Raw genomic sequence first — 68,170 nt, forward strand, 5'->3', positions numbered from 1 at the left:
GGCTGCGGCACTGTACACTGTCTGTTAACTTATTTTTTGTGCTAATAAAAGATATATTCAATCAAAAATCTGTTCTTATCAGTTTAATATCTGATACGTCCCCTATCTGGGGACCATATATTAAATGGATTTTTAGAACAGGGAGATGGAAAAAGAGCTTGCTCTGTCCACTCCACGCATTGACCTGGTATTACAGTATCTCCAGGACCGGTGCACCCCTTCTTTAATGCAGTTTCTAAAATCAGAAAGAATTGAATTCAATGTTTTTTGTTCATTTTGCTTGTTTGTCGGATTTTGGGATGGACTCTTTGGCTTTGCTTTTCTTCTCCTCATTGGATTTTTCATGTTCAAAGTTGCAGAAGCCAGATTACAAGCTCATTTTGGTTCAACTTCAGCAACTGTGCATTGCATTGCCATGTAATGTAATGAAATGCTATCTTTCTAGCTCTCCCTTTTTACTTCCTTTTGGATAAACAGACATATTAGGCAAGCATTTTGGAGCTTTCACCTAAATAACTACAGGTGGTGAGATAAGCTGCACAATATAATTGACCTTTCAGTATATTGTTGCACACACACCATCTATTTAGCAAATGCCCTTGTTATCAACAGCAGCCTTTTAAACTCACCTGAGCTAACAGGTATGTGCGCTGGTTACTCTGCTGCGCTTAAAATTTCTTTTTTGGTTTGCTACAATGCCTTTTCTGAAACGTTGTCTCCCTCTGCTGGAACACTGACTTCTTTCATTTAATGCCTGCAGACTATAAAAGAGAACCCAACCCAAAAAGTTTGGTTGATTAGTCTGTGGCATTCTGTTAAACTGTTGCTTATGGCGGTCTCTGTGAGCTTCTCAGCGACATTCAGCCAGCCAGGTATCCTGCCTGCAGTAGATGGAATGTGGCAATGGAACGCTGGCTGCGCGTGTCATAATAGGCTCTGAGCCTTTATATACCTGTGCACAGCAGCAGCCACCTTCAGTCTGCTGCTGGACAGCCAGCAGCAGCAGCAGCAGCAGCAGGAGAGGTATGTAATCAGCAGCCCTCCTTCTAAGGGTAGACAGCTGCTCGTTCCACCCCACCCCCCGCCTTAATTGGTTCTCCTCCCTTCCAACGGTGTTGAGGCGGGTGGGAACAGCAGGGGGTGAAGGTGCTGTGTTTAAAGAGGTGGAGTTATGCAGATCTAAAACGCGTGGATTGCAGCAGCAGCAAGCCGAAAAGTGCAGGCATGTAAGATATCTAGAGGTTGACAACATGTCTTCTTAACGGGAGTCCAGGAGCTCATCTCCACAAATGGACTTTTCAGGATCCTTGGGTGGCTCCGTAGTTTGAAACCAATTCTGGTTATCGTTTCTCGGCCTTTTGGCACGATCTATCAGGTTTACCTGTGTGGTCTTGCCTGTGAGGTGCTCTTGGTACCCTTTCTCTCGGCCTGGGGGGATCGTTCCTCTTCGGAGGGACTTAACCCCCCTGCTGCTATTGGGAGGAAGGATTAGTCCGGGAGCAACGGGAAGGGATCCCATGAAGGCTTGCGCCTTTCAGAGAGAAGAGTCGGTACGTTCCTGAGTGAAGGATGCCGGCAACGCTCACATATTCATCGGGTGATGCCCGGATGCGGAACACCGTGAGGATTGAAGTTGGAGCAGGATCGAGGACGGAGAAGAACTTGGACTACATCTGCCATAGGATTCTGCTTGGAGTTCTGGAGTTTCGGCGGGAAGACATATTCTGCTTCCAGGACAATGAGTACAAGGGGACTTACACCATCACCTTCAAGAGCCAGGGATGCTGTCACCAACTCGTACAAAAGGTAAATGAGAAAAACTACTTAGATGAATTGGATGGACTAACCTTTTGTCTCTTGTATGCCTATGACGAGATCCCTATCGTGGTGCATTTCCCGAACCCCTTTGTGGAAGCTGCAGACATCTCGACCTACCTTATCCGTTATTGTGATGATCTGAGATACCTGGGCACTGTGAAGAACGCGGTAGGCTTCTGGTGCGGCAAGAGGAGGTACATGGCCCGTCTAAAGAGGGACCCAAGCGGAGTGGGAGGAATGCTACACCCTCCCTCAACATTTGTGATCGGTAAGAGCAGAGGCTACTTATTTTACCCTGGAATGCCGGTATGTTGCAGGAACTGTGGACAAATGGGTCATACCCAAACGTCCTGCACGGGCAGGAAAGTAGACCGCTGCAATAATTGCAGCTGTTACGGACATTTAATGAAGGACTGTCCCGCTGGGAGGAAATGCAATCTTTGTGGTGAGGCGGGGCACATGTTCCGAGGATGCCCCAACAGGACCAGGACCAGGACCTATGCAGAAGCTGCATCTTCTGCAGCTGAGCCGATGCGCCCGCCGGTCTTCACTGGCGGGCCGGCGTCGGAGGGCGGTTCGAAGGGCGAGAAGGCTGGGATGGAGCAGGGAGCCGGAGGCCCCTCTGGGGCGGCCCCTGCATCGAAGTCCCTTAACGATGGGCGGACCTCGCATAGACCGGAGCGGAGGGGTTCTCCTTCTGGGAGGGTATCCTCCGTGTCGATGGTTCCCGATACCGATCCTGTTGGGCTGGAGGGTGGTGCCCCTGTGCGGTTGGCTACAGGGGACCACGCAGCGATGGCCTCAGGATCTTCCAGGGCGATTAGCCAGCCAGATGAGGGGGCTTTGCTTCTAGGTGGCGAACATCAGGGAATCGGTGTTGGTGATCTTATCCTGATGGACCAGTCTCTCCCCCTGGAGGAGGTGGAGGAAGAGGAGGACTGCACCAGTGACCTAGTGGAGTCTGCCCCGAAAAAGAGACGGAATGTCGAAGCCCCAGCGTCTCCTGGAATGTGGCTGGGAACCGTGACCTACGAGGGGGCAACCGCCGGCTCACAGAATATCGAGTCGTTTGGGTCCTCTAGCCCGGATGTCCTGGAGCAATTTGACATACAGGGCTTTGAGTCAGGTGTCCTCATGGAAGATCCACCACCCTGACCTATGAATGCCGACATTAAGACTTGTCTCACTGAATGTGAGGTCATTAAAGAGCCCAGTTCGTAGGGCTGCTCTATTCAAGTATTTAGAAACCGCTGACTTTGACATTTGTTTATTACAGGAATGCGGGATACAACATGCACTAAATTATAATGACATCAAGACAGATTGGAGACTGGGGCCCTCCATCTGGTCTGGCTCCAATGACAACAAGTCAGCGGGGGTGGGCTTCCTCTGTCGTGGGAGAAATATTACTGTAAATGCTGTCACAGAAATAGTACCAGGCAGAGTGGTTTTAGTGCATTTTAAATTTAATGGTTTTACCCTACGTGTAATGAATATTTATGCTCCCCCTGATAAGCAAGAGAGAATTAATTTATTTGGGATATTGCCATTGTACTGTACTGGGTCATCTCCCCTGATCGTAGGGGGTGATTTTAATTGTCTTTGTGCTAGTGAACAACGAGCGGGGGGTGACCCTTTACGCAAATTGGATAAGTCATGTCATCTATTGAAAGATTTTATAACTGATTTTAAATTATGCGATGCGTGGAGGTCACTCCTGCCGACGGACCCTGGTTATACGTGGTCCGGAAGAGGGGTGTCCTCCAGGATCGATTTTATTTTCCTATCAGATGATTTTAACCCTGTAAAATGTGTTTTAACATCAAATATATTTTCTGACCATAAGGGCTTGGAGGTGCACCTAGAATACCGGGATGAACAGAGGGTCAACAGGGGCCTCTGGCGTCTAAGTACTTACCTGCTGGAGGACCCTCTGATTCGACAAGACTTTGGTAAAGCCTATCAAGCCTGGCGGCGACAAAAACCTTCTGATGCCCCTATGGTAACCTGGTGGGAAAATTTGAAAAAAAAAGTCAGAATGTTTTTTATAAAAGCAGGGAGACGTAAAGCTAGAGAGAAAAAAAGATGTTTTAGTGATCTTAATACCAAACTACAAACACTTTTTAAATTCAAAGAGCTAGGGGTGGAGGTGGGAGATGATATTGCTAGCCTAAAAACTGAAATCCAGAACTGCATAGACACAAAGGGGAAAGAGATTATTTTTAACTCTAGAGTGCAGCACTTGGAGGAGGGGGAGAAGTGCTCTTGCTTCTTCTTCAAAAAAGTCATGGATAAAAGAGAAGTGATCACAAATCTAGAGGGTGAAACATCTATGCAGGGAATGTTGAATGCTACTTTTAACTTTTGTAAGCATCTTTTTAGTAAAAAAGTGTATAGATGAGTCCTTTTTATCTGATGCTCTTAATGATCTCGATTTTAAGTTAAATTTTACAGACCAGGAGTTTTTAGAACGCGATATTGTTTTAGAGGAATTATTTTATGTTTTTAAAAGTTTCTCTAAGGGTAAAGCACCTGGGTGTGATGGACTACCTGTAGAATTTTACCTTACTTTTTGGGACATTTTAAAAGAGGACCTTTTTATGCTTTTTAAAGAAGTTTTTATTTGTGAACAGTTGCCATTTTCGTGGAGGAGAGGAGTGGTGTCTTTGATATATAAAAAAGGTGATCGCAGTGCTCTAGCGAATTGGAGACCCATAACTCTCCTAAACGTTGATTACAAGGTACTTGCTAAGGTGGTTGCAAACCGGCTCAGGAATGTCATTGCCAAACTAATCCAGCCTGAGCAGGTTTGTAGTGTACCAGGCAGAAGTATTTCAGAGGTTTTAAACGTATTAAGGGATGTAATTTGGTATTCCAGAGACCGGGGTCAAAATGTAGCTCTTTTAGCCCTAGATTTTGAAAAAGCTTTCGATAGAGTCTCTCATAGATTTCTTTTTAGAGTTTTAAAAAGGATGGGTATTCCTAATATGCTTTTAAATTGTATTAAGATTTTATATAAAAATTGTTTTAGTCAAATTTCTCTTAATGGCTTTTTAACAGATGGAGTTCCCCTTGAGTCCGGAGTGAAGCAGGGATGCCCCTTGTCGCCCATCCTGTTCATCTGCGCCATGGAGCCCCTGCTGAGCGCAATAAGGAAAGACAAAGTGATTAGAGGGGTTCCTGTTCCTGGCGGAGGTGGCAGTGATGTGAGAGTCTTTGGCTACATGGATGACGTGACGGTTGTGTGCTTGGACCCTGCTTCCCTCCGGAGGGCGGTGTTGCGCATTGAATTTTTTTCCCAGGCATCCGGGTTTAAACTTAATTTAAATAAATCTGAATGTCTGACTTTGGGATCCTGGGACACCGCCCAACTCCCGCAGCTCACTATAAAACGAGACAATGTAAAAATTCTTGGAGTTGTTTTTAACGAGGAGAATGTGGGAACTCAAAGCTGGGAGAATGTCATAGAAAAAATGTCAAAGAAAATATCATTTTGGGGTTTGAGGTCCCTAACAATGGAGGGGAAAATTTTATTATAAAATCAGTGTTGTTACCCCTCATACTGTATATAGCTATGGTGTACCCCCCCTCTGATGTTTTAATTAAAAAAATGACTAGGATGATCTTTATGTTTTTATGGAACTCCAAAATGGAAAAATTAAGGAGAGAAATAATGAGGAAGAATAAAATGAACGGCGGAAGGGATGTCCCCGACTTACATATTTATTTGTATTTAAATTATTTCTGCTTTTGTTTCAAACATTTTAATGGTAATAGTGCGCTAAGTTATTTTTTAAAATATACTTGTGGGATGATTTTTAAAAGATGGTTTAAGTTGTCGTTGAATTCCCCTGTTTTACTATGCCCCCCCAAACACCAAGCAATCTTAGAAAAGACTGTTCGATTTTATAGCCTTGGTGATTTTAATATGGACATTTTTAAAGACCGCAAGAAGCTTTTATCTTTTCTGAGGAGGAATGAAGATGTGACCCCCATAGTAAATTTCTCAGAAGAGAGATCGAAGCAAGTTTGGAAGAATGTCTTCGGGAAATTCTTAGCAAATGGACATAAGGACATCGCATGGATGGTGGTCCACCAGTGCCTCCCCACCAGAGAGTTTCACCACAGGAGAGGCCTGGTGGCCAGAGCAAAATGCCCCAGAGACTCATGTATTAATGACGAAACCACCTTGCACCTTATGTGGAATTGCCCATTTGCACAGGAACTTTGGCACAAAGTTGGGATTCTTTTAAAATGGACTTGCGGTTTAAGAGATTTTAACCATGAATATGTTTTATATGGCCTTTTTAAATGTCCGACCCCTCAACAGTATTGTATATGTTGGTGTATGATTAACTGTTTTAAAGACGCCCTTTGGAAGGCACGCAATATTTTACTTTTTAAACGTGATGCTATTTCTGTGAAGGATTGTCTTAAAATTGCTTTTAGTCAGATGTATATTTATTACTTGAGGGATGTCAAATGTATTGGGAGGAGGGATGCTAATCGTATATGGGGTTTTTATGGGTGGAATTCTGTGTTTTATTAATGTATTGTTTGTGTTGCTGTTTTTTGATTGTAAACCATCTTTTACGCACTTAATAAATTATGTTGAAACCTGATCTGTTCTTATCAGTTTAATATCTGATACGTCCCCTATCTGGGGACCATATATTAAATGGATTTTTAGAACAGGGAGATGGAAAAAGAGCTTGCTCTGTCCACTCCACGCATTGACCTGGTATTGCAGTATCTCCAGGACCGGTGCACCCCTTCTTTAATGCAGTTTCTAAAATCAGAAAGAATTGAATTCAATGTTTTTTGTTCATTTTGCTTGTTTGTCGGATTTTGGGATGGACTCTTTGGCTTTGCTTTTCTTCTCCTCATTGGATTTTTCATGTTCAAAGTTGCAGAAGCCAGATTACAAGCTCATTTTGGTTCAACTTCAGCAACTGTGCATTGCATTGCCATGTAATGTAATGAAATGCTATCTTTCTAGCTCTCCCTTTTTACTTCCTTTTGGATAAACAGACATATTAGGCAAGCATTTTGGAGCTTTCACCTAAATAACTACAGGTGGTGAGATAAGCTGCACAATATAATTGACCTTTCAGTATATTGTTGCACACACACCATCTATTTAGCAAATGCCCTTGTTATCAACAGCAGCCTTTTAAACTCACCTGAGCTAACAGGTATGTGCGCTGGTTACTCTGCTGCGCTTAAAATTTCTTTTTTGGTTTGCTACAATGCCTTTTCTGAAACGTTGTCTCCCTCTGCTGGAACACTGACTTGTTTCATTTGATGCCTGCAGACTATAAAAGAGAACCCAACCCAAAAAGTTTGGTTGATTAGTCTGTGGCATTCTGTTAAACTGTTGCTTATGGCGATCTCTGTGAGCTTCTCAGCGACATTCAGCCAGCCAGGTATCCTGCCTGCAGTAGATGGAATGTGGCAATGGAACGCTGGCTGCGCGTGTCATAATAGGCTCTGAGCCTTTATATACCTGTGCACAGCAGCAGCCACCTTCAGTCTGCTGCTGGACAGCCAGCAGCAGCAGCAGCAGCAGCAGGAGAGGTATGTAATCAGCAGCCCTCCTGCTAAGGGTAGACAGCTGCTCGTTCCACCCCACCCCCCGCCTTAATTGGTTCTCCTCCCTTCCAACGGTGTTGAGGCGGGTGGGAACAGTAGGGGGTGAAGGTGCTGTGTTTAAAGAGGTGGAGTTATGCAGATCTAAAACGCGTGGATTGCAGCAGCAGCAAGCCGAAAAGTGCAGGCATGTAAGGGATCTAGAGGTTGACAACATGTCTTCTTAACGGGAGTCCAGGAGCTCATCTCCACAAATGGACTTTTCAGGATCCTTGGGTGGCTCCGTAGTTTGAAACCAATTCTGGTTATCGCTTCTCGGCCTTTTGGCTAAGATCAAGTGTAGTATCTGTTCTTATCAGTTTAATATCTGATACGTCCCCTATCTGGGGACCATATATTAAATGGATTTTTAGAACAGGGAGATGGAAAAAGAGCTTGCTCTGTCCACTCCACGCATTGACCTAGTATTGCAGTATCTCCAGGACCGGTGCACCCCTTCTTTAATGCAGTTTCTAAAATCAGAAAGAATTGAATTCAATGTTTTTTGTTCATTTTGCTTGTTTGTCGGATTTTGGGATGGACTCTTTGGCTTTGCTTTTCTTCTCCTCATTGGATTTTTCATGTTCAAAGTTGCAGAAGCCAGATTACAAGCTCATTTTGGTTCAACTTCAGCAACTGTGCATTGCATTGCCATGTAATGTAATGAAATGCTATCTTTCTAGCTCTCCCTTTTTACTTCCTTTTGGATAAACAGACATATTAGGCAAGCATTTTGGAGCTTTCACCTAAATAACTACAGGTGGTGAGATAAGCTGCACAATATAATTGACCTTTCAGTATATTGTTGCACACACACCATCGATTTAGCAAATGCCCTTGTTATCAACAGCAGCCTTTTAAACTCACCTGAGCTAACAGGTATGTGCGCTGGTTACTCTGCTGCGCTTAAAATTTCTTTTTTGGTTTGCTACAATGCCTTTTCTGAAACGTTGTCTCCCTCTGCTGGAACACTGACTTCTTTCATTTAATGCCTGCAGACTATAAAAGAGAACCCAACCCAAAAAGTTTGGTTGATTAGTCTGTGGCATTCTGTTAAACTGTTGCTTATGGCGGTCTCTGTGAGCTTCTCAGCGACATTCAGCCAGCCAGGTATCCTGCCTGCAGTAGATGGAATGTGGCAATGGAACGCTGGCTGCGCGTGTCATAATAGGCTCTGAGCCTTTATATACCTGTGCACAGCAGCAGCCACCTTCAGTCTGCTGCTGGACAGCCAGCAGCAGCAGCAGCAGCAGGAGAGGTATGTAATCAGCAGCCCTCCTGCTAAGGGTAGACAGCTGCTCGTTCCACCCCACCCCCCGCCTTAATTGGTTCTCCTCCCTTCCAACGGTGTTGAGGCGGGTGGGAACAGCAGGGGGTGAAGGTGCTGTGTTTAAAGAGGTGGAGTTATGCAGATCTAAAACGCGTGGATTGCAGCAGCAGCAAGCCGAAAAGTGCAGGCATGTAAGGGATCTAGAGGTTGACAACATGTCTTCTTAACGGGAGTCCAGGAGCTCATCTCCACAAATGGACTTTTCAGGATCCTTGGGTGGCTCCGTAGTTTGAAACCAATTCTGGTTATCGCTTCTCGGCCTTTTGGCTAAGATCAAGTGTAGTATCTGTTCTTATCAGTTTAATATCTGATACGTCCCCTATCTGGGGACCATATATTAAATGGATTTTTAGAACAGGGTGATGGAAAAAGAGCTTGCTCTGTCCACTCCACGCATTGACCTGGTATTGCAGTATCTCCAGGACCGGTGCACCCCTTCTTTAATGCAGTTTCTAAAATCAGAAAGAATTGAATTCAATGTTTTTTGTTCATTTTGCTTGTTTGTCGGATTTTGGGATGGACTCTTTGGCTTTGCTTTTCTTCTCCTCATTGGATTTTTCATGTTCAAAGTTGCAGAAGCCAGATTGCAAGCTCATTTTGGTTCAACTTCAGCAACTGTGCATTGCATTGCCATGTAATGTAATGAAATGCTATCTTTCTAGCTCTCCCTTTTTACTTCCTTTTGGATAAACAGACATATTAGGCAAGCATTTTGGAGCTTTCACCTAAATAACTACAGGTGGTGAGATAAGCTGCACAATATAATTGACCTTTCAGTATATTGTTGCACACACACCATCTATTTAGCAAATGCCCTTGTTATCAACAGCAGCCTTTTAAACTCACCTGAGCTAACAGGTATGTGCGCTGGTTACTCTGCTGCGCTTAAAATTTCTTTTTTGGTTTGCTACAATCCCTTTTCTGAAACGTTGTCTCCCTCTGCTGGAACACTGACTTCTTTCATTTAATGCCTGCAGACTATAAAAGAGAACCCAACCCAAAAAGTTTGGTTGATTAGTCTGTGGCATTCTGTTAAACTGTTGCTTATGGCGGTCTCTGTGAGCTTCTCAGCGACATTCAGCCAGCCAGGTATCCTGCCTGCAGTAGATGGAATGTGGCAATGGAACGCTGGCTGCGCGTGTCATAATAGGCTCTGAGCCTTTATATACCTGTGCACAGCAGCAGCCACCTTCAGTCTGCTGCTGGACAGCCAGCAGCAGCAGCAGCAGCAGGAGAGGTATGTAATCAGCAGCCCTCCTGCTAAGGGTAGACAGCTGCTCGTTCCACCCCACCCCCCGCCTTAATTGGTTCTCCTCCCTTCCAACGGTGTTGAGGCGGGTGGGAACAGCAGGGGGTGAAGGTGCTGTGTTTAAAGAGGTGGAGTTATGCAGATCTAAAACGCGTGGATTGCAGCAGCAGCAAGCCGAAAAGTGCAGGCATGTAAGGGATCTAGAGGTTGACAACATGTCTTCTTAACGGGAGTCCAGGAGCTCATCTCCACAAATGGACTTTTCAGGATCCTTGGGTGGCTCCGTAGTTTGAAACCAATTCTGGTTATCGCTTCTCGGCCTTTTGGCTAAGATCAAGTGTAGTATCTGTTCTTATCAGTTTAATATCTGATACGTCCCCTATCTGGGGACCATATATTAAATGGATTTTTAGAACAGGGTGATGGAAAAAGAGCTTGCTCTGTCCACTCCACGCATTGACCTGGTATTGCAGTATCTCCAGGACCGGTGCACCCCTTCTTTAATGCAGTTTCTAAAATCAGAAAGAATTGAATTCAATGTTTTTTGTTCATTTTGCTTGTTTGTCGGATTTTGGGATGGACTCTTTGGCTTTGCTTTTCTTCTCCTCATTGGATTTTTCATGTTCAAAGTTGCAGAAGCCAGATTGCAAGCTCATTTTGGTTCAACTTCAGCAACTGTGCATTGCATTGCCATGTAATGTAATGAAATGCTATCTTTCTAGCTCTCCCTTTTTACTTCCTTTTGGATAAACAGACATATTAGGCAAGCATTTTGGAGCTTTCACCTAAATAACTACAGGTGGTGAGATAAGCTGCACAATATAATTGACCTTTCAGTATATTGTTGCACACACACCATCTATTTAGCAAATGCCCTTGTTATCAACAGCAGCCTTTTAAACTCACCTGAGCTAACAGGTATGTGCGCTGGTTACTCTGCTGCGCTTAAAATTTCTTTTTTGGTTTGCTACAATCCCTTTTCTGAAACGTTGTCTCCCTCTGCTGGAACACTGACTTCTTTCATTTAATGCCTGCAGACTATAAAAGAGAACCCAACCCAAAAAGTTTGGTTGATTAGTCTGTGGCATTCTGTTAAACTGTTGCTTATGGCGGTCTCTGTGAGCTTCTCAGCGACATTCAGCCAGCCAGGTATCCTGCCTGCAGTAGATGGAATGTGGCAATGGAACGCTGGCTGCGCGTGTCATAATAGGCTCTGAGCCTTTATATACCTGTGCACAGCAGCAGCCACCTTCAGTCTGCTGCTGGACAGCCAGCAGCAGCAGCAGCAGCAGCAGGAGAGGTATGTAATCAGCAGCCCTCCTGCTAAGGGTAGACAGCTGCTCGTTCCACCCCACCCCCCGCCTTAATTGGTTCTCCTCCCTTCCAACGGTGTTGAGGCGGGTGGGAACAGCAGGGGGTGAAGGTGCTGTGTTTAAAGAGGTGGAGTTATGCAGATCTAAAACGCGTGGATTGCAGCAGCAGCAAGCCGAAAAGTGCAGGCATGTAAGGGATCTAGAGGTTGACAACATGTCTTCTTAACGGGAGTCCAGGAGCTCATCTCCACAAATGGACTTTTCAGGATCCTTGGGTGGCTCCGTAGTTTGAAACCAATTCTGGTTATCGCTTCTCGGCCTTTTGGCTACGATCAAGTGCTTTATTGCAGGAGATTGTGGTTGAAGGGCACTCGGGTACCCCTCTCCTTGGCCTGGCAGGATCGTCCACTTTGGTGGACTTAACCTGCTTGCTGCTATTAGGGAGAGGGCTTAGTCCCAGGGTAACGAGTTGCGATCCCCCAGCTTCCAGGTGTTTTTCGCTGCAAGAACACTGGGAGCGCAGATTGCAAGCGGCTGCAATTTGCAACCTTGTTGCGTTTTTCCATGGAGGTTGACCCTAACCTCGTGCCTCTTTATGCGAGGCTAAAAAACTCTATCCGAGTTCACTTCACGGTGGGTGGCTCGGATATGAGGAAATTAGGGTATGTAGTCCAGGACGTGCTCAGGAACCTTCTTGGCGTACAAAGGAATGATATTCTCTCCATCCAGGATTATCCCAGAAGAGGTGACTATGACATCACATTCACCGGAGAAGGTATTTTTAGAGATGTACTAGAAAAGTTAAAAAAAGTTGAAAATAGTCCTGTTTTGAAAGGGATACAAATTGTTGAGCACGTCCTGGATGAGGTAAGACTGGTTATTGTAAAAATATTTTCGCCCTTTGTTTCTGCTCCAGAAGTAATGTCATTTCTAGCAATTTATTTTAAAAGTGTTAAATGTATTGGGAAGATATTAAACGAATATAACATATGGACATCTAAGTGGAAATTCCTTGTGAAGTGTACAAGAGATCCAAATACACCAGGTGGTATACGGCTCCCCCCTGCCCGTTTCAAAATTGGGCAAACAAATGGGGATTTCTTCTTTTCTGGGATGCCAGTATATTGCAGAAATTGTGGGCGCTATGGTCATTCAAAAGAAAACTGTCATGTATCATGTAGAAATTGTGCTAGTGAAGAACATGAGACAAAAGAATGCCCTAAGGAAAAGAAATGCAGTTTTTGCCAGACTCCAGGTCACTTTTATTTTTCTTGCCCTCACAGATTTCGGGAAGATGAGCAAAAGGAGAAGTCCAAGATGTCCGACCAAGGACCAAAAGGTCAGACCACCCCTCAGGAGGAGGAACAACAACCTGGAGCCTCTGGAGACAATAAGGGCGTACCAAATAGTGAAGTGTCTCCAGAGTCTATGACAGGTAAAATACCAAATCCCAAAACCTGGCTGCAGGACCTGCGGGAGTCCAAAAGGAGGGCTGAGAAGGAGCAGAAGGGCACTACTGGTAAGGTCAAAAGGGACCGGCAAAAGGCCGACACAGAAGCCCATGCCCAGTCTGGGTCTCCTAGTGCTGAGGGCGCTGAGTGGATAAAGGTGGGTCCTAAGAAAAAGAAAAAGGGTGGTTCGGAGGAGGCAGCAGGAGGTGAACAGATGGACACTTCTCCAGAAGGGGACGTGGACGCTGGACCCTCAGGGGTTTCGGTCTCCGCTGCTACAGGTGGGGACCGGGATCTTGCTGCCTCTGAAGAGTCAGAGGCTCTGCCTTGTGCGCAACCTCCTCCTATAGGACGACCTTCTACAGGTCAAACAGGGGCGGCGGAACCCCTCGGGGACCCACCTGATGAGGAACTGCATGGCCAGCCAATGGAGACCCAGCGGGTTCTGCCAGCCAGCCCTCCGAGCTATGCCAGTGTAGCGTCGGGTTTATATAAATGTGGTAATCTTTCCTCCTCCACGGAGACTCTCGTGACGATACTATCAGATGAGGAGGGAGGCGCAAGCCCAGTGGTCTGATCAGGTTCATCGGACAGGTAAATCCGTTGCTCTTAGTTACCTAATTAAAATTTCTACATTTTCTAATGATGGCTGAACTCAAAGGTATTTCCCTCAACGTGAGAGGCATAAAATCTAACACGAGAAGAACTGCTCTTTTTAATTTTTTTACGTGTTTTACTGCATCTGTATTTTTTCTGCAAGAATGTAATATCCCACATGAAATGTCATATCAAAAATATAAAGATGAGTGGAAGTGTGGGCCATCTGTCTGGTCCGGATCGAATGCTGCAGGATCAGCGGGTGTAGCCATACTTTTTAAAGGGAACGTTTTAATTGATTTTATTCAGGAAATTTTACCAGGTCGTATTTTATTAGTGAAAGCTTTTATTGATGGTATTAGATGGCAGTTTTTAAATTTTTATGGATCCCCAGAGAAAAATGAAAGAGCCGAAATGCTTGATCTTTTACCATTATTTATTAATAACTCTGAACCTTTTATCTTAGCAGGGGATTTTAATTGTGTTTTAAAAGGTGAAAACCGGCGCTCCAGCTCTGTAAGCAGGAACTACGATAAAACCTCAGGTATGCTACATGATATAGTCAAAGATGCTAAATTGAAAGACATATATAAAGAGTGTCATAGTGACAGCACAGAGGACGCCGGTTTCACTTGGAGCAATGCTAATTGTAGCTCTAGGATTGATTTTATTTTTGGTTCAGATAAAACAATACCTGCCAAATGTGAAGTTTTAACTAATATATTTTCAGACCATAAACTTTTATCCTTTACCATAAAAGTAAATGACAACAAAAAATGTGGTAAGAAAAGCTGGAAAATGAACGTATCCCTTTTAACCGACCCGCAGATTTTATCAGATTTTATTGAGTTTTATAGGAAATGTAGAAAAGGGAAAAAAACAAATGAGACTATGAGTGTATGGTGGGATAGAATGAAAGTAAAAATAAAAGACTTTTTTATTAAAAAGAGTATATGTAGAGCCAAAGAAAAATATGAAGAATATAGAATTTTAAATACCCGCCTACAAACATTATTTAAGCTCAGAGACAATGGGATAGATGTACAAGTTGATATTTCAAACTTAAAAGAAGAGATTTCAAAATGGCTAGAACAAAAAGGAAAAGAGATAATTTTTCGTTCTAGAGTACAACATATAGAAGAAAATGAAAAGTGTTCCAGATATTTTTTTAGGAAAAATAAAAAAGAAAAAGTGATAATTGACCATATAGATGGTGAGAATAATATAAAAAATATGCTGGGTAAAGTTGAGGTTTTTTTTTCTAATCTTTTTAATGGAAAAAATATAGATAATAAATTAATGGATGATTCGCTGCAAGGACTAACAGCTGTTTTAGATCCCGCATCCCAAGAGTTTTTATCCCAAGTTTTAACGGAACAAGAAGTGTTAAAAACTATTAAAAGTTTTAAAACTGGAAAGGTCCCTGGTCCTGATGGCATCCCAATAGAATTTTATGTATGTTTTTATGATATTTTAAAAGATGATTTGTTTTATTTGTTTACTGAGGTTTTTAATAATAAGGTTTTATTAAATTCCTGGAAGAAAGGTGAAGTCTCCCTCCTATACAAAAAAGGCGATAAATCAAAATTAGAAAACTGGAGACCAATAACACTTTTAAATTGTGACTATAAAATAATGGCTAAAATTTGTGCAAATCGTCTAAAAGAAGTCATCAGCAAAGTTATTCATTCTAATCAAGTGTGTGGGGTGCCGGGGCGCAGTATATGGGACAATCTGAATTTAGTGAAAGACTGTATTGAGGATGTGAAAGACAGAAAGGGGAAAATGGCGATTTTATCTATTGATTTTGAAAAAGCATTTGACCGTGTCTCACACTTTTATCTTTTTAAAGTTTTAGAGAAAATGGGCATACCAGAAGGGTTTTTACTATCGCTTAAAGCATTTTACAAGGATTGTACAAGTAAGATTTTAGTGAATGGTTTTAAGACACAAGAGGTATTTTTACGGTCAGGGGTGAAACAGGGATGCCCTCTGTCCCCCCTACTGTTTATCTGTGCACTGGAACCAATGTTATGTGCAATACGCCAAAATAAACAGATATGCGGTGTCCCTCTGCCTGGAAGCGGTGGTTTGGAGGCCAAGGTTGTAGGCTACATGGATGACGTGGCGGTCTTGTGTACAGATGCACCATCACTTACGGCCACTCTCCATCAAGTGCAATCCTTTTGCCTAGCTTCTGGTTTTAAAATCAATTTTAATAAGTGTAACATTTTAAGTGTTGGGGGGATGATTTTACGTGATGTACCAATTAATGTCTCCGAATCCATTTCCATTTTAGGTATATCATTCACTGAAAATAATGATGGTTATAATAGTTGGGAAACAGTTACACAGAAAGTAAATACGAAAATATGTATGTGGAACATGAGGAGACTTACAATGGAGGGTAAAGTATTGGTTTTAAAGATGGTGATTTTACCTCTTTTATTGTATCTTAGCATGGTTTTCCCCCCGCCTGTTAATGTTTTAAAAAAGATAACCAAAACCTGTTTTACCTTCTTTTGGAACTCAAAAATGGAAAAGCTGAAAAGAGAAATCGTGATGAAATCAAAAGTAAAAGGTGGTAAAGATTTTCCAGATTTTAATAGGTTTCTTTTAATCCATCTGTTCGTTTACTGTTTTAATGCCCTTTTTAAGAATCACTATTGGTCCTTTTTTATGCGTTTTAATACAGGATTTTTTATGAGAAAGTTTGGATGGTATGAAGTTAATATTTCTGTGCCCCATGCTTTTAATTTGTCGACGCATTATGAGATTTTAAGGAAAATAGTGTCAGATTTTAATTTAGGGACTAAGAAGATAGAGGAATTAAGAAATAGTAAGAAACTAATTAAAGAAATACGTAAAAGTGAGGAAATATGTAATGTTGACAGATATGATGATGACAAATCTATGTCTATCTGGAAAATGATTAACGTTTTTTATCTTTTTAATGAACAGAGAGATCTGGCTTGGAGTTGCATGCACCGCTGTCTTCCTTGCCGGGCATTCCAATACAGAAGAGGATTTGTGAGGTCTGCCATCTGCCCAAGAGCCGGATGCCAAGACGAGGAAACGGTGGAACATCTATTATGGACATGTAATTTTGCAAAGGATTTCTGGAGAAGACTGCTCCCCCTACTGGAAAGGGTGGCAGACCTCAAGGACTTTACATATAAAACTGTGCTATACGGACTTATGGAATGCCCCACAATGGACCAGTACACAATGGCTTGGAAGACAGTGAACTGCGCCAAGTCATCTCTCTGGAAAGCGCGCAACATTGCTATTTTTAAACAAGATGTTTTATCAGTGAATGATGTTTTAAGTTTATGTTTATGTGAAATGTATACTTATTATTTAATTGACAAAAAGAAGAATGTACATATTTCCAAAAAATGGCTTGTTGACCAATGGAACCTAATTATTTAAAATCTTTGTATTTTTTTGTTTTGTAAATTTCATTTGTCTTTTAACGTTTGGTATTTGTGTAATTATGCTTGTAATTTGTTAAAGTTTTAATAAACGGTTTTATCCCTCTGCAGGGGATAGCCAAATTAAAAAAAAAATCTGTTCTTATCAGTTTAATATCTGATACGTCCCCTATCTGGGGACCATATATTAAATGGATTTTTAGAACAGGGAGATGGAAAAAGAGCTTGCTCTGTCCACTCCACGCATTGACCTGGTATTGCAGTATCTCCAGGACCGGTGCACCCCTTCTTTAATGCAGTTTCTAAAATCAGAAAGAATTGAATTCAATGTTTTTTGTTCATTTTGCTTGTTTGTCGGATTTTGGGATGGACTCTTTGGCTTTGCTTTTCTTCTCCTCATTGGATTTTTCATGTTCAAAGTTGCAGAAGCCAGATTACAAGCTCATTTTGGTTCAACTTCAGCAACTGTGCATTGCATTGCCATGTAATGTAATGAAATGCTATCTTTCTAGCTCTCCCTTTTTACTTCCTTTTGGATAAACAGACATATTAGGCAAGCATTTTGGAGCTTTCACCTAAATAACTACAGGTGGTGAGATAAGCTGCACAATATAATTGACCTTTCAGTATATTGTTGCACACACACCATCTATTTAGCAAATGCCCTTGTTATCAACAGCAGCCTTTTAAACTCACCTGAGCTAACAGGTATGTGCGCTGGTTACTCTGCTGCGCTTAAAATTTCTTTTTTGGTTTGCTACAATGCCTTTTCTGAAACGTTGTCTCCCTCTGCTGGAACACTGACTTCTTTCATTTGATGCCTGCAGACTATAAAAGAGAACCCAACCCAAAAAGTTTGGTTGATTAGTCTGTGGCATTCTGTTAAACTGTTGCTTATGGCGGTCTCTGTGAGCTTCTCAGCGACATTCAGCCAGCCAGGTATCCTGCCTGCAGTAGATGGAATGTGGCAATGGAACGCTGGCTGCGCGTGTCATAATAGGCTCTGAGCCTTTATATACCTGTGCACAGCAGCAGCCACCTTCAGTCTGCTGCTGGACAGCCAGCAGCAGCAGCAGGAGAGGTATGTAATCAGCAGCCCTCCTGCTAAGGGTAGACAGCTGCTCGTTCCACCCCACCCCCCGCCTTAATTGGTTCTCCTCCCTTCCAACGGTGTTGAGGCGGGTGGGAACAGCAGGGGGTGAAGGTGCTGTGTTTAAAGAGGTGGAGTTATGCAGATCTAAAACGCGTGGATTGCAGCAGCAGCAAGCCGAAAAGTGCAGGCATGTAAGGGATCTAGAGGTTGACAACATGTCTTCTTAACGGGAGTCCAGGAGCTCATCTCCACAAATGGACTTTTCAGGATCCTTGGGTGGCTCCGTAGTTTGAAACCAATTCTGGTTATCGCTTCTCGGCCTTTTGGCTAAGATCAAGTGAAGTATCTGTTCTTATCAGTTTAATATCTGATACGTCCCCTATCTGGGGACCATATATTAAATGGATTTTTAGAACAGGGAGATGGAAAAAGAGCTTGCTCTGTCCACTCCACGCATTGACCTGGTATTGCAGTATCTCCAGGACCGGTGCACCCCTTCTTTAATGCAGTTTCTAAAATCAGAAAGAATTGAATTCAATGTTTTTTGTTCATTTTGCTTGTTTGTCGGATTTTCGGATGGACTCTTTGGCTTTGCTTTTCTTCTCCTCATTGGATTTTTCATATTCAAAGTTGCAGAAGCCAGATTACAAGCTCATTTTGGTTCAACTTCAGCAACTGTGCATTGCATTGCCATGTAATGTAATGAAATGCTATCTTTCTAGCTCTCCCTTTTTACTTCCTTTTGGATAAACAGACATTTTAGGCAAGCATTTTGGAGCTTTCACCTAAATAACTACAGGTGGTGAGATAAGCTGCACAATATAATTGACCTTTCAGTATATTGTTGCACACACACCATCTATTTAGCAAATGCCCTTGTTATCAACAGCAGCCTTTTAAACTCACCTGAGCTAACAGGTATGTGCGCTGGTTACTCTGCTGCGCTTAAAATTTCTTTTTTGGTTTGCTACAATGCCTTTTCTGAAACGTTGTCTCCCTCTGCTGGAACACTGACTTCTTTCATTTGATGCCTGCAGACTATAAAAGAGAACCCAACCCAAAAAGTTTGGTTGATTAGTCTGTGGCATTCTATTAAACTGTTGCTTATGGCGGTCTCTGTGAGCTTCTCAGCGACATTCAGCCAGCCAGGTATCCTGCCTGCAGTAGATGGAATGTGGCAATGGAACGCTGGCTGCGCGTGTCATAATAGGCTCTGAGCCTTTATATACCTGTGCACAGCAGCAGCCACCTTCAGTCTGCTGCTGGACAGCCAGCAGCAGCAGCAGCAGCAGGAGAGGTATATAATCAGCAGCCCTCCTGCTAAGGGTAGACAGCTGCTCGTTCCACCCCACCCCCCGCCTTAATTGGTTCTCCTCCCTTCCAACGGTGTTGAGGCGGGTGGGAACAGCAGGGGGTGAAGGTGCTGTGTTTAAAGAGGTGGAGTTATGCAGATCTAAAACGCGTGGATTGCAGCAGCAGCAAGCCGAAAAGTGCAGGCATGTAAGGGATCTAGAGGTTGACAACATGTCTTCTTAACGGGAGTCCAGGAGCTCATCTCCACAAATGGACTTTTCAGGATCCTTGGGTGGCTCCGTAGTTTGAAACCAATTCTGGTTATCGCTTCTCGGCCTTTTGGCTAAGATCAAGTGTAGTATCTGTTCTTATCAGTTTAATATCTGATACGTCCCCTATCTGGGGACCATATATTAAATGGATTTTTAGAACAGGGAGATGGAAAAAGAGCTTGCTCTGTCCACTCCACGCATTGACCTGGTATTGCAGTATCTCCAGGACCGGTGCACCCCTTCTTTAATGCAGTTTCTAAAATCAGAAAGAATTGAATTCAATGTTTTTTGTTCATTTTGCTTGTTTGTCGGATTTTCGGATGGACTCTTTGGCTTTGCTTTTCTTCTCCTCATTGGATTTTTCATGTTCAAAGTTGCAGAAGCCAGATTACAAGCTCATTTTGGTTCAACTTCAGCAACTGTGCATTGCATTGCCATGTAATGTAATGAAATGCTATCTTTCTAGCTCTCCCTTTTTACTTCCTTTTGGATAAACAGACATATTAGGCAAGCATTTTGGAGCTTTCACCTAAATAACTACAGGTGGTGAGATAAGCTGCACAATATAATTGACCTTTCAGTATATTGTTGCACACACACCATCTATTTAGCAAATGCCCTTGTTATCAACAGCAGCCTTTTAAACTCACCTGAGCTAACAGGTATGTGCGCTGGTTACTCTGCTGCGCTTAAAATTTCTTTTTTGGTTTGCTACAATGCCTTTTCTGAAACGTTGTCTCCCTCTGCTGGAACACTGACTTCTTTCATTTAATGCCTGCAGACTATAAAAGAGAACCCAACCCAAAAAGTTTGGTTGATTAGTCTGTGGCATTCTGTTAAACTGTTGCTTATGGCGGTCTCTGTGAGCTTCTCAGCGACATTCAGCCAGCCAGGTATCCTGCCTGCAGTAGATGGAATGTGGCAATGGAACGCTGGCTGCGCGTGTCATAATAGGCTCTGAGCCTTTATATACCTGTGCACAGCAGCAGCCACCTTCAGTCTGCTGCTGGACAGCCAGCAGCAGCAGCAGCAGGAGAGGTATGTAATCAGCAGCCCTCCTGCTAAGGGTAGACAGCTGCTCGTTCCACCCCACCCCCCGCCTTAATTGGTTCTCCTCCCTTCCAACGGTGTTGAGGCGGGTGGGAACAGCAGGGGGTGAAGGTGCTGTGTTTAAAGAGGTGGAGTTATGCAGATCTAAAACGCGTGGATTGCAGCAGCAGCAAGCCGAAAAGTGCAGGCATGTAAGGGATCTAGAGGTTGACAACATGTCTTCTTAACGGGAGTCCAGGAGCTCATCTCCACAAATGGACTTTTCAGGATCCTTGGGTGGCTCCGTAGTTTGAAACCAATTCTGGTTATCGCTTCTCGGCCTTTTGGCTAAGATCAAGTGTAGTATCTGTTCTTATCAGTTTAATATCTGATACGTCCCCTATCTGGGGACCATATATTAAATGGATTTTTAGAACAGGGAGATGGAAAAAGAGCTTGCTCTGTCCACTCCACGCATTGACCTGGTATTGCAGTATCTCCAGGACCGGTGCACCCCTTCTTTAATGCAGTTTCTAAAATCAGAAAGAATTGAATTCAATGTTTTTTGTTCATTTTGCTTGTTTGTCGGATTTTGCGATGGACTCTGGCTTTGCTTTTCTTCTCCTCATTGGATTTTTCATGTTCAAAGTTGCAGAAGCCAGATTACAAGCTCATTTTGGTTCAACTTCAGCAACTGTGCATTGCATTGCCATGTAATGTAATGAAATGCTATCTTTCTAGCTCTCCCTTTTTACTTCCTTTTGGATAAACAGACATATTAGGCAAGCATTTTGGAGCTTTCACCTAAATAACTACAGGTGGTGAGATAAGCTGCACAATATAATTGACCTTTCAGTATATTGTTGCACACACACCATCTATTTAGCAAATGCCCTTGTTATCAACAGCAGCCTTTTAAACTCACCTGAGCTAACAGGTATGTGCGCTGGTTACTCTGCTGCGCTTAAAATTTCTTTTTTGGTTTGCTACAATGCCTTTTCTGAAACGTTGTCTCCCTCTGCTGGAACACTGACTTCTTTCATTTAATGCCTGCAGACTATAAAAGAGAACCCAACCCAAAAAGTTTGGTTGATTAGTCTGTGGCATTCTGTTAAACTGTTGCTTATGGCGGTCTCTGTGAGCTTCTCAGCGACATTCAGCCAGCCAGGTATCCTGCCTGCAGTAGATGGAATGTGGCAATGGAACGCTGGCTGCGCGTGTCATAATAGGCTCTGAGCCTTTATATACCTGTGCACAGCAGCAGCCACCTTCAGTCTGATGCTGGACAGCCAGCAGCAGCAGCAGCAGCAGCAGGAGAGGTATGTAATCAGCAGCCCTCCTGCTAAGGGTAGACAGCTGCTCGTTCCACCCCACCCCCCGCCTTAATTGGTTCTCCTCCCTTCCAACGGTGTTGAGGCGGGTGGGAACAGCAGGGGGTGAAGGTGCTGTGTTTAAAGAGGTGGAGTTATGCAGATCTAAAACGCGTGGATTGCAGCAGCAGCAAGCCGAAAAGTGCAGGCATGTAAGGGATCTAGAGGTTGACAACATGTCTTCTTAACGGGAGTCCAGGAGCTCATCTCCACAAATGGACTTTTCAGGATCCTTGGGTGGCTCCGTAGTTTGAAACCAATTCTGGTTATCGCTTCTCGGCCTTTTGGCTCAGACCTAGTGTTTGGACAAGAGGTTCCTTGTGTACTAGCCCTCGGCCTTCCAGCATCGCCACTTCGGTGGCTTAAGCTGGATGCTGCTATAGGGGGAGAGTGAGGAGGAAACGAGAAGGCGATTCCTGAAGCGACCATGGGTGTCAAGCTTCGCTTTGCTGGGACCGGGGATCCCCGGGTCAAGAATGCTTTCCGTATCGAGGTCTCTGAGGAGAAGAAGGACCATTTCTCGTTGTCATACCTGGTCAACGCCATTTTCTATGAAATCCTGAAGATCCAGAAGTCGGAGATCATCTGTTTGCAGGAGTTCAGAAGGGAGCATAGGTACGTCTTGGTGCTTTCTTCTATGGCGGCTTGCCAAAACCTTTTCAAAACTCTTCAAGTCCTTTCAGAGCACCCTCAGCTGGATGGACTTATCTTCACTGTACTCTACTCTAAGGGGGATATCCCGGTGGTAGTATTCATGCACAACCCCTTTATCTCCCGGGATGATATCACTGCATTCCTGAGAAGACACTGCATTTTTGTGCAATTCTCCCATAAAATCTTAAATGGAGAAGGGCTGTGGACTGGGAAGTATAAATACTTTGTGAGGTTTGGGATAGACCCTCATGGTCCTGGAGGTATTCACTATCCTCCCCTGAACTTTACAATTGGAAGAGACTCTGGATATCTGTTTTTTCCCGAGGCGCCATTGTTCTGCAGGAGATGCAACATGTTCGGGCATATCCAGGATTTCTGCAAGCAATTGCCAAACTGTAGAAAGTGCAACAAGTACGGTCATCTGGCGAAGGATTGTTCCAACCCGGTGGTATGTGATGCCTGCGGGGAGGAAGGACATGTGATTCGGGATTGTAAGGCTAAAGTCAAGCCTAGGTCCTTCTCCGAAGTGACCAAAGGTAAGCCTACTGTCCCTGCTGTTACCCCACAGGTGACTACTGCAGAGATCAATGAGGAGACGGAGCCCCCTGAGGTTGAAGATCTGGTGGGTGAGGCCCAGAACCTGTTGGACCCTCAGGCCCCTGCTGGGCCAGGTATGGAGATCTCCGAGTTGGATGTGGACCTCCCTCATCAGTCCGAAATATGTGGTGAGGGTGACATGGATGTGTCTCTAGCTCGAACCCCTACATTGTCCTGGGGTGCTACAGACGAAGAGGTGGCCAGGGATGGTGGCCAAGGAGACTTTACTTCTGGGAGGTCTTTTGATGATGATGATACTCCTGAACTGGCCAATAAAAAACCCAGACGAGAGTACTCACCTGCCAGCGGAGGGTGCGACAGTCCTGCAAGTGACCGCATTTACCCGCAGGATGTCTTCTCCCCTGATGCTCCTTACCTTGGCATCCCTGAGAGCATCAACAGCTTTGGGGTGCTTTCCCAGTCTGATGATAATGGATGAGTATGGTGTGATCAACATTGAGTCATGTATTTCTTTTCATTAATTAATGTCTTGCCAATCTGGTTGGGATGTAGTGTCCCTAAATGTAAGGCAGATCAGATCTAAAATCAGAAGAACAACTGTTCTGGACTACCTGAAACATTTAGGTGCTGATGTTTTTTGCCTTCAGGAGTGTGGGATTCAGGATGCTCCTTGTGACAAAGACTGGCCTTACGGACAGCATATCTGGTCAGGGTCTAATCATAATAAAAATGATGGGGTGGGGATATTAGTAGGGAATAAAGAAATCTCTATTGATAGTTATATTGTGGTGGAGGTGGGCCGATGTTTAATTGCATTTTTGAGTTATAGAGGGTGGCGGGTCAGAATTATGAATTTATATTGCCCTACAGGGAAGGAAGAGCGGCTTGCTCTTCTTGAAAAATTAAGTTTTTTTCTTCCAGGGAAATCTCCCACTATTTTTGTTGGGGACGTTAATTGTGTCACAGAAGGAAAGTGTGACATAACAGGAAAGAAATTGTCCCATTTAATTTGTGATTTTTCCTTTTTAGATGCAGCAGTTGTTGTTCTTGGCATGCCACCACCGCCGACATACCATGCTGACCGTGGTGAGATTCATTCCAGAATTGATTTAATGTTATTTTCTAAAAATATGGTATGTTTGGATTTTTCTCAACAAAAGGTACCTTTTTCGGACCATGAATGTTTGAGAGGCGTGTTTTGTGCGAATGGTGACCAAGTGTATGGCGGTGGGGTATGGAAGTTGAATGCAAGGCTGTTAGAGGATGATGAGGTGATGAATGAGTTTAATGTAAAGTATGAAAGATGGAGAATGCGTAAGAAGGATTTTGTGTGTGTTCTTGACTGGTGGGACTGGGTGAAAGTGCAATTTAAAACTTTCTTCAAAAAGTGGGGCTATAGAAAAGCTGCCAGATATAGGAATAGGTTTAATGACCTTAATAGACGGATTGACTGGTTGAGAAAGTGTGTTGCAAGTGGTTTGGAGATGTCTGATCAACTTACTGAGGCTAAGAATGAATTGAAGCGTGTGTTGGATGAGAAAGGAAAGGAAATTATATATCGTACTAAAATTGAGCACCTGGAGAAAAATGAGAAGTGTACGAGGTTCTTTTTTAAAAAAATGAATGGTAGGAAGACTGATATGAATGAAGTTCTGAATGAAAGTGGAACCAACTGTATGGGTGAGGATGTGCTGAAAGAAGTGAATAGGTTTTATAGCAAGTTGTATGATGAGAAATGGATTGACTCTGGGCTTGTGTCATATGTTCTGAATGGTGTGGAGAAAAAACTTGATTCTGAGGAGCGTGATCTATTGTGTGAGGATGTAGTTCTGGATGAAGTGAAGAATGTGGTGTGGAGTGCTAAAAAGAGTAAGACTCCTGGGAAAGATGGTATACCTGTAGAGTTGTATGTGAAAGCATGGGAAGTTTTGGGAACAGATTTGACTGAGGTATGTAAGTATATGTGGGTGAATGGTAGGTTGTGTGAATCAATGAAAGAAGGAGTGGTTGTGCTTGTGTATAAAAAGGGTGAGAGGAAATGTTTGGAAAACTGGAGACCAATAACACTGCTGAATTCGGATTATAAGGTCTACAGTAAGTTACTGGCAAATCGTATGCGTGAAGTGATTGGTAGTGTTGTGGAGGAGGACCAAGTATGTGCAGTGCCTGGAAGAAGTATGAGTGATAACTTGTTATTGTTGAGAGATATGATTGGGGATTGCAAGGATAGAAAGCAGAAATGTATGACTTTAGCTATTGATTTTGAGAAGGCGTTTGACAGGGTTTCGCATGTGTTTTTGTTTAAAGTACTGGAAAGAACGGGGTTTCCTAGAGAATTTGTGAATTGTGTAAAATCATTGTATGATTGTGTGTCAAGTGAGTTCTTGGTTAATGGGTGGCTGTGTGACAAAGTGAAGATTAGGTCAGGAGTAAGGCAGGGGTGTCCTATGTCCCCCGTCTTATTTGTATGTGTAATAGAACCATTGTTATGTTTGATTAGACGGGATAAAATGATGAGAGGTTTGTTGGTGCCTGGTAGTGGTGGTAAGCATGTGAAAGTGTTAGGTTATATGGATGATGTTGTGGTTGTGAGTGAAAGTATGGCTTCTATGAGTAGAATTAAATTGCTTTTGGATTTTTTTGTTGGTGCGTCTGGTTTTAGGGTAAATTGGAATAAATGTAGTTTTAAATGTTTTGGAGATAGTAGTATTCGTATGGATGGTGTAAAGTGTGAAGAGGGTGTGTAGCACCCTGAGGATTCGGCTGCTACAGGGGTATTGCACCTCAACCCAGAGGTGTGATATTCCACTCCCGGGTAAGGATGGAGTGTGGACCTGAGCTCGGTAGGCTGCATGCACTACATACATCCCATTTCCGAGGAACAGGCCGACGGTACTCCCACTTAGAAATGTGCAGGTACGACCGAGTCTGTTCCTGGCTGGAGTGGGAGGGGGGTGGTACATCCCAAGTAGTGTAGGGGCAGATAGGGGGAGCAGCCTGGGTAAAGATAGGAGCTCATTGGGTGCTGGTCACCTGAGCTCACACATAGAGGGTGTATATAAGGTGGGCACCATCAAAGATCAGGGTCAGTCTGTCAGAGTCAGTCTGTCAGAGCAGAGCAGAGGAAGAGGAGCAGAGAAGCCCCAGAGAGAGAGAGGAGAAAGCAAGAGAGACCCAGAGGGGGAAGCAGAAGAGAGGACTCTAAGACCCCAAATTCAAGCTACGGGTGAAGAGTCGGCATCAGGGTACCGGAACCCAAGCTGGTGGGGGCAAAAACACACCCCAGCCAGAGACCGGAGGCCGTGGGCAGCGTCTGCCACGGCCACCCACCACATCCACCACGAAGGCATACCACGTGGAGGGTCAGGGAACCCAAGGCCAAGGGTCACCCAACAGAAGGCCCGAGGGAGCTGGACCTGGGTGGATCACTAGTGGGGACGGCCAGAGAAAGGACAGAAGGAGAGCTCAGGGTCACGCTCCGGACTCGCTTGGGGGTTGGCTGGATCCAGGACCTGGTGGACGCAGCACGGCTCGGGAGGTCACTTGAAGCTGGAGTGACCGGAACATCAGCAGTGAGTAAATACCCTAAACTGCACAACCCGACTCTGTCTTCCTTTAACATCTATGCTGCACCACCACAACCCCCATCCTCTGCACCTGACCCCCTGAGGCTATACCCCACCCGTTGGGGGTTATACCATCACAAGCTGCACCTACACCATCAGCCTCAGCGGACCCTGCTGCAGCGGCGGCCATAGTGACCGCAACACAACGGGTGGCGTAGTCGACAATAAAGAACTTATAACATCTGTAGGACTGCCACATACAACTGAGTTTGACACCCTGGGCACGGACCGGGTCACAGCCACTCGGAAGACTACAACCCCCATCTGATCCGGCTCCGGATATTCCCACTAAAGAATATGGCCCAGGGGGCGCGTCAACTTTGGCGTAGTCGGCAGGATTACGTGCCCGCAACACCCGGGTACTGCGTGCCTGAAGAAAAGTGCAAGTTTACCTCAAAAAGAAGTCTCCTGCCGGTTCCGGAGGGTCCCCGCCATCGGACTCCATCACAGATCGATTCCCGCCGGTTGTCCGCCATTAACAGCTTTTTCCCGCCATCTGCAGAGTTTCCCGCCACTGGGAAGCGATTCCCGCCATTTCCAAAGGTTTCCCGCCTTGGAAGAGCGGACGCCATTATGGGCGTGCCAGAGGGTGGTGAGAGGCCACCTCCCATCGTGGGCCAGGACCGAAAATGGCGCCAAAAGTGGAAACCGCCCCCACCAACAGAGACTGTGATGCTAGAGGTGTCTGTCAGAGTGAAAGAACAGCCCCTGGAGCTGACAGTCACCAAGTGGCCCCGGGACCGCCCTCGAAGGGGGAGGAGACGAAAGGAGAGAACAAAGATGGGTGTCGCTTGGAGCAGTCTGGAGCGAGCGCACCCGGAGGCAAGAAGCCGGGAGAAGAATATCGGAGGAGCTTACCCGGAGATGGCGAGAAAGCAGAGCAGCACCGGCCCGCTGGCCAGGAGCCTGCTGGAAGCAACAGAAGGAGAGCAGAGCAGCACCGGCCCGCTGGCCAGGAGCCTGCTGGAAACAACTGTAGAAGAGCAGAGCAGCACCGACCCGTTGGTCAGGAGCCTGCTGGAAGCAACGACCCCACTAGGCCTAGTGGAGGTACTAGCACAGCTCCCCCGAGACCGGGAGTGTGCGCAGACCGCTCTGGAGGGCCTCGCAAGGAGGATGGCCCGGGTGCAGCGAGAGACGTTGGCGGAGTGGAGCCGTGAGATGGCCCAGCCTACCGAGACCCGTCAGCGGAGCACGCCACCCAAGACGAGGAAACAGACCGCCTCTGAGGATGGCGCAGGAGGAATGAAGGCCGGAGACGGCGCCGAGAAGGGAGCCGAACGAGTGGAGGCAGGTAAAGGGGACGTCTATACCCCAAACCGGGAAACCGCGTACCTGCCCCAGCTCCCCGTCGCAGAGCCCGAAGTCTATCCTGCCGTGCCCGTCGCTGCAACGTCACCGCCGCAGACTAGGCCTCAAACGGGAGCCGCGACCCCTGTGACGTCACACGCCTCGACCCCGGGCGTGACCAAGCAGGAAGTACCACCAGCCTGGTCGCAAGGCCTAGTACCCCCGGGCGCCGCAGTACCAACAGCGCCCCCTACCTCCGCGGAGCCCCCGGCCTGGTCGCAGGGCCAAGTAGCCCAGGGCGCCGCCGTCCTTACGGTGCCCTTCACCTTCCAGATACCCCAGGCCTGGCCGCAAGGCCCGGGCAACCCGGGCGCTAACACCACCGCGCCCATAAGACCAAGAGTGCCGCATCTGGGAGAGGACCTGTTCGCCCAGCATACGTGCCCGGACGGGTCTGAATCTAGAGCTAAAGGTAACAATAAAGAAAGAGCAGGAGGACGCCGTCGTTAAGTACAGCGAAGCAGGAGCTGTATATAGTTGCCCGTCGGGGCACCATAAACTGAAACTGAAACTGTTGCTGTTGATAATATAGTCCCCGTTGGGACCAGCAAGTGTGAACTGTTTACCCGTATTTCCCTTAAATCCCACTGACCGAGGACTGAGAGCGGTCATTTCTCCCCAATACCTGGCCGAGGACTGAGAGCGGCCACTACCCCTGTATATAGTTGCGCGTCCTAAAGCGCCCCCTACCGGTTTTATAGGGAAAACCAGTTTTCTAAGAGACTGTCGCACTTTACCCGGTCACACGTTGCACAGTGACCGGAGGAGGAGCCTGAGGCGACGAGAATGTTTTATCTGCTAAGATATGTTGTTTAATATGTTTCATATGTTTATGAAAAAAAAAAAAATGTATGTTTGGTGTTGTTTTTATCTTACAGCCCGAGGACGTGCTGTGATTTACCAGGGGGGAATGTAGCACCCTGAGGATTCGGCTGCTACAGGGGTATTGCACCTCAACCCAGAGGTGTGATATTCCACTCCCGGGTAAGGATGGAGTGTGGACCTGAGCTCGGTAGGCTGCATGCACTACATACATCCCATTTCCGAGGAACAGGCCGACGGTACTCCCACTTAGAAATGTGCAGGTACGACCGAGTCTGTTCCTGGCTGGAGTGGGAGGGGGGTGGTACATCCCAAGTAGTGTAGGGGCAGATAGGGGGAGCAGCCTGGGTAAAGATAGGAGCTCATTGGGTGCTGGTCACCTGAGCTCACACATAGAGGGTGTATATAAGGTGGGCACCATCAAAGATCAGGGTCAGTCTGTCAGAGTCAGTCTGTCAGAGCAGAGCAGAGGAAGAGGAGCAGAGAAGCCCCAGAGAGAGAGAGGAGAAAGCAAGAGAGACCCAGAGGGGGAAGCAGAAGAGAGGACTCTAAGACCCCAAATTCAAGCTACGGGTGAAGAGTCGGCATCAGGGTACCGGAACCCAAGCTGGTGGGGGAAAAACACACCCCAGCCAGAGACCGGAGGCCGTGGGCAGCGTCTGCCATGGCCACCCACCACATCCACCACGAAGGCATACCACGTGGAGGGTCAGGGAACCCAAGGCCAAGGGTCACCCAACAGAAGGCCCGAGGGAGCTGGACCTGGGTGGATCACTAGTGGGGACGGCCAGAGAAAGGACAGAAGGAGAGCTCAGGGTCACGCTCCGGACTCGCTTGGGGGTTGGCTGGATCCAGGACCTGGTGGACGCAGCACGGCTCGGGAGGTCACTTGAAGCTGGAGTGACCGGAACATCAGCAGTGAGTAAATACCCTAAACTGCACAACCCGACTCTGTCTTCCTTTAACATCTATGCTGCACCACCACAACCCCCATCCTCTGCACCTGACCCCCTGAGGCTATACCCCACCCGTTGGGGGTTATACCATCACAAGCTGCACCTACACCATCAGCCTCAGCGGACCCTGCTGCAGCGGCGGCCATAGTGACCGCAACACAACGGGTGGCGTAGTCGACAATAAAGAACTTATAACATCTGTAGGACTGCCACATACAACTGAGTTTGACACCCTGGGCACGGACCGGGTCACAGCCACTCGGAAGACTACAACCCCCATCTGATCCGGCTCCGGATATTCCCACTAAAGAATATGGCCCAGGGGGCGCGTCAGGTGCAATCAAGATTTTGGGCGTATTATTTAATGATGACTTAAAAGGGAATGAAAGTTGGGAAGAGTGTGGTATGCGGGTTGAACGTAAATTGAATTTTTGGCGAATGAGAGAATTGACTCTGCGTGGTAAGGTGTTAATTATCAAAGCAGTGATTCTCCCTATCCTGCTTTATGTGGCGACTGTTTTTCCTTCTCCTTACAGGAAAATTAAGAGAATAGAGAAGTTGGTATTCACATTCCTGTGGTGTAGTAAGATGGAGAAGTTGAAGCGGGAGAGCCTTTTTAAGGCTTGTCAGCATGGTGGGCTGGCCTTTCCCAATATTGAAGTTTTTTTAGGCCTTAATTATATTAAGACTGTGGTTATTTTGCTGGGTAAAGGCAATAAAGGTGCTTTTATGGCTAATTATTCTGCTGGATGGATGTTGTATGGGTTATGCTGGAGGAAGAGAGATGCGAGTGTGCCTGTGGCCTTTAAGTGTCCTGTTTGGTATGAGGTGATTGAGAAATTTGTGAGAAAGCATGATTTGTTGAGTGTGGTAATGAATGATTTTAGAATGACCAAGAATGTGGTGAAAAGAATGAGTGCAAATGAGGTAGAGTGTAATATTGTTTGGCTGAGAGGGAATGAGGTTTCAGATGCATGGAAGAAGTTAGATACGTATAGGATGTCAAACAAACAGAAGGATGTTGTGTGGATGACTTTACATAATATTTTACCTGTGAGAGAAGTGCAGAAGAAAAGAGAGTTGATAAGAACAGATGTGTGTCCGAGAGTGGGATGTGGTGGTTGTGAGACTGTGAGGCATGTTATGTGGGATTGTGAGTACGCGTACAGTGTGTGGAAGTGTGTAGGTGGATTGTGTAAGGGTTTAGCAGGCGTGAATTTTGTGGATTGGCGTGTGGCGATGTTTGGAATTGGTGCGTGTAGTCGGTCTAAAGATAGAATTTTATGGCTGATAATGGCTTGTGTGATGGAGAGTTTGTGGGATGCAAGGAACCTTGGACTTTTCAAAAGGAAATCTTTATCAGTGAATGAATGTGTTAGACTTATTCTTTCAAGACTATACCTGATATATAAGTTGGACAGCAGAGGCGGCGGTGGCACAGATGCCGAAGGGATTTGGAAATTTAAAAAGTGGCATTACCTTATCAAATACCAGTGATTTTTTTCTTTGTGATTCCTTGAAGTTTCTGCATTTGTGTTATGTAAAGGATGTTCCCTTGTGATTATATCTCGTCTTATACTACTGCTAAATAAATAGAACCATGATGATGAGAAGTTTTAAGTAGCAAATTTTGGAGAAATTCATACTGTTTGCTAAAAAACTAAACTGAATGGTTTAAAAAAAAAAAAAAAAAAAAAAATCTGTTCTTATCAGTTTAATATCTGATACGTCCCCTATCTGGGGACCATATATTAAATGGATTTTTAGAACAGGGAGATGGAAAAAGAGCTTGCTCTGTCCACTCCACGCATTGACCTGGTATTGCAGTATCTCCAGGACCGGTGCACCCCTTCTTTAATGCAGTTTCTAAAATCAGAAAGAATTGAATTCAATGTTTTTTGTTCATTTTGCTTGTTTGTCGGATTTTGGGATGGACTCTTTGGCTTTGCTTTTCTTCTCCTCATTGGATTTTTCATGTTCAAAGTTGCAGAAGCCAGATTACAAGCTCATTTTGGTTCAACTTCAGCAACTGTGCATTGCATTGCCATGTAATGTAATGAAATGCTATCTTTCTAGCTCTCCCTTTTTACTTCCTTTTGGATAAACAGACATATTAGGCAAGCATTTTGGAGCTTTCACCTAAATAACTACAGGTGGTGAGATAAGCTGCACAATATAATTGACCTTTCAGTATATTGTTGCACACACACCATCTATTTAGCAAATGCCCTTGTTATCAACAGCAGCCTTTTAAACTCACCTGAGCTAACAGGTATGTGCGCTGGTTACTCTGCTGCGCTTAAAATTTCTTTTTTGGTTTGCTACAATGCCTTTTCTGAAACGTTGTCTCCCTCTGCTGGAACACTGACTTCTTTCATTTAATGCCTGCAGACTATAAAAGAGAACCCAACCCAAAAAGTTTGGTTGATTAGTCTGTGGCATTCTGTTAAACTGTTGCTTATGGCGGTCTCTGTGAGCTTCTCAGCGACATTCAGCCAGCCAGGTATCCTGCCTGCAGTAGATGGAATGTGGCAATGGAACGCTGGCTGCGCGTGTCATAATAGGCTCTGAGCCTTTATATACCTGTGCACAGCAGCAGCCACCTTCAGTCTGCTGCTGGACAGCCAGCAGCAGCAGCAGCAGCAGCAGGAGAGGTATGTAATCAGCAGCCCTCCTGCTAAGGGTAGACAGCTGCTCGTTCCACCCCACCCCCCGCCTTAATTGGTTCTCCTCCCTTCCAACGGTGTTGAGGCGGGTGGGAACAGCAGGGGGTGAAGGTGCTGTGTTTAAAGAGGTGGAGTTATGCAGATCTAAAACGCGTGGATTGCAGCAGCAGCAAGCCGAAAAGTGCAGGCATGTAAGGGATCTAGAGGTTGACAACATGTCTTCTTAACGGGAGTCCAGGAGCTCATCTCCACAAATGGACTTTTCAGGATCCTTGGGTGGCTCCGTAGTTTGAAACCAATTCTGGTTATCGCTTCTCGGCCTTTTGGCTAAGATCAAGTGTAGTATCTGTTCTTTTAAGAACACAAGAGCTACGATCTACACTTGACGAGAGCTATCGAACTCGGAAGGAGAAGAGCTTCGGAGCCCAGCTGACATCGGAGAAGGAAGGCGGATATCGGTGAGAGGAAGAAGCTCTAAAGAATCCAGAAGAAGACGAAGACTCGGAGAAGAATCGGGCTGTCCTGTGGAATCTTCGAGGAAGAAAATCATCGAGACAAAGACCTTTCGGGGAATTTGTCCAGAAAACGACGGGAGAAGAATCTGCATAGCTCCACCCATTCCGGGAAGAGTTCCAGATCCAGCTCCAAGAAGTAACTGCAGGAGGAAAGCCATGGCAAGCGCTGCGAGGAAGGCCGAAAAGAAGAGCCTGGAGCAGGGGACAGCCAGGAGGGCCCAGCCAGGAGCCGATTCTGACCCCAAGGACTCTGCCTCCACGACTGGCCAGCAGAAGGGACCCCAGAAGCCCCGCCATGAAGCTCCAGCCCTGGAGCCATGGATGCGGCAGACGGTGGCCCTGAAGCTGAAGGAAGTGGATGGGAGGGTGCCGGACATGTCCTCGGACGTGTTCTGCCAGAAGATGCTGCTGGATCGAGGCTTCTCCAGGTCGGACACCCTCAGCATCCAGACCTTCTTGACGGGGATCTTCTTCGTCACCTTCGCCACTGTGAACACCTGCAGGAGGTTCTGGGAAATGGTAAGCACAAAAGGACCGGATAATTCTTTCTCTGCCTTTACAGGTAGCTGCCCTATCCAGAGGGACGAAAGGAGGATCACGGTCTCCATGCGCAACCCGCACACCCCAGGCCAAGACATCTGTACCTTCCTGAGACGCTTCTGTTTGGTTGTGAAGGAACCCTCTCACATCCTGAATGGACTCGGCTTCTGGACAGGTAAGTGGTCGGTGACCGTTAGACTTCACAGGGACCTGGCGTACTCAGACGGACTTCGGCACCTGCCCCCGACATTCTCCCTGGGCAACTCCTACGGCCTCATCTATTACCCGGACATGCCGCGGAACTGCAGGAGATGCGGCAAGAACGGCCACGAGATGAAGGACTGCAAGGAGGATGCCTGCAGGATTTGTCGAGTGACGGGACACAGCTCGAAGGACTGCCCGAAGAAGACGTCCTGCAACCTGTGTGGGCTGGCGGCTCATCTGTACAAGGATTGCCCCAAGCGTGAGAGATCCTGGGCATCGGTGGTTGTGACGACCCCAGCTCCGGAGGACAAGGCCCCGACGACCAGGCCTGTGAAGGTCAAGGACGCGACGACCAAGGCCCCAGCGGCCAAGGCCAAGACGACCAAGGCCAAAGCGGTCAAGGAGTCGGTGGCCAAAGCCCCAGTGACGGTCCCAGCAGCTCCGAAGCATAAGAAAAAGTCAAAGGAGGGTAAGAGTTCTGTCACCCCTCTCTCGATCCCTCCCCCTGCCACCCCCGTCCAATGCCCCCCCACCCCGGCCACCACTGCTGAGGATACCACTTCCTCTTCCTCCTTCCCCTACTCCTCAGCAGGTGTCCTTTCCCCTGCCCCGGCAGCCACTCTCCCTCCCCAGACCATGGTAGCGGTGGAATTAACCTTTCCTCCACCCGCCGCTATCTATTCCGAGGAGGATTTTCCCCTTCTTGTCTCCCCAGTTCCAACCCGGGGAAAGAGGAAGGTGGAGGACAGCCCTGCTACTGAATCCTCCAAAAAGAAGATTCTGGATTTCGTAGGCGAAAAGGAGGATACCCTCCCTGAGCCAGAAGAGATGGAGCACATGGTTGAGACCCTGGTGGCCGAGCCAGAAGAGGAGGAACTGGTGGTCGCCGAGATCGAGGCCGCGCTGCTTGACCAGATGGAGGAAGAGGGCCTGCTGGTGATCCCGTCACCAGCAGTCAACACCGACGAGGGACCACCCGACCGGAGTGGTAACTAAGGTGTATTGCCTGCGCTAACTTTTTCTTTTTTCCCTACATGATGGCTAATATTAACTTATTTTCCATTAATGTCAGGAGCATCAAGGACAAGTTCAGACGTCAGACTATTTATGCCTTCCTTACTTCCCAGTTGTGTGATGTTTATATGTTGCAGGAATGTTCCCTTCCCTCCTCTAGGTCCTTCAAACATCTGGCCAGGGAGTGGTCCCACGGTCCATCCTACTGGTCCGGTGGGGGTGACTGCAAGTCTGCGGGGGTCGCAATTCTGATCAGGGGGGGCGCATTCACGCTTGAGTCCGTCCAGGAGCTCATCTGCGGCAGGGCTCTTGTTGTAGATGGCAACTGGGCGGGAGAACCTGTCAGGTTCATCAACGTGTATGCGTCCCCACTGAAGAATGAGCGTCTGGAGCTTTTCCAGACCCTGCGGCTTCAGCTTGCCACCACCAGGACCTTAGTGATGGCCGGGGATTTCAACTGCCCCATCGAGGAGGATGGTCGTAGTTCTGGCACATCTGCCAAGTTGGACATCACGTCCAAGCTGCTCATCGAGATGGTAACCGAGGCCTCTCTTCAGGACGTGGTGGGCTCCATGGGGAGAGGCTCCACGAACTATTCGTGGAGCCGAGCCGATGGCTCACTCCGCTCCAGGATTGACTTTGTGTTCACCTCTCGGGCAGTCAGGCAGAGTAGGCACTCGATGGTCCCCTGCTTCTTCTCCGACCACAGAGCCATTCACTTACAAGGTGTCATCGGCGACGGTTTTCCGTCCGGCCCCGGCTCCTGGAAGCTGAATTGTGCTCTGCTGGCTCAGGATGAAGTCGTGGAGGAGCTGAGAGCAGCCTACGCAATGTGGCAGTCCTACAAGGGTAGCTTCCAAACAGTCTCTGATTGGTGGGAATATGTTAAACTTGAGTTTCGCTGTTTCTTTCAGGCCAAGGGTCGACAACAGGCGTGTGAGAAGAGGAGGGACTTCAGAGGGCTGCAGCGCGAGCTGCGGTCGCTGCAGGACCTTCTTCACTGCGGCTGGGACGTGAGGGAGGAGCTGGAGGAGACCAAGAAGAGCCTGAAAAGGCACTTTGAGGAGGAGTCCAAGCGAATCGTCTTCCGTTCCAAAGTGGAGAATCTGGAGAAGGGTGAGAAATGTAACTCATTCTTTTTCAGGAAACTTCATGCTGGTCACACGCCCCTGAACGAGCTGCGAGACGAGAGCGGAAACATGCGACGTGGGAACGAGGACGTGATGAGGGTCGTCAGCGACTTCTACAGCGAACTCTACTCCCACAAGACTACCGACCCCGACGCTGCTGATAAGTTCCTGTCAGGTATCACTAACCATCTTGATCCTGCAGGCACGGCAGCCTTGGACAAACCTCTGATGGTGGGCGAATTGCTCTCTGCCGCTAAATCCTTTAGGACCGGCAGGACCCCGGGCAGTGATGGTCTTCCAGCGGAGCTCTATGTAGCGCTGGGAGACCTCATCTGTCCGGACCTGTTGGACCTGTACGAGGAGATGGTGGTGGAGGGTAGAATGCCTCCATCTTTGAGGGAAGGAATGGTCACGATCCTGTACAAGCGGAAGGGAGAGAGGTGCGACCTGAGGAATTGGCGTCCCATCACTCTGCTCAACGTGGACTACAAGATCCTGGCCAAGACGATGGCGACACGACTTAAGACGGTCATCGGACGGATCATCCACCCGGACCAGACCTGCGGCATCCCTGGACGTCGCATCGCAGACAGCCTCGCTCTCGTGCGGGACACGGTCGAGTACATCAAGGTCCGCCGCGCACACGCGGCCCTGGTCTCCTTGGATCAGGAGAAGGCCTTCGACCGGGTTTCCCACGAGTTCATGGGCCGAGCTCTGCACCGGTTAGGTTTGGGTAACATGTTTTGTTCGTATGTCCGTCTGATGTATTTTGATATCCACAGCTCGGTGTTGGTGAACGGCTGGAAGACTGACCCCTTCCCTGTCCTCTCTGGGGTCAGACAAGGCTGCCCTCTATCACCTCGTCTTTTTGTTTGTGTTATAGAACTCTTTGCAGAGGCTATCCGGCAGAATGGAGAGATCAGAGGGATCACCGCACCGGGTCCGGGACGACACGAGGTCAAGTGCTCGCTCTACATGGACGACGTCACCGTCTTCTGCGCTGATCGTGGTTCAGTCGATGCCCTCGTCCAGACGTGTGAGAGGTTCGGCCGGGCTTCAGGGGCCAAAGTCAACTGCAGGAAGTCGGAAGCCATGCTCTTCGGGGATTGGCAGCCGGCCTCCTCCGCCCCCTTCCCCTTCAACATTCAACCGGATTTCCTCAAGGTGCTGGGAGTCTGGTTCGGGAAGGAAGGAGCGGCCCTCAAGTCCTGGCAAGAACGCTTGGCCAAGGTGAAGCAACGGATCGGACTCTGGAGCCTCAGACACCTCACTTGTGAGGGTAAGGCACTCGTCCTGCGTAATGAGGTCCTGCCCGTCTTGCAGTACACGGCGCAGGCCTGGCCCCCACACGTCACTGTGTGCAGGGCCATTACCAGGACAGTGTTTCACTTTGTCTGGGGATCCAAGATGGACAGAGTCAGGCGGGCCGTCATGTACAAGGAGCCTTGCAAGGGTGGGAAGGGCGTTCCAGATATCCCCACCCTCCTGCGATCCTCTTTTGTGTGTGATTGTGTCCGCCGGACTTTGCAAGTCAAGAATGGCTCCGCGGGCAGGTCCATGTCTCGCTTCTTCCTGCTTCCTCTTTGGAGGCGACTCGGCTGGGACAAGTGGGACAGCTCCTTCCCCTACAACTGGACGACGCCATGGTTCTACGGAGACGTCGTTCGATTTGTGGGGGAACATCAACTGGAGGGACTCAAGCCCGACTTGTGGAAGCCCAAAACTATCCACAAGCTCATCAGAGCCAAGGATGACGTGGAGAACATCACAGGACTTCACCAGGACACGCTGGAGACTGTGTGGACAAATGTGTCGTCTGACAGGCTGACCAACGGGCACAAGGACTTGTCGTGGATGGCGATTCAGGGCGGACTGCCCGTCCGATCATTCATGCATGCCCGGAACCTGTGCAAGACCCGGTACTGCCCAAGGTGCCCCTTCGTGGAGGAAACATCTTTGCACACTTTTTGGGACTGCGGATTTGCACAGCGCCTGTTGACTGCCCTTGAGGACGACCTGAGGAACTCTGTCCCCAGGGCGAGCCTATCGCACCATTCTGTGCTTTACGGACTCTTCCCTGGGGTTCATACCGTCGGAGCCATCCAGGAGGCTTGGCGCCTTATGAACTGCTTCAAGGATGCCGTTTGGGTCGCCAGGAACCGGCTCATCTTGAGGAGGGAGAGGATGTCCATCCAGGACTGCCGCAGGCTGATCCACAGCCTGCTCAGAGACTATTCTATCGTGGACGGTCCGGAGGACGAGGATGAGGACTAAACCCCTCCTCCCCCTCTCCCCTTATGTGTCTTGTCTTTCAATAAAGCTTCGGGCCTGTGATTTTCCCCTCCCCATCCCCTTTTTCCCAATCACCATCCCTTATCACGGTTCGTCGTACTGTATTGATTGACATGCTTTTTCTTTCAGATTGAGTGTTTTGTGTAGCATAGGGGTGTGATGTGTCTAGTTAGTGCGTCGTATCCTCATGCTATGTAAATATGATGTAGAATTCTGTGTGTACTGGGTTGCAGCACTGTACACTGTCTGTTAACTTATTTTTTGTGCTAATAAAAGATATATTCAATCAAAAAAAATCTGTTCTTATCAGTTTAATATCTGATACGTCCCCTATCTGGGGACCATATATTAAATGGATTTTTAGAACAGGGAGATGGAAAAAGAGCTTGCTCTGTCCACTCCACGCATTGACCTGGTATTGCAGTATCTCCAGGACCGGTGCACCCCTTCTTTAATGCAGTTTCTAAAATCAGAAAGAATTGAATTCAATGTTTTTTGTTCATTTTGCTTGTTTGTCGGATTTTGGGATGGACTTTTTGGCTTTGCTTTTCTTCTCCTCATTGGATTTTTCATGTTCAAAGTTGCAGAAGCCAGATTACAAGCTCATTTTGGTTCAACTTCAGCAACTGTGCATTGCATTGCCATGTAATGTAATGAAATGCTATCTTTCTAGCTCTCCCTTTTTACTTCCTTTTGGATAAACAGACATATTAGGCAAGCATTTTGGAGCTTTCACCTAAATAACTACAGGTGGTGAGATAAGCTGCACAATATAATTGACCTTTCAGTATATTGTTGCACACACACCATCTATTTAGCAAATGCCCTTGTTATCAACAGCAGCCTTTTAAACTCACCTGAGCTAACAGGTATGTGCGCTGGTTACTCTGCTGCGCTTAAAATTTCTTTTTTGGTTTGCTACAATGCCTTTTCTGAAACGTTGTCTCCCTCTGCTGGAACACTGACTTCTTTCATTTAATGCCTGCAGACTATAAAAGAGAACCCAACCCAAAAAGTTTGGTTGATTAGTCTGTGGCATTCTGTTAAACTGTTGCTTATGGCGGTCTCTGTGAGCTTCTCAGCGACATTCAGCCAGCCAGGTATCCTGCCTGCAGTAGATGGAATGTGGCAATGGAACGCTGGCTGCGCGTGTCATAATAGGCTCTGAGCCTTTATATACCTGTGCACAGCAGCAGCCACCTTCAGTCTGCTGCTGGACAGCCAGCAGCAGCAGCAGCAGGAGAGGTATGTAATCAGCAGCCCTCCTGCTAAGGGTAGACAGCTGCTCGTTCCACCCCACCCCCCGCCTTAATTGGTTCTCCTCCCTTCCAACGGTGTTGAGGCGGGTGGGAACAGCAGGGGGTGAAGGTGCTGTGTTTAAAGAGGTGGAGTTATGCAGATCTAAAACGCGTGGATTGCAGCAGCAGCAAGCCGAAAAGTGCAGGCATGTAAGGGATCTAGAGGTTGACAACATGTCTTCTTAACGGGAGTCCAGGAGCTCATCTCCACAAATGGACTTTTCAGGATCCTTGGGTGGCTCCGTAGTTTGAAACCAATTCTGGTTATCGCTTCTCGGCCTTTTGGCTAAGATCAAGTGTAGTATCTGTTCTTATCAGTTTAATATCTGATACGTCCCCTATCTGGGGACCATATATTAAATGGATTTTTAGAACAGGGAGATGGAAAAAGAGCTTGCTCTGTCCACTCCACGCATTGACCTGGTATTGCAGTATCTCCAGGACCGGTGCACCCCTTCTTTAATGCAGTTTCTAAAATCAGAAAGAATTGAATTCAATGTTTTTTGTTCATTTTGCTTGTTTGTCGGATTTTGGGATGGACTCTTTGGCTTTGCTTTTCTTCTCCTCATTGGATTTTTCATGTTCAAAGTTGCAGAAGCCAGATTACAAGCTCATTTTGGTTCAACTTCAGCAACTGTGCATTGCATTGCCATGTAATGTAATGAAATGCTATCTTTCTAGCTCTCCCTTTTTACTTCCTTTTGGATAAACAGACATATTAGGCAAGCATTTTGGAGCTTTCACCTAAATAACTACAGGTGGTGAGATAAGCTGCACAATATAATTGACCTTTCAGTATATTGTTGCACACACACCATCTATTTAGCAAATGCCCTTGTTATCAACAGCAGCCTTTTAAACTCACCTGAGCTAACAGGTATGTGCGCTGGTTACTCTGCTGCGCTTAAAATTTCTTTTTTGGTTTGCTACAATGCCTTTTCTGAAACGTTGTCTCCCTCTGCTGGAACACTGACTTCTTTCATTTAATGCCTGCAGACTATAAAAGAGAACCCAACCCAAAAAGTTTGGTTGATTAGTCTGTGGCATTCTGTTAAACTGTTGCTTATGGCGGTCTCTGTGAGCTTCTCAGTGACATTCAGCCAGCCAGGTATCCTGCCTGCAGTAGATGGAATGTGGCAATGGAACGCTGGCTGCGCGTGTCATAATAGGCTCTGAGCCTTTATATACCTGTGCACAGCAGCAGCCACCTTCAGTCTGCTGCTGGACAGCCAGCAGCAGCAGCAGCAGGAGAGGTATGTAATCAGCAGCCCTCCTGCTAAGGGTAGACAGCTGCTCGTTCCACCCCACCCCCCGCCTTAATTGGTTCTCCTCCCTTCCAACGGTGTTGAGGCGGGTGGGAACAGCAGGGGGTGAAGGTGCTGTGTTTAAAGAGGTGGAGTTATGCAGATCTAAAACGCGTGGATTGCAGCAGCAGCAAGCCGAAAAGTGCAGGCATGTAAGGGATCTAGAGGTTGACAACATGTCTTCTTAACGGGAGTCCAGGAGCTCATCTCCACAAATGGACTTTTCAGGATCCTTGGGTGGCTCCGTAGTTTGAAACCAATTCTGGTTATCGCTTCTCGGCCTTTTGGCTAAGATCAAGTGTAGTATCTGTTCTTATCAGTTTAATATCTGATACGTCCCCTATCTGGGGACCATATATTAAATGGATTTTTAGAACAGGGAGATGGAAAAAGAGCTTGCTCTGTCCACTCCACGCATTGACCTGGTATTGCAGTATCTCCAGGACCGGTGCACCCCTTCTTTAATGCAGTTTCTAAAATCAGAAAGAATTGAATTCAATGTTTTTTGTTCATTTTGCTTGTTTGTCGGATTTTGGGATGGACTTTTTGGCTTTGCTTTTCTTCTCCTCATTGGATTTTTCATGTTCAAAGTTGCAGAAGCCAGATTACAAGCTCATTTTGGTTCAACTTCAGCAACTGTGCATTGCATTGCCATGTAATGTAATGAAATGCTATCTTTCTAGCTCTCCCTTTTTACTTCCTTTTGGATAAACAGACATATTAGGCAAGCATTTTGGAGCTTTCACCTAAATAACTACAGGTGGTGAGATAAGCTGCACAATATAATTGACCTTTCAGTATATTGTTGCACACACACCATCTATTTAGCAAATGCCCTTGTTATCAACAGCAGCCTTTTAAACTCACCTGAGCTAACAGGTATGTGCGCTGGTTACTCTGCTGCGCTTAAAATTTCTTTTTTGGTTTGCTACAATGCCTTTTCTGAAACGTTGTCTCCCTCTGCTGGAACACTGACTTCTTTCATTTAATGCCTGCAGACTATAAAAGAGAACCCAACCCAAAAAGTTTGGTTGATTAGTCTGTGGCATTCTGTTAAACTGTTGCTTATGGCGGTCTCTGTGAGCTTCTCAGCGACATTCAGCCAGCCAGGTATCCTGCCTGCAGTAGATGGAATGTGGCAATGGAACGCTGGCTGCGCGTGTCATAATAGGCTCTGAGCCTTTATATACCTGTGCACAGCAGCAGCCACCTTCAGTCTGCTGCTGGACAGCCAGCAGCAGCAGCAGCAGGAGAGGTATGTAATCAGCAGCCCTCCTGCTAAGGGTAGACAGCTGCTCGTTCCACCCCACCCCCCGCCTTAATTGGTTCTCCTCCCTTCCAACGGTGTTGAGGCGGGTGGGAACAGCAGGGGGTGAAGGTGCTGTGTTTAAAGAGGTGGAGTTATGCAGATCTAAAACGCGTGGATTGCAGCAGCAGCAAGCCGAAAAGTGCAGGCATGTAAGGGATCTAGAGGTTGACAACATGTCTTCTTAACGGGAGTCCAGGAGCTCATCTCCACAAATGGACTTTTCAGGATCCTTGGGTGGCTCCGTAGTTTGAAACCAATTCTGGTTATCGCTTCTCGGCCTTTTGGCTAAGATCAAGTGTAGTATCTGTTCTTATCAGTTTAATATCTGATACGTCCCCTATCTGGGGACCATATATTAAATGGATTTTTAGAACAGGGAGATGGAAAAAGAGCTTGCTCTGTCCACTCCACGCATTGACCTGGTATTGCAGTATCTCCAGGACCGGTGCACCCCTTCTTTAATGCAGTTTCTAAAATCAGAAAGAATTGAATTCAATGTTTTTTGTTCATTTTGCTTGTTTGTCGGATTTTGGGATGGACTCTTTGGCTTTGCTTTTCTTCTCCTCATTGGATTTTTCATGTTCAAAGTTGCAGAAGCCAGATTACAAGCTCATTTTGGTTCAACTTCAGCAACTGTGCATTGCATTGCCATGTAATGTAATGAAATGCTATCTTTCTAGCTCTCCCTTTTTACTTCCTTTTGGATAAACAGACATATTAGGCAAGCATTTTGGAGCTTTCACCTAAATAACTACAGGTGGTGAGATAAGCTGCACAATATAATTGACCTTTCAGTATATTGTTGCACACACACCATCTATTTAGCAAATGCCCTTGTTATCAACAGCAGCCTTTTAAACTCACCTGAGCTAACAGGTATGTGCGCTGGTTACTCTGCTGCGCTTAAAATTTCTTTTTTGGTTTGCTACAATGCCTTTTCTGAAACGTTGTCTCCCTCTGCTGGAACACTGACTTCTTTCATTTAATGCCTGCAGACTATAAAAGAGAACCCAACCCAAAAAGTTTGGTTGATTAGTCTGTGGCATTCTGTTAAACTGTTGCTTATGGCGGTCTCTGTGAGCTTCTCAGTGACATTCAGCCAGCCAGGTATCCTGCCTGCAGTAGATGGAATGTGGCAATGGAACGCTGGCTGCGCGTGTCATAATAGGCTCTGAGCCTTTATATACCTGTGCACAGCAGCAGCCACCTTCAGTCTGCTGCTGGACAGCCAGCAGCAGCAGCAGCAGGAGAGGTATGTAATCAGCAGCCCTCCTGCTAAGGGTAGACAGCTGCTCGTTCCACCCCACCCCCCGCCTTAATTGGTTCTCCTCCCTTCCAACGGTGTTGAGGCGGGTGGGAACAGCAGGGGGTGAAGGTGCTGTGTTTAAAGAGGTGGAGTTATGCAGATCTAAAACGCGTGGATTGCAGCAGCAGCAAGCCGAAAAGTGCAGGCATGTAAGGGATCTAGAGGTTGACAACATGTCTTCTTAACGGGAGTCCAGGAGCTCATCTCCACAAATGGACTTTTCAGGATCCTTGGGTGGCTCCGTAGTTTGAAACCAATTCTGGTTATCGCTTCTCGGCCTTTTGGCTAAGATCAAGTGTAGTATCTGTTCTTATCAGCTTCTCGGCCTTTTGGCTAAGATCAAGTGTAGTGTCTTTCGAAAAGGCGGTTTTGGATGTTGGCCGCCCTAGTAGATTGATACATTATGCACACTGGGGTTTAGGCGCTTGTTAGTACGCCAGGTGGCTAATATAGTCATCTGGTGGAAAGCATGGCCCCCCAGGATCGACGCCATTGGGCCGGGGAAGATCGAAAGCCCAAAGTGTGAAGTGCCCCAGGAGTGGTGACCCTGGGGTGCCTTAACTCACTGGGATTGGGAACCCCACTTGAGTTTATGGCACATTTGCACAAGCACTTCAAATTTTCTTTCTTCGCACACACCCTTATTCCGGGCCTTCTGGCCTTAGGATGGGGAATTTTTCAATTCCCGGTCGAAGGTCCGGGCAGTATTATACTGTGAAACCTTCACTATTTATTTAATTTCTTTGTCACTGTGTGTCCACTTATTCACGTGTGTCACGTCCTACTAGGATTTTGTCGGGATGCGGTTCCCTTACGGGTTCCTCTCTTGGCAGGTCTAGGGGGGGAGTGTGTGGCCATCAGGTTCCGCTCCCCCCTGAACCCCCCTGGCTCTCCTCTTTTGGGAGGAGAGCGTTGTTGGCTCCCCTCTTCCGGGAGGGGAGCACAGTCTTTGGCTCCCAGTGCCTTGCTCGGGTGAGAACTCGGGCAGGTGCTGGGGGTAAGATTGGGTCGCCTCTGGCTTCGGCTGGAGGTGGCTTTTTGTCCCTGTTCCTCGCTGTGGCCTTTTGGCTCGGAGGGACGGGGAATGGTTTGGGGGACCCTTCTCCTTTTGGAGAGGGTTTCAAGAAGACCAGCATCCTAGTGCACTTTTTTTGTGGCACTTGTCACTTTTTTAAGCGCACTCGGGTTTTGTACACGAATTCGGGCTTTCAAAAAAAAAAAAAAAAAAAAAAAAAAAAATCTGTTCTTATCAGTTTAATATCTGATACGTCCCCTATCTGGGGACCATATATTAAATGGATTTTTAGAACAGGGAGATGGAAAAAGAGCTTGCTCTGTCCACTCCACGCATTGACCTGGTATTGCAGTATCTCCAGGACCGGTGCACCCCTTCTTTAATGCAGTTTCTAAAATCAGAAAGAATTGAATTCAATGTTTTTTGTTCATTTTGCTTGTTTGTCGGATTTTGGGATGGACTCTTTGGCTTTGCTTTTCTTCTCCTCATTGGATTTTTCATGTTCAAAGTTGCAGAAGCCAGATTACAAGCTCATTTTGGTTCAACTTCAGCAACTGTGCATTGCATTGCCATGTAATGTAATGAAATGCTATCTTTCTAGCTCTCCCTTTTTACTTCCTTTTGGATAAACAGACATATTAGGCAAGCATTTTGGAGCTTTCACCTAAATAACTACAGGTGGTGAGATAAGCTGCACAATATAATTGACCTTTCAGTATATTGTTGCACACACACCATCTATTTAGCAAATGCCCTTGTTATCAACAGCAGCCTTTTAAACTCACCTGAGCTAACAGGTATGTGCGCTGGTTACTCTGCTGCGCTTAAAATTTCTTTTTTGGTTTGCTACAATGCCTTTTCTGAAACGTTGTCTCCCTCTGCTGGAACACTGACTTCTTTCATTTAATGCCTGCAGACTATAAAAGAGAACCCAACCCAAAAAGTTTGGTTGATTAGTCTGTGGCATTCTGTTAAACTGTTGCTTATGGCGGTCTCTGTGAGCTTCTCAGCGACATTCAGCCAGCCAGGTATCCTGCCTGCAGTAGATGGAATGTGGCAATGGAACGCTGGCTGCGCGTGTCATAATAGGCTCTGAGCCTTTATATACCTGTGCACAGCAGCAGCCACCTTCAGTCTGCTGCTGGACAGCCAGCAGCAGCAGCAGCAGCAGGAGAGGTATGTAATCAGCAGCCCTCCTGCTAAGGGTAGACAGCTGCTCGTTCCACCCCACCCCCCGCCTTAATTGGTTCTCCTCCCTTCCAACGGTGTTGAGGCGGGTGGGAACAGCAGGGGGTGAAGGTGCTGTGTTTAAAGAGGTGGAGTTATGCAGATCTAAAACGCGTGGATTGCAGCAGCAGCAAGCCGAAAAGTGCAGGCATGTAAGGGATCTAGAGGTTGACAACATGTCTTCTTAACGGGAGTCCAGGAGCTCATCTCCACAAATGGACTTTTCAGGATCCTTGGGTGGCTCCGTAGTTTGAAACCAATTCTGGTTATCGCTTCTCGGCCTTTTGGCTAAGACCAAGTGTCTTGTCTGGGGTCCTTGAGTGTTTTCCCTTGGCCTTCCGGCATCGCCATCTTGATGGCTTAAGCCGGTTGCTGCTTTAGGGGGAGATCGAGGAGGAACGAGAGAGTGATCATGATGGGCGTGAAGTTACGCTATGCTGGGACCGATGACAATCGGGTTCGCAATGCATTCCGCATTGAAGTTGATGCTGCTGTCAGAGAGCGTTTCAATCTGTCGTATATGGTGCACGAGGTGATCTTCAAAATCCTGGAAGTGACAAGAGAAAACATCGTCTGCCTGCAGGAATCCCGGAAAGAAGGACGGTATGTCTTGGTGCTGCAATCTATGGCGGCTTGCCGGAACCTATACAAGAGGTTGAGGGTGCAGGAGAAGAATCCAACCTTGGATGGTTTGACCTTTACAGTCTTGTACTCCAAAGGTGATGTTCCCCTAGTCATTTTTATGTATAATCCCTTTGTGCAAGAACATGACATTGCGGCTTTTCTTAAGAGGCATTGTGACTTTGTGAGCAACAGTCACAAAATAATGAACGAGGAGAACTTATGGACTGGCAAATACAGATATTTTGTCAGATTTGGGGAAAGTTCTTCGGAGCCTGGAGGTATTCATTACCCTCCCCAAAGTTTCTCCATCGGGAGAGATAGGGGTATTCTCTTCTTTCCTGAAGCCCCAGTTTTTTGCAGGAAATGTAAGAAGTACGGCCACTTACAAGAGGTTTGTACTGCTGTGCCTGTTTGCTCCAAGTGCAACCAAAGTGGGCATGTTGCTAAGGACTGTACCAATCCGATTGTTTGCAATGCTTGTGGTATGGAGGGGCATGCCTTTAAGGATTGTACTCGTCGTGCGAACGAGGGCAAGGCAAGGGCATACTCTGAGGTGGTCGCGAACTCTCCGAGGCCTAGGAGTGTGGCACCTGAGGCCACAGTTTCTTCCAGGGTGAAGGTAGTGGAACAGCGTGTGGAGACTGCTCCAGTGAGGGCGTCTGCTGACCTACTGATGGAGCCCGGGAGAGTGGAAGAGGTTCTGGCAGCTGAGATGGACATTTCTTCCTATCAGGGGGGTTTCATCGACTCCTTTTGTGAGGAACGTGAGGGAGCCTTGGAAACCCCAGGGGACCCGGCTCTCAGTTGGAGCGGTGAAAGTATAGATGAAGAGGGAGTTGGAGGCCAAGGAGACTTCACTGAGACTGGGATGAGGTCTTCTGAGGAACCGGACCGCGCTAAGAATAAAAGGGCCCGGTTGTCTGAACCATCAAGTAGCCAATGCGTGGCAAGTCCGGTGAGTGAGCGGGATTACCCAGTGGGTTCTCTTTCTCCTGCGTCAACGGCTTACCTGGAGGAGAATTTGGAGTCCACTATCTTTCAGCTAGGTGGGAGTTCGCCAGATGACAAAGGATAAGGAAGGCGTGTTTTTTTTTCCTGAGACTGGTGTTTGTGGTTTTTAAGCCAAAGAATGGTCTCTAAACCAAATTGGGACATTGCGTCCCTTAATGTAAGACTTCTAAAGTCTAGAGTTAGAAGATCTGTGATTCTGGACTTCTTACATAACCATTCTTTTGATATTATGTGTCTACAGGAGTGTGGTATAGAAGAACCCCTGGAAGACGCTGATTGGCCATATGGCCAGCATATCTGGTCTGGCTCTAGTGGGAATAAAAATGATGGAGTTGGGATTGTATTAAATAATAGAAATTTTGTTTTTGAATGTTATAAGGTAATAGAGGTGGGTCGTTGCATCTCTGCAGTTGTGTGTGGGAGGGGGTGGAAAGTTAAAATTATAAATATTTATGGTCCTACAAAAAAAGAAGACAGGTTAAGTTTATTAGATAAATGATGTTTAGAATTACCTGGTAGGATCCCTGTGATAGTAACAGGTGATTTTAACTGTGTAACTGATGGGAAAGTTGATGCCTCAGGAAAAAAATTGACAAACATTATTTCAGATTTTTTCTTTTTTGATGCTGCTGAGGTTTTTTTGGGGAAGCCACCACCACCAACCTATAAAGCTGACAGGGGTGGGATAACATCTAGGATTGATAGGATGTTTTTTTCTAAAAATATAATATGTGATGGTTTTTCTCAATTTCCAGTTCCTTTTTCGGACCATGTGTGTCTGAAAGGTGAGTTTAGAGGGGATTTAAGGCGGGTGCATGGGAGAGGTGTGTGGAAATTGAATGTGAGTTTGCTTGAGGATGAGAGAATTGTGAATGATTTTAAGAAAAAATATAGTTGGTGTAAATCTCAAAAGAGTAAGTTTGAAAGTGTGTTGGTGTGGTGGGATTGGATGAAGCATGAAGTGCAAAAGTTTTTTCGTCGATGGGGCTATAAAAAGGCTGCCATGGTAAGGAGTCAATATAAAGATTTAATGATGAGGGTGGAATGGCTGGAAAAAATGAGGATGTGTGGTGTGGATGTGGATGATTTATTAAGAAGTGTGAGAGAGGATTTGAAGAGGACTTTGGAGAGGAAGGGAAGGGAAATAATTTTTAGGTCTAAGGTGGTCCATCTTGATAAAGATGAAAAGTGTTCAAGATATTTCTTTAAAAAAATAAATGGTAAGAAGGAGGGTATGGAGGAGATTTTTGATGTGGATGGTGTTTGTGTGAGTGGGAAGGATGTAATGAAGGAAGTGGTCAGGTTTTATGCTGAGTTGTTTGGCAGAAAGTGGGTGGATGAGAGTTTGAAAGAAGAAGTGCTTAAGACTTTGGATTGTAGGGTGGATGAGGATGGATGTTCTGGTCTATGTGAGCCTGTGATTGAGGAAGAAGTTAAGAAAGCGTTGTTTGGTGCAAGGAAAAATGTGACGCCTGGGAAGGATGGTTTGCCTGTGGAGCTATATGTTATGATGTGGGAAGTGATGGGTATGGATTTAGTGGAAGTGTGTCAGTTTATGTGGGAGAATGGGATGCTTGCGGGTTCAATGAAGGAGGGAGTGGTGGTCTTAATCCATAAGAAAGGGGATAAAAGGTGTTTGAGTAATTGGAGGCCAATTACGCTTCTGAACGCTGATTATAAGGTATTCAGTAAAATTTTGGCGTGTCGGATGCGTGTGGTTATAGCTGATGTGATTGGTAAAGATCAAGTGTGTGCAGTGCCTGGTAGATGTATGACAGATAATCTGTGTCTTTTAAGAGATGTGTTGTGGGATTGTAAAGTAAGAAAGCAGAAGTGTATGGTGATGGCTGTTGACTTTGAAAAGGCGTTTGATCGCGTGTCTCATGTGTTTCTATTTGAGGTTTTGCGTAGAATGGGTTTTCCGGAGAAATTTGTGCGTGCCGTGAGAGGATTGTATGGGGAGGTGGTGAGTGAATTTCTGGTGAATGGGTTTTTGAGTGAGAAAGTGTGTATTAGGTCTGGTGTGAGGCAAGGTTGTCCCATGTCACCGGTATTATTTGTGTGTGTGATTGAGCCACTGCTGTGTATGATTCGGAAAGAGAAAGTGGTGCCTGGTTTGTTAGTGCCAGGGAGTGGTGGAATGACTGTGAAAGTCTTAGGATATATGGATGATGTAGTAGTGGTGAGTGAGAGTGTGGCCTCTATGGAGAGAGTAAAATTGTTGTTGAATTTTTTTTGTGGCGCGTCAGCGTTTCGTGTGAATTGGAGCAAATGCATGTTTAAATGTTTTGGTGACAATAGGATTAAGATGGATGGTGTGGCTGGTGTGGATGGTGCAATTAAAGTGTTGGGAGTTTTTTTTAATGATGATTTGAAAGGTTATGAGAGTTGGGATGAATGTGGTGAGCGGATTGTGCGGAAGATGAATTTTTGGAAGTTACGTTCTTTGTCTTTGGTAGGGAAGGTTCTTATTATTAAGGCTGTTATTCTCCCTATTTTGCTTTATGTTTCTTGTATTTTTCCAGTGCCCTATAGGAAAATTAAAAAAGTGGAGAAACTAATTTTTGTGTTTTTTTGGGGCAGTAGGATGGAAAGACTTAAGGGAGAGATTTTGATTAAGCAATATTTGTATGGGGGACTGAAGTTTCCGAATATTGAAGTGTTTCTAACATTGCATTTTATTAAGACTACGGTCATTTTGATTGGGAAGAATAATAAAGGGGCATTTATGTGTAAGTATTTGGCTGGATGGATGCTGTATGGTCTGAATTGGGTGAAGCGTGATAAGAATGTGCCTGTTGCTTTTAAGTGTCCTGAGTGGTATGGTTTGATTGAGAAGTTTGTGAGGAAGAATGATTTGTTAGCAGTTGCAATGAAAGACTTTATGTTGGTTAAGAAGGTGATGGGGAAGATGTGTGTGAATGAGTGTGAGAGTAATGTGGTGGGATTGCGTTCTATGGAAGTTGCGCGGGTATGGAAGAAGTTAAGCATTCAAGGTGTGTCGAATAGACAGCGAGATATAGTATGGATGGGCCTTCATAATATTTTGCCAGTGAGGGATTTTCAGAAGAAAAGAGATCTCATAAGATCTGCAGTATGTCCAAGGGATGGTTGTGGAGCGAATGAGACGGTGAGGCACCTTATGTGGGATTGTAATTTTGCGTATGATGTGTGGAAAGGTGTGGGTGGACTTTGTAAAGGGGTTGCTGGTGTGAAGTTTATTGATTGGAGAGTGGCTATGTTTGGTTTTGGTGCTAGTCGTCGTGGCCTAGAAAGGATGATGTGGTTTATTATGGTGTGTGTGCAGGAGAGCTTGTGGGATGTGAGAAATTTGTGTGTGTTTAAAAGAGTAAATTTAACAGTAAATGATTGTATTAGGTTGATCTTAGCAAGACTATATGTAATCTATTTGTGGGATACAAGAGAAGGTGGTGGTGGTGGAACAGATTCTGAAGGTGTGTGGAAATACCTTAAGTGGCAGGATATGGTTAAATACCGTTGATATTTTTTCTGGAAATTTCTCTGGCATAGGATTACTTGTTTGTATTTTTGTTGAATAATATTTTAATAAAGAAACCACAATGATGTTTATGAAGTGGCAGTATAACTTATGACGAAGTCTGGTTAACGGTTTGCTTATATCAAAACCTGAGTGGTAGAAAAAAAAAAAAAAAAAAAATCTGTTCTTATCAGTTTAATATCTGATACGTCCCCTATCTGGGGACCATATATTAAATGGATTTTTAGAACAGGGAGATGGAAAAAGAGCTTGCTCTGTCCACTCCACGCATTGACCTGGTATTGCAGTATCTCCAGGACCGGTGCACCCCTTCTTTAATGCAGTTTCTAAAATCAGAAAGAATTGAATTCAATGTTTTTTGTTCATTTTGCTTGTTTGTCGGATTTTGGGATGGACTCTTTGGCTTTGCTTTCCTTCTCCTCATTGGATTTTTCATGTTCAAAGTTGCAGAAGCCAGATTACAAGCTCATTTTGGTTCAACTTCAGCAACTGTGCATTGCATTGCCATGTAATGTAATGAAATGCTATCTTTCTAGCTCTCCCTTTTTACTTCCTTTTGGATAAACAGACATATTAGGCAAGCATTTTGGAGCTTTCACCTAAATAACTACAGGTGGTGAGATAAGCTGCACAATATAATTGACCTTTCAGTATATTGTTGCACACACACCATCTATTTAGCAAATGCCCTTGTTATCAACAGCAGCCTTTTAAACTCACCTGAGCTAACAGGTATGTGCGCTGGTTACTCTGCTGCGCTTAAAATTTCTTTTTTGGTTTGCTACAATGCCTTTTCTGAAACGTTGTCTCCCTCTGCTGGAACACTGACTTCTTTCATTTAATGCCTGCAGACTATAAAAGAGAACCCAACCCAAAAAGTTTGGTTGATTAGTCTGTGGCATTCTGTTAAACTGTTGCTTATGGCGGTCTCTGTGAGCTTCTCAGCGACATTCAGCCAGCCAGGTATCCTGCCTGCAGTAGATGGAATGTGGCAATGGAACGCTGGCTGCGCGTGTCATAATAGGCTCTGAGCCTTTATATACCTGTGCACAGCAGCAGCCACCTTCAGTCTGCTGCTGGACAGCCAGCAGCAGCAGCAGCAGCAGGAGAGGTATGTAATCAGCAGCCCTCCTGCTAAGGGTAGACAGCTGCTCGTTCCACCCCACCCCCCGCCTTAATTGGTTCTCCTCCCTTCCAACGGTGTTGAGGCGGGTGGGAACAGCAGGGGGTGAAGGTGCTGTGTTTAAAGAGGTGGAGTTATGCAGATCTAAAACGCGTGGATTGCAGCAGCAGCAAGCCGAAAAGTGCAGGCATGTAAGGGATCTAGAGGTTGACAACATGTCTTCTTAACGGGAGTCCAGGAGCTCATCTCCACAAATGGACTTTTCAGGATCCTTGGGTGGCTCCGTAGTTTGAAACCAATTCTGGTTATCGCTTCTCGGCCTTTTGGCTAAGATCAAGTGTAGAATCTTTCGAAAAGGCGGTTTTGGATGTTGGCCGCCCTAGTAGATTGATACATTATGCACACTGGGGTTTAGGCGCTTGTTAGTACGCCAGGTGGCTAATATAGTCATCTGGTGGAAAGCATGGCCCCCCAGGATCGACGCCATTGGGCCGGGGAAGATCGAAAGCCCGAAGTGTGAAGTGCCCCAGGAGTGGTGACCCTGGGGTGCCTTAACTCACTGGGATTGGGAACCCCACTTGAGTTTATGGCACATTTGCACAAGCACTTCAAATTTTCTTTCTTCGCACACACCCTTATTCCGGGCCTTCTGGCCTTAGGATGGGGAATTTTTCAATTCCCGGTCGAAGGTCCGGGCAGTATTATACTGTGAAACCTTCACTATTTATTTAATTTCTTTGTCACTGTGTGTCCACTTATTCACGTGTGTCACGTCCTACTAGGATTTTGTCGGGATGCGGTTCCCTTACGGGTTCCTCTCTTGGCAGGTCTAGGGGGGGAGTGTGTGGCCATCAGGTTCCGCTCCCCCCTGAACCCCCCTGGCTCTCCTGTTTTGGGAGGAGAGCGTTGTTGGCTCCACTCTTCCGGGAGGGGAGCACAGTCTTTGGCTCCCAGTGCCTTGCTCGGGTGAGAACTCGGGCAGGTGCAGGGGGTAAGATTGGGTCGCCTCTGGCTTCGGCTGGAGGTGGCTTTTTGTCCCTGTTCCTCGCTGTGGCCTTTTGGCTCGGAGGGACGGGGAATGGTTTGGGGGACCCTTCTCCTTTTGGAGAGGGTTTCAAGAAGACCAGCATCCTAGTGCACTTTTTTTGTGGCACTTGTCACTTTTTTAAGCGCACTCGGGTTTTGTACACGAATTCGGGCTTTCGATATAAAAAAATCTGTTCTTATCAGTTTAATATCTGATACGTCCCCTATCTGGGGACCATATATTAAATGGATTTTTAGAACAGGGAGATGGAAATAGAGCTTGCTCTGTCCACTCCACGCATTGACCTGGTATTGCAGTATCTCCAGGACCGTTGCACCCCTTCTTTAATGCAGTTTCTAAAATCAGAAAGAATTGAATTCAATGTTTTTTGTTCATTTTGCTTGTTTGTCGGATTTTGGGATGGACTCTTTGGCTTTGCTTTTCTTCTCCTCATTGGATTTTTCATGTTCAAAGTTGCAGAAGCCAGATTACAAGCTCATTTTGGTTCAACTTCAGCAACTGTGCATTGCATTGCCATGTAATGTAATGAAATGCTATCTTTCTAGCTCTCCCTTTTTACTTCCTTTTGGATAAACAGACATATTAGGCAAGCATTTTGGAGCTTTCACCTAAATAACTACAGGTGGTGAGATAAGCTGCACAATATAATTGACCTTTCAGTATATTGTTGCACACACACCATCTATTTAGCAAATGCCCTTGTTATCAACAGCAGCCTTTTAAACTCACCTGAGCTAACAGGTATGTGCGCTGGTTACTCTGCTGCGCTTAAAATTTCTTTTTTGGTTTGCTACAATGCCTTTTCTGAAACGTTGTCTCCCTCTGCTGGAACACTGAATTCTTTCATTTAATGCCTGCAGACTATAAAAGAGAACCCAACCCAAAAAGTTTGGTTGATTAGTCTGTGGCATTCTGTTAAACTGTTGCTTATGGCGGTCTCTGTGAGCTTCTCAGCGACATTCAGCCAGCCAGGTATCCTGCCTGCAGTAGATGGAATGTGGCAATGGAACGCTGGCTGCGCGTGTCATAATAGGCTCTGAGCCTTTATATACCTGTGCACAGCAGCAGCCACCTTCAGTCTGCTGCTGGACAGCCAGCAGCAGCAGCAGCAGCAGGAGAGGTATGTAATCAGCAGCCCTCCTGCTAAGGGTAGACAGCTGCTCGTTCCACCCCACCCCCCGCCTTAATTGGTTCTCCTCCCTTCCAACGGTGTTGAGGCGGGTGGGAACAGCAGGGGGTGAAGGTGCTGTGTTTAAAGAGGTGGAGTTATGCAGATCTAAAACGCGTGGATTGCAGCAGCAGCAAGCCGAAAAGTGCAGGCATGTAAGGGATCTAGAGGTTGACAACATGTCTTCTTAACGGGAGTCCAGGAGCTCAGCTCCACAAATGGACTTTTCAGGATCCTTGGGTGGCTCCGTAGTTTGAAACCAATTCTGGTTATCGCTTCTCGGCCTTTTGGCTAAGATCAAGTGTAGTATCTGTTCTTATCAGTTTAATATCTGATACGTCCCCTATCTGGGGACCATATATTAAATGGATTTTTAGAACAGGGAGATGGAAAAAGAGCTTGCTCTGTCCACTCCACGCATTGACCTGGTATTGCAGTATCTCCAGGACCGGTGCACCCCTTCTTTAATGCAGTTTCTAAAATCAGAAAGAATTGAATTCAATGTTTTTTGTTCATTTTGCTTGTTTGTCGGATTTTGGGATGGACTCTTTGGCTTTGCTTTTCTTCTCCTCATTGGATTTTTCATGTTCAAAGTTGCAGAAGCCAGATTACAAGCTCATTTTGGTTCAACTTCAGCAACTGTGCATTGCATTGTCATGTAATGTAATGAAATGCTATCTTTCTAGCTCTCCCTTTTTACTTCCTTTTGGATAAACAGACATATTAGGCAAGCATTTTGGAGCTTTCACCTAAATAACTACAGGTGGTGAGATAAGCTGCACAATATAATTGACCTTTCAGTATATTGTTGCACACACACCATCTATTTAGCAAATGCCCTTGTTATCAACAGCAGCCTTTTAAACTCACCTGAGCTAACAGGTATGTGCGCTGGTTACTCTGCTGCGCTTAAAATTTCTTTTTTGGTTTGCTACAATGCCTTTTCTGAAACGTTGTCTCCCTCTGCTGGAACACTGACTTCTTTCATTTAATGCCTGCAGACTATAAAAGAGAACCCAACCCAAAAAGTTTGGTTGATTAGTCTGTGGAATTCTGTTAAACTGTTGCTTATGGCGGTCTCTGTGAGCTTCTCAGCGACATTCAGCCAGCCAGGTATCCTGCCTGCAGTAGATGGAATGTGGCAATGGAACGCTGGCTGCGCGTGTCATAATAGGCTCTGAGCCTTTATATACCTGTGCACAGCAGCAGCCACCTTCAGTCTGCTGCTGGACAGCCAGCAGCAGCAGCAGCAGCAGGAGAGGTATGTAATCAGCAGCCCTCCTGCTAAGGGTAGACAGCTGCTCGTTCCACCCCACCCCCCACCTTAATTGGTTCTCCTCCCTTCCAACGGTGTTGAGGCGGGTGGGAACAGCAGGGGGTGAAGGTGCTGTGTTTAAAGAGGTGGAGTTATGCAGATCTAAAACGCGTGGATTGCAGCAGCAGCAAGCCGAAAAGTGCAGGCATGTAAGGGATCTAGAGGTTGACAACATGTCTTCTTAACGGGAGTCCAGGAGCTCATCTCCACAAATGGACTTTTCAGGATCCTTGGGTGGCTCCGTAGTTTGAAACCAATTCTGGTTATCGCTTCTCGGCCTTTTGGATAAGATACCACATCTTGCCAGAAGGATTCTAAGCCAATCGTGCCCTTGGCCTTGAGGCATCGGCGGTGTAAAAAGCCGTCTTAAGCCTCATGCTGCTTTAGGGGGCAGATACGCAAAGAAACCAAGAAGGCGATCGACCCTATCTACCTTTTGAAGATGGCATCAGCAGTAGCGGCCGCAGTGCGCTATGCCAGAGCTGGTGACCTTCGCATCAAGAACTCTTTCAAGATCGAAGTGGACGATGCATCCAAGGAGAAGATGACCTTGAAGTTTTTCGTGAGGAGAGTGCTGCTGGAGATCCTAGGAGTAAAGAGGGAAGACATCCTGGCCCTTCAAGATCGCCCCGGTTCCTTCACTTTGACTCTGGAGTCGGAGTATGCGTGCCAGAACCTTTTCCGCCAGATTCACCTGCACCTTTCAGATGAGGATCTTAAAGGACTCACCTTTGTCATCCTTTACTCCGGTGGAGAGAAGCCACTCGTGGTTCAGATGAGCAACCCTCATGTTCCCTTAGTTAATATTATTTGCTTTCTTCAAAACTATTTCCCAGAACTGCGGTATTCCCACAAGGTCATGAATGAGGAAAACCTCTGGACGGGAAAGCATAAATTTTTTGTTAAATTTTGTGAAGATCCAAATGGCATTGGTGGTCAGCGTCATCCTCCGTCAAGTTTCCTGATCGGTAGGGAGCGGGGGCGCCACTTCTACCCGGACATGCCCCTCTTCTGCCGGAAATGCATGTGTTTCGGTCACACTTATGAGAACTGCAAGGAGGAGGTGGCAATCTGTAAGAAGTGCTACAAGCATGGACATGCCACAATGGACTGTACCAATGAGATGGTGTGCAACATCTGCCGGGTCCCAGGTCACTCCTTCCGGGAGTGTCCTTTGAAGAAAAAGGCGGAAACCTATGCTGAAACGCTGGCAAAGCAACCTGCCCGTGTGCCTCCATCTGCTCCCGGGGGGCAGAGGCAACCCTCTGCTGTTCCTGCTCCTGCGGGTGCATCTACAGCACGGGGGCAGTCTTCTAGCTCTCCAGTACCTGCTCCACAGACCAAGCCTGCTAGTACATCAGGTGGTACGTCTGCACCTGCTGCACAGAGGAAGCCAACCAACCCTCCTGCTCCTGCTGCTAAGGGGGGTCCCACCGGTGCTCCTGTATCTACTGTGCAAACACAACCCCCTGTAGGCGGGTCCACAAGCACTTCAGTGCCTGCTGCACAGGGAAAACCTGCCAGTTCTCCTATTCCTGCTGCGCATAAGCCCACGTCTATGCAGAAACCTCCAGCTGAGAAACCTGTCCGTCCTGAGAAGAGGGAAGCTTCATCTAAGGACTGGGCTGCTGATTCTGATCCGGGTGATATGGTGGTGGAGGGGAGTCCCTCTGCTGAAATCGGGACATTTAGCTCGGAGGAAGAAGCAATGGAGCTGGAAACTCGTAGGAAAAGGAAAACAGATGATAGGTCTGATGAGAATGTGGCCAGGGAGACTTCCAAGAAGTGTCCATTAAAACCAAGTCTTCTGCAATACAAGCCAATGGCTCCCGCTGCCCCTCCTGAGGAGCCAAGGCCTTCAGACCCTATAAACATTTCTTTTTCGGACTCAGAAGTGCAGAGCCCGTTAACATCGGTGGGCTTTATGTCTGATTCTGACAGTAGTGTGACCTGAACTATCCTATCATGACCTCATCAATTAAAGTAGCCTCGCTCAATGTGAGGAGTATAAGGGGCTCTACAAGAAGGGCTGCTTTGTTTTCCTACCTGTCAACAGTGGACTGTGATGTCTTTTGTTTGCAAGAATGTAACATTGACTTTGATATGAATTATGCAGATTTAAGAAAAGATTGGCCTCATGGGCCCTCTATCTGGTCCGGAGATAATGAAAATCGTTCCTCTGGCATTGGAGTGCTGTTTAGGTCGCATGACTTTAAAATCAACTCTTTTGTGGACATTTCTTCTGGACGTGCTCTTTTCTTAAATATTAGTTTTAAAGGTGTGGACTTTAGACTTTTGAACATTTATGCTTCTCCGGTGAAGGAAGAGAGACATCAGTTGTTTGAAGATGTGCAATATTACCTACCTGGTTCATCGCCTCTGATGTTCTGTGGGGATTTCAATTGTGTCTTGCCTGGTGAAGGGAGAAGCGGGAGTTCCACCGTTCCTAAAAAAGACAAAACAGAGAAACAACTAAAGGATTTGTTAACTGATTTTTTTCTTAGAGACTCCTGGAAAGAGATCCGTAGTAATGATCCCGGTTATACTTGGGAGAACTCTTCTTCTAAATCTCGTATTGATTTTATTTTCATGTCCCAATATGTGAATGTCAAATCTGTTGTCTTAATCCCAAACATTTTTTCAGATCATAAGATGCTGCTATCAGAGTTAGAATTACCTGGGCTTGTCAAGGCAAGAGGAGTTTGGAGGCTAAATACAACATTGTTACAAGATCCTAAGGTAAGAACAGATTTTAAAGCGTTTTTTAATTATTTAAGAACAAAACAACAAAAATTTTTAACTCTGCTAGAATGGTGGGAATACAGCAAGATGAAGATAAAAAGTTTTTTTATCAAGGTCAGCATAGCCAATGCAAGAGAAAAGTCCGCTTGGCATAAAAGGCTTATTACTAAATTGCAGACCTGTTATCAACTAAGAGATGTGGGACTTGAAATGGACGATTTAATTGAAGCAACAAAAAAAGAAATTAAAAAGAGTATAGAGTCGAAGGGTAAGGAAATAATTTATAACTCAAAAATTGAAGTGATGGAGAAAAATGAAAAGTGCTCAAGATTTTTTTTTAAAAAAGTAGTTGCTGCTAAGGAAATGATAACAGAATTAGAGGGTGAAACTACAACTGAAGGTATGCTCAACCAAGCTCACCAGTTTTATCAGCAGCTTTTTAATGAGAAAACTATAGACCAGTCTTTTACTGAAGATGCCCTTAATTCATTAAAAAATAGTCTGAGCCGCGAAGACCAAGAATTGTTATGCACTGAAGTCACCTTGTCGGAAGTAGATGCTGCTATCAAAAGTTTTTCCTATGGGAAAACCCCTGGTTCTGACGGTTTGCCTGTTGAATTTTATCGTGAATTTTGGAATTTTTTAAAACCCGACTTGTTTTTAGTAATCAAAGAAGCTTTTAAGTGTGATATCCTGCCTATATCTTGGAGAAGTGGTCTGGTCTCCCTGATTTTTAAAAAAGGAGCCAAATCCCATCTGGCAAACTGGAGACCAATCACACTGTTGAATGTTGATTACAAGTTGATGTCCAAAATTTTAGTGAACCGTTTTAAAAAAGTTTTATCCAAAGTTATTTATGAAGACCAGGTATGTGGGGTGCCAGGAAGAGGAGTTGCGGAGCATCTCAATACCATCCGCGATGTCATATGGTACCAGCAATCCAGGAAGCAAGACTTAGCAATTTTATCGTTGGATTTTCAAAAGGCTTTTGATCGTGTCTCTCATTGTTTTTTATGGTTGGTTTTAAAAAAAATGGGCTTCCCTGAAATTTTTATCAAGCAAGTGGCACTTTTATATAAGAACTCTTTTAGTAAAATTTTAATCAATGGATTTTTGTCTAATGAAGTGTTTTTGCATTCAGGTGTGAAGCAAGGCTGCCCTTTGTCCCCAGTGCTATTTATATGTGCAATAGAGCCTCTTTTATCTATGCTACGAGAGGATAAAGTGATTAAAGGTGTCCCTATCCCTGGAGGACATGGAAGAGATGTGAAGGTAATGGGCTACATGGATGATATTACTATTTTTTGTGTTCATCACCTGCCGCTCTCAGGAGAGCTATAAGAACGACCAATTTTTTTTGTGAAGCCTCAGGTTTTAAGTTAAACATTGAGAAATGTGATTGTTTTGTCCGTGGCAATTGGGCGGATGTGTCCATCCCTGATCTCCCGATGCAGTCAGAGAAGATTAAAATTCTGGGCGTGATTTTTGATCGACAGAATGATGGAATGAAGAGCTGGGATGGAGTAAGGGACAAAATACAAAAGAAGATTGACTTTTGGAAATTAAGAAAATTAACAATCGAAGGTAAAGTTTTAATTATTAAGGCCCTTCTGCTTCCTGTCATGTTATATCTCAGTTATGTTTATCCCCCAAGTGACCTTACAGCGAGAAGATTACAGAGAATGCTGTTTGAATTTGTGTGGAACTCTAAGTTCGAAAAGGTGAAGAGAGAAACAATGTACAAGATGCACCACCTTGGTGGTAAGGATGTTCCCAACGTCAAACTGTTTTTATACTCCAAGTTTTTTAGCCTCTGTTTTAAATATATGTTTGCTTCAAGCCCTTGGGCACATTTTTTAAGATATGCAGCTGGCCACATTTTTAGGAGGCGAAAGTGGATATCCATTTCTTTAACAAGCCCAGTGTTGTTATCACCTCCACAACAATATGCCATCCTGGAGAAAGTTATCAGATTATATGGCCTAGATTCTTTTGAGATGGAGACATTGAAGAATGCAAGGAAGCTGCTGCAGCAATTAAAAAAGAAAGAAACTTTGACACCCATAAGCCATTATTCATATAGCAGAGTCACTAAAATATGGAATTTAACAAATGCACCTTACCTGATGAATCAACATAAAGACTTAGCTTGGATGATTGTGCAGGAATGTTTACCGACTCGTGATTTCCAGTATAAAAGAAGACTTAGCACTATACAAACCTGCCCGAGGCATCAGTGCAATAATGATGAGACTACTATGCACCTTATTTGGAATTGTGATTTTGCACAGCAAGTGTGGAAAGACTGTGGTGAGCTTTTAAAATTTTTATCTGGTCTTAATTTTTTAAGCCATGAAGTGGTTTTATATGGGATTTTACCAAACATGACGAAAGAAAAAGAGAGAGTTTTATGGTGCACTTTGAGTTGTGTTAAAAGTGCTCTATGGAAGACCAGAAACATATTGTTGTTTAAAAGAGACTATATAGAAGTCAAGGATTGTATAAGACTGGCATTAAGTGAAATTTATATGTACTACCTAATGGATATGAAGAAGCTTGGAAAGAAAAGAGCCCTGAGTATATGGAACTATCACCTATGGAAGATGTTATTTTAAAGCTCTGAAGAAAAGATAAAGACTACGATATTTTAAATATAAACGCAAAATCTGTTCTTATCAGTTTAATATCTGATACGTCCCCTATCTGGGGACCATATATTAAATGGATTTTTAGAACAGGGAGATGGAAAAAGAGCTTGCTCTGTCCACTCCACGCATTGACCTGGTATTGCAGTATCTCCAGGACCGGTGCACCCCTTCTTTAATGCAGTTTCTAAAATCAGAAAGAATTGAATTCAATGTTTTTTGTTCATTTTGCTTGTTTGTCGGATTTTGGGATGGACTCTTTGGCTTTGCTTTTCTTCTCCTCATTGGATTTTTCATGTTCAAAGTTGCAGAAGCCAGATTACAAGCTCATTTTGGTTCAACTTCAGCAACTGTGCATTGCATTGCCATGTAATGTAATGAAATGCTATCTTTCTAGCTCTCCCTTTTTACTTCCTTTTGGATAAACAGACATATTAGGCAAGCATTTTGGAGCTTTCACCTAAATAACTACAGGTGGTGAGATAAGCTGCACAATATAATTGACCTTTCAGTATATTGTTGCACACACACCATCTATTTAGCAAATGCCCTTGTTATCAACAGCAGCCTTTTAAACTCACCTGAGCTAACAGGTATGTGCGCTGGTTACTCTGCTGCGCTTAAAATTTCTTTTTTGGTTTGCTACAATGCCTTTTCTGAAACGTTGTCTCCCTCTGCTGGAACACTGACTTCTTTCATTTAATGCCTGCAGACTATAAAAGAGAACCCAACCCAAAAAGTTTGGTTGATTAGTCTGTGGCATTCTGTTAAACTGTTGCTTATGGCGGTCTCTGTGAGCTTCTCAGCGACATTCAGCCAGCCAGGTATCCTGCCTGCAGTAGATGGAATGTGGCAATGGAACGCTGGCTGCGCGTGTCATAATAGGCTCTGAGCCTTTATATACCTGTGCACAGCAGCAGCCACCTTCAGTCTGCTGCTGGACAGCCAGCAGCAGCAGCAGCAGCAGCAGGAGAGGTATGTAATCAGCAGCCCTCCTGCTAAGGGTAGACAGCTGCTCGTTCCACCCCACCCCCCACCTTAATTGGTTCTCCTCCCTTCCAACGGTGTTGAGGCGGGTGGGAACAGCAGGGGGTGAAGGTGCTGTGTTTAAAGAGGTGGAGTTATGCAGATCTAAAACGCGTGGATTGCAGCAGCAGCAAGCCGAAAAGTGCAGGCATGTAAGGGATCTAGAGGTTGACAACATGTCTTCTTAACGGGAGTCCAGGAGCTCATCTCCACAAATGGACTTTTCAGGATCCTTGGGTGGCTCCGTAGTTTGAAACCAATTCTGGTTATCGCTTCTCGGCCTTTTGGCTAAGATCAAGTGTAGTATCTGTTCTTATCAGTTTAATATCTGATACGTCCCCTATCTGGGGACCATATATTAAATGGATTTTTAGAACAGGGAGATGGAAAAAGAGCTTGCTCTGTCCACTCCACGCATTGACCTGGTATTGCAGTATCTCCAGGACCAGTGCACCCCTTCTTTAATGCAGTTTCTAAAATCAGAAAGAATTGAATTCAATGTTTTTTGTTCATTTTGCTTGTTTGTCGGATTTTGGGATGGACTCTTTGGCTTTGCTTTTCTTCTCCTCATTGGATTTTTCATGTTCAAAGTTGCAGAAGCCAGATTACAAGCTCATTTTGGTTCAACTTCAGCAACTGTGCATTGCATTGCCATGTAATGTAATGAAATGCTATCTTTCTAGCTCTCCCTTTTTACTTCCTTTTGGATAAACAGACATATTAGGCAAGCATTTTGGAGCTTTCACCTAAATAACTACAGGTGGTGAGATAAGCTGCACAATATAATTGACCTTTCAGTATATTGTTGCACACACACCATCTATTTAGCAAATGCCCTTGTTATCAACAGCAGCCTTTTAAACTCACCTGAGCTAACAGGTATGTGCGCTGGTTACTCTGCTGCGCTTAAAATTTCTTTTTTGGTTTGCTACAATGCCTTTTCTGAAACGTTGTCTCCCTCTGCTGGAACACTGACTTCTTTCATTTAATGCCTGCAGACTATAAAAGAGAACCCAACCCAAAAAGTTTGGTTGATTAGTCTGTGGCATTCTGTTAAACTGTTGCTTATGGCGGTCTCTGTGAGCTTCTCAGCGACATTCAGCCAGCCAGGTATCCTGCCTGCAGTAGATGGAATGTGGCAATGGAACGCTGGCTGCGCGTGTCATAATAGGCTCTGAGCCTTTATATACCTGTGCACAGCAGCAGCCACCTTCAGTCTACTGCTGGACAGCCAGCAGCAGCAGCAGCAGCAGGAGAGGTATGTAATCAGCAGCCCTCCTGCTAAGGGTAGACAGCTGCTCGTTCCACCCCACCCCCCGCCTTAATTGGTTCTCCTCCCTTCCAACGGTGTTGAGGCGGGTGGGAACAGCAGGGGGTGAAGGTGCTGTGTTTAAAGAGGTGGAGTTATGCTGATCTAAAACGCGTGGATTGCAGCAGCAGCAAGCCGAAAAGTGCAGGCATGTAAGGGATCTAGAGGTTGACAACATGTCTTCTTAACGGGAGTCCAGGAGCTCATCTCCACAAATGGACTTTTCAGGATCCTTGGGTGGCTCCGTAGTTTGAAACCAATTCTGGTTATCGCTTCTCGGCCTTTTGGCTAAGATCAAGTGTAGTATCAGTTCTTATCAGTTTAATATCTGATACGTCCCCTATCTGGGGACCATATATTAAATGGATTTTTAGAACAGGGAGATGGAAAAAGAGCTTGCTCTGTCCACTCCACGCATTGACCTGGTATTGCAGTATCTCCAGGACCGGTGCACCCCTTCTTTAATGCAGTTTCTAAAATCAGAAAGAATTGAATTCAATGTTTTTTGTTCATTTTGCTTGTTTGTCGGATTTTGGGATGGACTCTTTGGCTTTGCTTTTCTTCTCCTCATTGGATTTTTCATGTTCAAAGTTGCAGAAGCCAGATTACAAGCTCATTTTGGTTCAACTTCAGCAACTGTGCATTGCATTGCCATGTAATGTAATGAAATGCTATCTTTCTAGCTCTCCCTTTTTACTTCCTTTTGGATAAACAGACATATTAGGCAAGCATTTTGGAGCTTTCACCTAAATAACTACAGGTGGTGAGATAAGCTGCACAATATAATTGACCTTTCAGTATATTGTTGCACACACACCATCTATTTAGCAAATGCCCTTGTTATCAACAGCAGCCTTTTAAACTCACCTGAGCTAACAGGTATGTGCGCTGGTTACTCTGCTGCGCTTAAAATTTCTTTTTTGGTTTGCTACAATGCCTTTTCTGAAACGTTGTCTCCCTCTGCTGGAACACTGACTTCTTTCATTTAATGCCTGCAGGCTATAAAAGAGAACCCAACCCAAAAAGTTTGGTTGATTAGTCTGTGGCATTCTGTTAAACTGTTGCTTATGGCGGTCTCTGTGAGCTTCTCAGCGACATTCAGCCAGCCAGGTATCCTGCCTGCAGTAGATGGAATGTGGCAATGGAACGCTGGCTGCGTCTGTCATAATAGGCTCTGAGCCTTTATATACCTGTGCACAGCAGCAGCCACCTTCAGTCTGCTGCTGGACAGCCAGCAGCAGCAGCAGCAGCAGGAGAGGTATGTAATCAGCAGCCCTCCTGCTAAGGGTAGACAGCTGCTCGTTCCACCCCACCCCCCGCCTTAATTGGTTCTCCTCCCTTCCAACGGTGTTGAGGCGGGTGGGAACAGCAGGGGGTGAAGGTGCTGTGTTTAAAGAGGTGGAGTTATGCAGATCTAAAACGCGTGGATTGCAGCAGCAGCAAGCCGAAAAGTGCAGGCATGTAAGGGATCTAGAGGTTGACAACATGTCTTCTTAACGGGAGTCCAGGAGCTCATCTCCACAAATGGACTTTTCAGGATCCTTGGGTGGCTCCGTAGTTTGAAACCAATTCTGGTTATCGCTTCTCGGCCTTTTGGCTAAGATCAAGTGTAGTATCTGTTCTTATCAGTTTAATATCTGATACGTCCCCTATCTGGGGACCATATATTAAATGGATTTTTAGAACAGGGAGATGGAAAAAGAGCTTGCTCTGTCCACTCCACGCATTGACCTGGTATTGCAGTATCTCCAGGACCGGTGCACCCCTTCTTTAATGCAGTTTCTAAAATCAGAAAGAATTGAATTCAATGTTTTTTGTTCATTTTGCTTGTTTGTCGGATTTTGGGATGGACTCTTTGGCTTTGCTTTTCTTCTCCTCATTGGATTTTTCATGTTCAAAGTTGCAGAAGCCAGATTACAAGCTCATTTTGGTTCAACTTCAGCAACTGTGCATTGCATTGCCATGTAATGTAATGAAATGCTATCTTTCTAGCTCTCCCTTTTTACTTCCTTTTGGATAAACAGACATATTAGGCAAGTATTTTGGAGCTTTCACCTAAATAACTACAGGTGGTGAGATAAGCTGCACAATATAATTGACCTTTCAGTATATTGTTGCACACACACCATCTATTTAGCAAATGCCCTTGTTATCAACAGCAGCCTTTTAAACTCACCTGAGCTAACAGGTATGTGCGCTGGTTACTCTGCTGCGCTTAAAATTTATTTTTTGGTTTGCTACAATGCCTTTTCTGAAACGTTGTCTCCCTCTGCTGGAACACTGACTTCTTTCATTTAATGCCTGCACACTATAAAAGAGAACCCAACCCAAAAAGTTTGGTTGATTAGTCTGTGGCATTCTGTTAAACTGTTGCTTATGGCGGTCTCTGTGAGCTTCTCAGCGACATTCAGCCAGCCAGGTATCCTGCCTGCAGTAGATGGAATGTGGCAATGGAATGCTGGCTGCGCGTGTCATAATAGGCTCTGAGCCTTTATATACCTGTGCACACCAGCAGCCACCTTCAGTCTGCTGCTGGACAGCCAGCAGCAGCAGCAGCAGCAGGGGAGGTATGTAATCAGCAGCCCTCCTGCTAAGGGTAGACAGCTGCTCGTTCCACCCCACCCCCCGCCTTAATTGGTTCTCCTCCCTTCCAACGGTGTTGAGGCGGGTGGGAACAGCAGGGGGTGAAGGTGCTGTGTTTAAAGAGGTGGAGTTATGCAGATCTAAAACGCGTGGATTGCAGCAGCAGCAAGCCGAAAAGTGCAGGCATGTAAGGGATCTAGAGGTTGACAACATGTCTTCTTAACGGGAGTCCAGGAGCTCATCTCCACAAATGGACTTTTCAGGATCCTTGGGTGGCTCCGTAGTTTGAAACCAATTCTGGTTATCGCTTCTCGGCCTTTTGGCTAAGATCAAGTGTAGTATCTGTTCTTATCAGTTTAATATCTGATACGTCCCCTATCTGGGGACCATATATTAAATGGATTTTTAGAACAGGGAGATGGAAAAAGAGCTTGCTCTGTCCACTCCACGCATTGACCTGGTATTGCAGTATCTCCAGGACCGGTGCACCCCTTCTTTAATGCAGTTTCTAAAATCAGAAAGAATTGAATTCAATGTTTTTTGTTCATTTTGCTTGTTTGTCGGATTTTGGGATGGACTCTTTGGCTTTGCTTTTCTTCTCCTCATTGGATTTTTCATGTTCAAAGTTGCAGAAGCCAGATTACAAGCTCATTTTGGTTCAACTTCAGCAACTGTGCATTGCATTGCCATGTAATGTAATGAAATGCTATCTTTCTAGCTCTCCCTTTTTACTTCCTTTTGGATAAACAGACATATTAGGCAAGCATTTTGGAGCTTTCACCTAAATAACTACAGGTGGTGAGATAAGCTGCACAATATAATTGACCTTTCAGTATATTGTTGCACACACACCATCTATTTAGCAAATGCCCTTGTTATCAACAGCAGCCTTTTAAACTCACCTGAGCTAACAGGTATGTGCACTGGTTACTCTGCTGCGCTTAAAATTTCTTTTTTGGTTTGCTACAATGCCTTTTCTGAAACGTTGTCTCCCTCTGCTGGAACACTGACTTCTTTCATTTAATGCCTGCAGACTATAAAAGAGAACCCAACCCAAAAAGTTTGGTTGATTAGTCTGTGGCATTCTGTTAAACTGTTGCTTATGGCGGTCTCTGTGAGCTTCTCAGCGACATTCAGCCAGCCAGGTATCCTGCCTGCAGTAGATGGAATGTGGCAGTGGAACGCTGGCTGCGCGTGTCATAATAGGCTCTGAGCCTTTATATACCTGTGCACAGCAGCAGCCACCTTCAGTCTGCTGCTGGACAGCCAGCAGCAGCAGCAGCAGCAGCAGGAGAGGTATGTAATCAGCAGCCCTCCTGCTAAGGGTAGACAGCTGCTCGTTCCACCCCACCCCCCGCCTTAATTGGTTCTCCTCCCTTCCAACGGTGTTGAGGCGGGTGGGAACAGCAGGGGGTGAAGGTGCTGTGTTTAAAGAGGTGGAGTTATGCAGATCTAAAACGCGTGGATTGCAGCAGCAGCAAGCCGAAAAGTGCAGGCATGTAAGGGATCTAGAGGTTGACAACATGTCTTCTTAACGGGAGTCCAGGAGCTCATCTCCACAAATGGACTTTTCAGGATCCTTGGGTGGCTCCGTAGTTTGAAACCAATTCTGGTTATCGCTTCTCGGCCTTTTGGCTAAGATCAAGTGTAGTATCTGTTCTTATCAGTTTAATATCTGATACGTCCCCTATCTGGGGACCATATATTAAATGGATTTTTAGAACAGGGAGATGGAAAAAGAGCTTGCTCTGTCCACTCCACGCATTGACCTGGTATTGCAGTATCTCCAGGACCGGTGCACCCCTTCTTTAATGCAGTTTCTAAAATCAGAAAGAATTGAATTCAATGTTTTTTGTTCATTTTGCTTGTTTGTCGGATTTTGGGATGGACTCTTTGGCTTTGCTTTTCTTCTCCTCATTGGATTTTTCATGTTCAAAGTTGCAGAAGCCAGATTACAAGCTCATTTTGGTTCAACTTCAGCAACTGTGCATTGCATTGCCATGTAATGTAATGAAATGCTATCTTTCTAGCTCTCCCTTTTTACTTCCTTTTGGATAAACAGACATATTAGGCAAGCATTTTGGAGCTTTCACCTAAATAACTACAGGTGGTGAGATAAGCTGCACAATATAATTGACCTTTCAGTATATTGTTGCACACACACCATCTATTTAGCAAATGCCCTTGTTATCAACAGCAGCCTTTTAAACTCACCTGAGCTAACAGGTATGTGCGCTGGTTACTCTGCTGCACTTAAAATTTCTTTTTTGGTTTGCTACAATGCCTTTTCTGAAACGTTGTCTCCCTCTGCTGGAACACTGACTTCTTTCATTTAATGCCTGCAGACTATAAAAGAGAACCCAACCCAAAAAGTTTGGTTGATTAGTCTGTGG

The 68,170-nt window shown here is 45.7% G+C and overlaps 20 non-coding genes and 6 pseudogenes across 20 annotated transcripts; all 26 read left to right on the plus strand.

Moving 5' to 3' along the window:
- The first annotated feature begins 29 nt into the window (after positions 1-29).
- Positions 30-221, plus strand: LOC141246871 (U2 spliceosomal RNA). The gene has a single exon (XR_012310418.1). It is a non-coding gene; the product is annotated as a U2 spliceosomal RNA (small nuclear RNA).
- Positions 222-6,403: 6,182 nt separating this feature from the next.
- Positions 6,404-6,593, plus strand: LOC141246876 (U2 spliceosomal RNA). Its single transcript, XR_012310422.1, has one exon. It is a non-coding gene; the product is annotated as a U2 spliceosomal RNA (small nuclear RNA).
- Positions 6,594-7,714: 1,121 nt separating this feature from the next.
- On the plus strand, positions 7,715-7,905 carry LOC141246869 (U2 spliceosomal RNA). Its single transcript, XR_012310416.1, has one exon. It is a non-coding gene; the product is annotated as a U2 spliceosomal RNA (small nuclear RNA).
- Positions 7,906-9,023: 1,118 nt separating this feature from the next.
- LOC141246864 (U2 spliceosomal RNA) lies at positions 9,024-9,214 on the plus strand. Its single transcript, XR_012310411.1, has one exon. It is a non-coding gene; the product is annotated as a U2 spliceosomal RNA (small nuclear RNA).
- Positions 9,215-10,332: 1,118 nt separating this feature from the next.
- Positions 10,333-10,523, plus strand: LOC141246865 (U2 spliceosomal RNA). The gene has a single exon (XR_012310412.1). It is a non-coding gene; the product is annotated as a U2 spliceosomal RNA (small nuclear RNA).
- A 6,396-nt stretch (positions 10,524-16,919) lies between these two features.
- On the plus strand, positions 16,920-17,108 carry LOC141246874 (U2 spliceosomal RNA). The gene has a single exon (XR_012310420.1). It is a non-coding gene; the product is annotated as a U2 spliceosomal RNA (small nuclear RNA).
- A 1,112-nt stretch (positions 17,109-18,220) lies between these two features.
- Positions 18,221-18,411, plus strand: LOC141246866 (U2 spliceosomal RNA). The gene has a single exon (XR_012310413.1). It is a non-coding gene; the product is annotated as a U2 spliceosomal RNA (small nuclear RNA).
- A 1,118-nt stretch (positions 18,412-19,529) lies between these two features.
- LOC141246848 (U2 spliceosomal RNA) lies at positions 19,530-19,720 on the plus strand. Its single transcript, XR_012310397.1, has one exon. It is a non-coding gene; the product is annotated as a U2 spliceosomal RNA (small nuclear RNA).
- A 1,115-nt stretch (positions 19,721-20,835) lies between these two features.
- On the plus strand, positions 20,836-21,026 carry LOC141246860 (U2 spliceosomal RNA). The gene has a single exon (XR_012310408.1). It is a non-coding gene; the product is annotated as a U2 spliceosomal RNA (small nuclear RNA).
- Positions 21,027-31,485: 10,459 nt separating this feature from the next.
- LOC141246879 (U2 spliceosomal RNA) lies at positions 31,486-31,695 on the plus strand (annotated as a pseudogene).
- A 1,121-nt stretch (positions 31,696-32,816) lies between these two features.
- Positions 32,817-32,906, plus strand: LOC141246887 (U2 spliceosomal RNA; annotated as a pseudogene).
- Positions 32,907-38,458: 5,552 nt separating this feature from the next.
- LOC141246870 (U2 spliceosomal RNA) lies at positions 38,459-38,653 on the plus strand. Its single transcript, XR_012310417.1, has one exon. It is a non-coding gene; the product is annotated as a U2 spliceosomal RNA (small nuclear RNA).
- A 1,115-nt stretch (positions 38,654-39,768) lies between these two features.
- On the plus strand, positions 39,769-39,959 carry LOC141246872 (U2 spliceosomal RNA). The gene has a single exon (XR_012310419.1). It is a non-coding gene; the product is annotated as a U2 spliceosomal RNA (small nuclear RNA).
- A 1,115-nt stretch (positions 39,960-41,074) lies between these two features.
- Positions 41,075-41,265, plus strand: LOC141246884 (U2 spliceosomal RNA). The gene has a single exon (XR_012310426.1). It is a non-coding gene; the product is annotated as a U2 spliceosomal RNA (small nuclear RNA).
- A 1,115-nt stretch (positions 41,266-42,380) lies between these two features.
- Positions 42,381-42,571, plus strand: LOC141246837 (U2 spliceosomal RNA). The gene has a single exon (XR_012310387.1). It is a non-coding gene; the product is annotated as a U2 spliceosomal RNA (small nuclear RNA).
- Positions 42,572-43,686: 1,115 nt separating this feature from the next.
- On the plus strand, positions 43,687-43,826 carry LOC141246886 (U2 spliceosomal RNA; annotated as a pseudogene).
- A 794-nt stretch (positions 43,827-44,620) lies between these two features.
- Positions 44,621-44,813, plus strand: LOC141246883 (U2 spliceosomal RNA). Its single transcript, XR_012310425.1, has one exon. It is a non-coding gene; the product is annotated as a U2 spliceosomal RNA (small nuclear RNA).
- A 6,116-nt stretch (positions 44,814-50,929) lies between these two features.
- Positions 50,930-51,130, plus strand: LOC141246878 (U2 spliceosomal RNA; annotated as a pseudogene).
- Positions 51,131-53,129: 1,999 nt separating this feature from the next.
- On the plus strand, positions 53,130-53,310 carry LOC141246882 (U2 spliceosomal RNA; annotated as a pseudogene).
- A 1,118-nt stretch (positions 53,311-54,428) lies between these two features.
- LOC141246838 (U2 spliceosomal RNA) lies at positions 54,429-54,619 on the plus strand. Its single transcript, XR_012310388.1, has one exon. It is a non-coding gene; the product is annotated as a U2 spliceosomal RNA (small nuclear RNA).
- A 6,237-nt stretch (positions 54,620-60,856) lies between these two features.
- LOC141246873 (U2 spliceosomal RNA) lies at positions 60,857-61,032 on the plus strand (annotated as a pseudogene).
- Positions 61,033-62,153: 1,121 nt separating this feature from the next.
- On the plus strand, positions 62,154-62,344 carry LOC141246836 (U2 spliceosomal RNA). The gene has a single exon (XR_012310386.1). It is a non-coding gene; the product is annotated as a U2 spliceosomal RNA (small nuclear RNA).
- Positions 62,345-63,462: 1,118 nt separating this feature from the next.
- On the plus strand, positions 63,463-63,653 carry LOC141246867 (U2 spliceosomal RNA). The gene has a single exon (XR_012310414.1). It is a non-coding gene; the product is annotated as a U2 spliceosomal RNA (small nuclear RNA).
- A 1,118-nt stretch (positions 63,654-64,771) lies between these two features.
- Positions 64,772-64,962, plus strand: LOC141246839 (U2 spliceosomal RNA). The gene has a single exon (XR_012310389.1). It is a non-coding gene; the product is annotated as a U2 spliceosomal RNA (small nuclear RNA).
- A 1,118-nt stretch (positions 64,963-66,080) lies between these two features.
- Positions 66,081-66,271, plus strand: LOC141246840 (U2 spliceosomal RNA). Its single transcript, XR_012310390.1, has one exon. It is a non-coding gene; the product is annotated as a U2 spliceosomal RNA (small nuclear RNA).
- Positions 66,272-67,392: 1,121 nt separating this feature from the next.
- Positions 67,393-67,583, plus strand: LOC141246841 (U2 spliceosomal RNA). Its single transcript, XR_012310391.1, has one exon. It is a non-coding gene; the product is annotated as a U2 spliceosomal RNA (small nuclear RNA).
- Positions 67,584-68,170: the final 587 nt, after the last annotated feature.

Source organism: Phyllobates terribilis, unplaced genomic scaffold, assembly GCF_046119375.1.
Source record: "Phyllobates terribilis strain yellow unplaced genomic scaffold, ASM4611937v1 Scaffold_2641__1_contigs__length_116562, whole genome shotgun sequence".
NCBI lineage: Eukaryota > Metazoa > Chordata > Amphibia > Anura > Dendrobatidae > Phyllobates > Phyllobates terribilis.